This window comes from Pavona decussata, unplaced genomic scaffold (assembly GCF_977016875.1).
Source record: "Pavona decussata unplaced genomic scaffold, jaPavDecu1.1 SCAFFOLD_19, whole genome shotgun sequence".
Classification (NCBI taxonomy): domain Eukaryota; kingdom Metazoa; phylum Cnidaria; class Anthozoa; order Scleractinia; family Agariciidae; genus Pavona; species Pavona decussata.
In genome coordinates this window covers 1,885,802-1,950,000 of record NW_028145442.1, presented here as the reverse complement: position 1 = coordinate 1,950,000, position 64,199 = coordinate 1,885,802, and the positions used below count along the sequence as shown (strand labels likewise).

General features: G+C 39.1%; 6 protein-coding genes and 1 pseudogene across 6 annotated transcripts; all 7 read right to left on the bottom strand.

Annotated features, from left to right (window-relative positions):
• Positions 1 to 3,660: 3,660 nt before the first annotated feature.
• LOC146487004 (histamine H2 receptor-like) lies at positions 3,661 to 5,981 on the bottom strand. The gene has a single exon (XM_085090071.1). The coding sequence runs from the start codon at positions 5,164 to 5,166 to the stop codon at positions 4,039 to 4,041; it is 1,128 nt and encodes a 375-aa protein (XP_084946197.1). The 5' UTR covers positions 5,167 to 5,981; the 3' UTR covers positions 3,661 to 4,038.
• A 3,908-nt stretch (positions 5,982 to 9,889) lies between these two features.
• LOC146487003 (uncharacterized) lies at positions 9,890 to 17,921 on the bottom strand. The gene is made up of 4 exons (XM_085089504.1): positions 17,897 to 17,921; positions 16,336 to 16,812; positions 10,801 to 10,902; positions 9,890 to 10,038 (listed from the first exon to the last, which is right to left on the bottom strand). Exons 1-4 carry the CDS (start codon positions 17,919 to 17,921, stop codon positions 9,890 to 9,892), a joined length of 753 nt encoding a protein of 250 aa, XP_084945630.1.
• A 427-nt stretch (positions 17,922 to 18,348) lies between these two features.
• LOC146487002 (histamine H2 receptor-like) lies at positions 18,349 to 20,730 on the bottom strand. The gene has a single exon (XM_085090064.1). It carries the CDS (start codon positions 20,728 to 20,730, stop codon positions 19,600 to 19,602), a length of 1,131 nt encoding a protein of 376 aa, XP_084946190.1. The 3' UTR covers positions 18,349 to 19,599.
• Positions 20,731 to 28,404: 7,674 nt separating this feature from the next.
• Positions 28,405 to 30,013, bottom strand: LOC146487001 (histamine H2 receptor-like). Its single transcript, XM_085090052.1, has one exon. It carries the CDS (start codon positions 29,583 to 29,585, stop codon positions 28,461 to 28,463), a length of 1,125 nt encoding a protein of 374 aa, XP_084946178.1. The 5' UTR covers positions 29,586 to 30,013; the 3' UTR covers positions 28,405 to 28,460.
• Positions 30,014 to 30,143: 130 nt separating this feature from the next.
• On the bottom strand, positions 30,144 to 32,969 carry LOC146487000 (D(1A) dopamine receptor-like; annotated as a pseudogene).
• A 9,163-nt stretch (positions 32,970 to 42,132) lies between these two features.
• LOC146486999 (histamine H2 receptor-like) lies at positions 42,133 to 43,793 on the bottom strand. Its single transcript, XM_085090041.1, has one exon. It carries the CDS (start codon positions 43,692 to 43,694, stop codon positions 42,561 to 42,563), a length of 1,134 nt encoding a protein of 377 aa, XP_084946167.1. The 5' UTR covers positions 43,695 to 43,793; the 3' UTR covers positions 42,133 to 42,560.
• A 13,147-nt stretch (positions 43,794 to 56,940) lies between these two features.
• LOC146486998 (uncharacterized) lies at positions 56,941 to 63,533 on the bottom strand. Its single transcript, XM_085089490.1, has one exon. It carries the CDS (start codon positions 63,514 to 63,516, stop codon positions 56,941 to 56,943), a length of 6,576 nt encoding a protein of 2,191 aa, XP_084945616.1. The 5' UTR covers positions 63,517 to 63,533.
• Between the last annotated feature and the right edge of the window lie 666 nt (positions 63,534 to 64,199).

The window sequence follows — 64,199 nt, the reverse complement described above, 5'->3', positions numbered from 1 at the left end:
AATCTGACGTCTGAGTGGATTCTAACGTCTGTCCAGTAAAAATAGTTCTGAATGATTCAAGTGTTTAAATATCAATGTTCACGTAATATCACGGTTCTCGAGGAAAGCTGGTATTTTAAGACTCCCGAAAAACACCACTTTAAACGTCAATGTTGACTCTGCCATTTGCTATATAACAATTATTCCATGAGACCGCGTTGGATCGAATGGAATAATTGTTTTAGTATATTCTCAAATCGGGTTTTTGCCATCAATTTTTATTTCAACAATTTTACAAAGCGGTCAAAAGAGCATACAACTTCCGGTCACATGCGCGCGGTGATCACCTGATTATTACATCACTGGATGAGCTGAATGAAATTTGACAGCTACGCAAACGACAAACTGTGGTCAACTGTTAACGAAAATCAACCTTGAAATATTCAACCATTCAAATGCAAGGAAAAAAGACGGCTTCGGAAGCTTTCAAGTGGTTAAATAGTGTTCAAAGTTCAGGAAGATTTTCCTGATTCTCCGCCTCTGTAATAGTTGTGAACTTGGACATTGCAGTTGAAGAAAACCTGCCGGAAAGCTTCTTCGCTCGCTTTGCCGAACCTCGGTATTTACGAACTGATTTTGGACTAAGACTGTCCCTTGACTTTGAGGTTGCCGTTCTTGCTGGCCATGGCATTCGTTTTCTTTCGCAGCTGCAGAGATACCAGTGCATGGGGAAGCTTCAGAGGCTCCGGCTGAGACAAACTCACTGAGAACGTGTGACATCTTCTTCTGCTGTTCTATGGATGGGCGATCATTGTACGATTCGACCGCCTGGTCTGATCTGTGTCCCGTAACATATTTTAAACATAACACATTTTACCCGTTTTTCTGAGATCCTTTACAAAGGCATCCAAAATTTTATTGGCTTCGGTAAACACAGCGTTGGAGATGATAGAAAAAGGCTTGTTGTTTGGTGGCGAGCGAAGAAAGCGATCTATGGCGGCTCGAATGGACTTCATGGATGTGTTTTTGTAATACATGCCATCTTTCTTCCTTGCGGAGGTGTAGAAACATTTAAGGCATTCATTTAGCTCCTCTTTGGACATGCCTTCAATTCGTTTCGAAAATTTTGTGGCAACGGGTCTTTACAGCCATCCTGTAAATAACAAGGTGAGAATTTTTGTCGTTGTTACGCAGTTATAAAATTATCAAAATATCGACAGTGAACGTATTAAACAATTGTTGCTAGTTTTTGAGTAAAACTCCCAGATACGTACCATTAAATATGTTCATGCCGAACTTTGTGGCTTCTTCGTTTTTCCCAGAACAGCATTGTCTAGTATCTCTTGAAGTTTAGTAGGAGACAGCTCTTGAAACGTGCCAGTATCGGTCACTATGGAGAGCTAAAGTTAAAAACTTCATGCGGAAAATTTTTAAACTTGGCGCACTATTTTCCCGGTAAAACTCCGACTAACGGCTCATAGTCGGAGTTTTTGAGCCAATTAGAGAGCTAGAAATGCAATAGTCGGAGCGGAGAATATACTAAATACCAATATTCAACCTCGCAACGAATCAGATATCTTCAGAAAGCTCGACAATTAAGTAAACTTGAATGCCGACGTCTATTAATGGGGAGGCGGCTTGGCCTAGTGGTTACTGGTCGCCGGACTCGTAATCCGGAGGCTCCCGGTTCAAGTCCCGCTCTGACTACTTGGATTTGTTTAACGGTAGCCCCGTTTTGAAATCCAACGCCACGCTTTGTAAATAGCCAACTGGGTTGCCTCCCACCAGTTTAATTGGGATTTTTAACATTTGTTATGTTCAGTTTGTATATTTATTTCAGTGATTTATAATGTCCCCAATTAGCGTTACAGTGCTATAAATACTTCTACACTTAAATAAAATTATCTATTTTTACTTATCTATGGTGTAGCCCATACGCACTACCCCTCCCTAGTGATATTTAACCATTAATTAATCACGAAAGCTGTGGTGATGTATTCGAGTCGAGTTCTGATTGGTTTCCTGCGCTGTTTACGTCAGTTGTGATTTGCCAGATTAATTACTTTGATTTTGGTTTTACGACAACCTGCTCTTAAAAGGGCATTGCGAATTTGCTGCATTTGGGTCAAAAAACTGTTCAAATATTTGACAAAGAACCTGTTTGTTTTCACCTGAAATTACTGTTATAACAGAAATAAGAAGGTTTTTCTCCTTGAAGAACAAACTATAATCAGTTTTTAGCGACTTCTCTAAAATGCACAGGAAAAATTTGAAAAAGTTGGCCAATTTTTCAAGTTACAATCCAAATCCATCCACTCGGCCATCTACACCCAAACCAAATGGTAGTTTCTGTGCACTAGCAGGGATATTGTAAACAAAACTCAACCATTTTTTTAACGACTGATGACATTGAAACAAATACGTTTTTTGGCTATTTATAGTGACACTAAAAATAGGTGACACCGACAGCCCCTTTAAGTTGAATGAAGTATACACTATTTCCTCTTACCAGTGATTGGTGGAAAAATGAGTGAGTTACTTGCTGCAATGACGTCAAACAGCTGGAGTGAGTTTATCCGGAAATCAATAGAACTCAATATCACACCAGGTACTTAAAGAATTATTGCTGTCTTACCTTCAAATTGAAGTAACCACTTAAAGACTACTTTCAGTTTTAAAAAACAATTTCTTAAAAGGCTAAACTAGTGAGAAACACTGAACGAACTTGAATTGTAGACTTTTATAATCCTACTAAAGCGTTTCTCTAGACTTTCGCTAACTTTATCAGGGAGTTGCTCTACAAGTGATAGCTACGTGCTTGTATATATACACAGAACGTAAACCATACAACAAGTTTCCGGATTTTCGTACAGGAAACAAGTTACATGTATTAGCAAGGAGTGACTGAAGTGTGTAACACATGCGTGTCATATTTGTAACATTACATAATTATGCGGGACGTATTAATCTTGGGGGTTCACTGATCTAGTACAATGTTTTAACAAGGTACTAGTGAGCAGCACACACCAACGAAATACTCGAGGTATATTATCCGACAGTTTTCGTCTGCTAACTACAAACTTCATCAGGGAGTTAGATACAAGGTTGCACGGGAAACTTGTTTATCGGCATACAGCTGACTTTTTCAATACAAAACACATTTCCGTATACCCTGCTAGCAGAGCGTTTCTTTCTGGCAAGTTTTTTTAGCATGTACGCAGTCGCTCGCGTCTCGGGTACTTCGCGTAGGTTGGCCAGTGTTTAGCGTCCCCGAGGGCGCTAAACAAGCCAATCAAGTCATTAGCAGTGCGACGTCAACTTTCTATGGGTATCGATTCTGGCCAATGTTTACTGTATTTAACGTATAACAATAACTGAGGTTATACCCACCATCAGGCAAAAATTACTGTACAAGAAAAACGTTTTTTCTTTTAGTAAGGCTGAAGCCTGCTTAGCGTTTCTTGAGCAATACATTCACAACTAAGCTTTTTGAGGAGGCGCTGCAAACCATATCAGAAAATTTTTTAGCCAAAAAATTAAAAAAAGAAAACATACTGTCATTAAAAGGTACTACCCCAATTTCTGCTTCGGAGATCTAAAACCATTTTTGAACACACACAAAAAAGTAATCGACAGCTCAAAAGATCGCACATTGAGCGGATAATCGATAGTTCAAAAGATTGCAAATTGAGCGGATTAGAACTTGATAGTAGCTTCTAAGGTTAAGGGTTTATTATCAAACGCCCAGTCAAACGTTAGCATGAAGGATGGGTAGTTCCAAGCACGATTAATGGTCTAATCCAACTCAGTAGAATAAGAATCAAATGAAATGGTAGCAATAATCAAGGAAAATGTTTTCTATAAGAACTTTTCGTGCAGCCCACCTCATTTCACAAAATGACGTTCAGCATGCGAAGTCAATTCATTCACGACTCATCCTTACAGCTGTGCTGAGCTAGTGTCTGTTAGGAGAAGTAGAAGAGACAAAAAAATCGTATCTTGGGTGGGCAAATGTCAGCTCTCAATGTTTCTCCATTTCATGTGAGCAGGATGGTCATATTATTTTGAAAGTTCTGGAGCCGGTCTTGTGTGCCGTATCGACTGAAGACGCACCTCTTTACTTTCCATTTCTGGAATCTCAGAGGAAAAGCTTTGTAAAATTGTGGAGCGGTGGCGTATTGTCGATCTCAGACCCGCAGCAGGTTTGAGAGAACGGAACAACTTCAGGTATGTGGCTTTGAAGCTTTTGTTACGGAATGCGAAAAGAAATGGATTGAGCGCCGAGTTAAGGTAACCAAACATCAGGAGTACCGCGTAAACTTTCCACGGGTATGGCTTCCAGTGTTCACCGCCATAGAGATTGGAGACAATGCTAAAACACACGAAGGGCGGCCAAGAGAAGAAAAATGCTGCCAAAAACATGGAAGTTGTCTTAGCCGCTCTTAGGTTCTTTATGTAGACCTTTCTTTCTTCTTTAGAAGGGTGTTGACAGGCATGGGTATTGAGTCTATTTCCGCCTCTATGGTGTGTGCGGGCAATGACAAAGGCCAAGATGAAAAACACACAGGTGAGAAGAAGTAAAGTAATGTTTATAAAACTGGTCGTTACATTATACACCAGGGTAAAGGGAACCATGCAAAAGCCTTGGTATATCGGCTCTAGACCTCTCATCCGCCAACCCATGATGGGAAGAAGACCCCATATGATGCTGTAGATCCAGATAATGCTGATGACAATCAAAGCCCTTTTTTGCGTCATGAATTCTTTACCGCGAAATCGTCTCAGAGGATCTTTGAGGTTCTTGTATCGATCCACACTGATGGCCAAAATGGTCAAAAAGTCGGTGGGCACAGTGATGAAGTAGGCGGTGATATATGTTATGCACATTATCGGTCCATGTTTCCAAACGCCTTGAAGAAAAAGAAACTCTATCTTGAACGGCATCGCTAAAGTTGCTGTGAGAAGATCCGAGATAGCCAGGGATAACAGGAAGAGGTTTGTTGGATTGCTCCGAAGCTTTCTGTTTGCCAGTATAGCAAAACAGACCAAGACGTTTCCAACGGCTGCCACTACTGCAATTAAGATGTAACAAGCGGCAATGATGTACTTGAATAGTGGTTCGAAGAGGGTAAATCCTTGGCTTGATCGACGGAGAACGGTTGCGTTGAAGTCGGATGAGTTGTTCATGTTGGCACCATGAAAACTTACGACAGATCTTTCTTGATTTCTCCAGACTGTTCTATCGGTTCTTATTCACTGCTTTTTCTTGCGTTTGAACTAAACGATATGCTGAGCAGCGCCCCACTTCACAATTTTGAAGGCAAAACGGAAAAAGCAACTTAAACAGACTAGGAAGCTTCTTATATGCTGATACTGATAGCTTGTTATTAGTTGCCATAGCTATTGTGTGCTCTTCTTATATTACTGTTTTGTATTCAAATTTAAATTATAACTATTCTAGACTTCCCTCATGTAGCGTAGAATTAGCGTTTTGCTCTCCTCTTTTTCTTTTCATGTGAGCATTTGTGCTTCAGCTTTCTTGCTGACCTGTATTTCTATTTAACACCGATGTCAGCTGGCTGCCTGGCTCCGCTAGCCTCTATGGTTATTCCAGGCAGCCAGTACTCTAATTATAACTTATAATATTTTCTTTGTTGTCAATTTTATTTTTGAGCAAGAGTGAGTACAAATAAAGATTGATTGACTGATTTCAGTGTGTTCTGCATGATTGACAATCATGGCTAAATCGATACCGGACCGAAAAGATGATCGATACTAGTTCAGCATTCTTTTCAATATGGCTTATTTTAGTCCACGAAAGCTTTCCCAAATCGGTAAAAGAAATCTACTCTGTTGCGTAGTAAAGATAACATTTCTAGCTTGATTTTTTAAGCGAGGTAGGACTTAACTGTGAACATTGTTTATCTGATGGACGAAACAATACTACACATATTGTCGTTCGGTTAATTTTGTACTTCAAGCTTCAGGATCTTAGTATGCCACTATGAATGCAAAGTGTCACGTTCCTGACAAGAACAATGCACTTTAGAAAAACTCAGGGACTATTTGTTCTCTTATGTTTGTAGCTTTGTTTTATTGATTGCATGATTACCGAATATCCGTTTTTTGGCTAGCCGCACAAAGCCTTTTTCATTATTATTTCCTTTACGTCAAAGACATGTATTAAGATCCTTTTTCTGTAAGCACGTTTCTCAGTTGCGAGGAGTTTTCAAACTGTAAGGAGTTCACGGAGCTATTTCTAACGGAGTCTCTAAGAGAACGTGGAGTAACTCTTTCTCAACCCCGGAGTCAAGATCAGACGTAAGTTACGCTTGTAAAATTCCATGTATTCTTTCCTTTCGTTTTTTACGGCGTTGAATTCGTAGTTTTTCCGTTTCTTGAGACTTAGACAATTGTATTCTTTTTAGTTTTCACCGCAAGTGTTGTAAATAGACGGCTCAGCCTGATCCTAATAAGCGCATTAGTCTTGCTGCCCTTGCCGTGTACTTCACTGTGGTTGACCTGGCGAACTCCAGTACACAACACCCCGTGTCTGCGGTACTGGGAACGCGACACAAAGGCTTTTATGAGAAGTATCAAATGTATATAGATCATGCAGGAATGATATTCACGTGTCTGATTGGCGGGAATTGGTCTTTTGATGTACAGATTGGTTTTCAAGTATAAGTCGAAAGTAATCAATTCTGATTGGTTGGGAAAACTCGCGCCGCCTCCTCAACCAATCTAAGAAGTAATACCAAAACCAATCGTGCCTTGCTGGCACGCGTTTTCGCGCTTGGCGCTGGTTGATGGCCCTGTATTTGCTTCGAGTTCTGCCGGAATGGTTCTCTGTGCTGTTTACGTCTGTTGAGATTTGCGAGATTAATTATTTGGTTTTAGTTTTACGACAATCAGTTGAAAACTACTCTAAGGTCGAGTAGAGTACAAGTATACAGTATTTCCTCTCACCTGTGAGTGATCTCACCTGTGGAGAATTGGCAGATTTAAAGCATTTAAATCTGTTACTACGTTAATTTTTTGCATGTCTGTATTTGTAAGTTCTTGTTAGTTTTCTAAAGTGTTCCTTTATTCGTCTTGTCCCGCCTCGATTAGTTTTGTAACTATTTGCGGGACAAACTATTCATTCTGTTGTTTTTCAAATAAATGTTGTTGTTGTTGTTGTTCCCTGTCAACAGTGAAAAATAAAAGAAATATAGAGTAAAGAAAGAAAGAAAGAAAGAAAGAAAGTAACTAAAAACAACAAAAAGAGAGACAGGAACTCCAGATAGATGTACAAAGGCCTAGTGTTCATGATGGATAAGAGACATCTGTGTCCCTTGTAAAATCAGCATTTCTTATACGAACATAGTGTAAGCGTATATTTGGGATTTCCTCAATATTTTAATGCATCGAACAGTTTTTTAAGCCAAATATATTTTCGCAATGAATATTAATTTTGTATCACAAATAGAAAAGTAAGTAAGAATAATTTAGAATTAAATAGATCTTGTGTACATGATCGTAATACAAGAAACAACCGTAAATTGAACATCCCAGCTTACAAATCTGCTGTTGGCCAGCAATGGTTTCTATATCATACAGTTAGTCGGTGGAACCGTCTTGGAAAATTGCACTGGTCAGACTCTTTCTTTTCCCTGTGTTAACAGCATTCCGCTAGCAAAATTCTCGGGAGATGCAAGAGAAGATTTTGAAGAGTTTTTGAGACAATTGGATCTGGCAAATATCTTTTGAAAACTAACGAATTCGCAAAAGGCTGAAGTACTACCGCTCTTGTTAACTGGTAACGCGAATGTTTGGTTCACGCATCACCACATTAAACAAGCAAAAAATATAATCAACTGTAAGTGGCACTGATAAAATAATTTCATTCGCAGTCGGATATTTGGCTGTCAAGACAACAAGTTCTAAATAAGAAACGGTCTGAAAATGAAAGCGTAGCGCAATTCGCAAAGGAAATACATAGGCTCTGGCTCAGCGCTTAGATGTAACAGACGAGCAAAACATAATTACTTTTTAAACGGCCTTAGACCTGAATTAAGAAACTACGTAATTTGCAACGACCATGAACTTTTCCCGAAGGAGAGACGTAAACCCCAAAGAAAAAGCCCCGAACAGGACGGAGGAAATTTTGAGCGCATTAGCTTAATTAAGATCGACTGTAGAACCGGAAGAAGCTTCGTATTCTGTTTTGCTGTTTGGTTATATTTATACTGATAATCCAATGCAGATTACTGGAAAAACCAACCGCTAGAACGGGAGGAAGTTGCCCAGATAGTCAGGCGTGAAAGTTACAATAATCACCGCAGAGATGGAAATGTAATTTGCTTTCATTGTGCGAAAAACGCCAAGTTTCACTGTTTGTCGAAGGCGCCGATATGACAATGTGAACTGCGGCAATATAATTCCATCCCAAAACACTAGGCGATATCGGGAGACTGAAAATTTGGGTAGTACTCGACCACATGCCTACCCAACTAATGGGCAATATTTAAAGTAAATTCCATATCCTCTGATCGGTACAAAGGAGAGATCGAACTGGTCGATAAAACTTCTCAGTAGAACAAGATTACGGTGCTCATGATTATCCACTAAATGTACCTTTAAACATGCAGAGGCCAGAGCCGGAAAGACAGAAACTGCTGAATCGAATTTGGGCGACTCTATTGTCCAGAACAGTCCAATGGAAAACTCTAGCGAATAACTGACTAAAATTGTATTGAATGTTTGTTCTGTGAGATCACAGAAAAGTTCGAAACACATTAACAATCAAAGACACACAGAGAAACGAAGAGCCTATCATCAGTCGATGGTAGCCAGTAAATTCTCTGGCGGGAAATAGTAGTTTATCGCTATATTTAGCTGCAAATTGGCTCTAACGCAAGGCAGAGCAGGCAGAAATTAATACTGTGAATACCGGTGACAGCATAAATTGTTTCAATGGCTCTAATAATCTCTGTGTTCGTGAAGAAATCGATATTTCCTAGAAACAAATACGTTGCAAACTTTCAAACGTGGGAAATCATAACGATAAAGATATTTTAAATTCGACGAAGAACTCAGCGCTATTATTGAGAATTATGTAAATGTCATATCCAAGAAAAGCGAAATTTGTTCCGCCGCAGAACATTTCTCACGATAAGGACAAACCAGTAAGAACAGAATTGTGAAGTGATCGAAAATTTTAATAAACCAAAGTATACTGTAGTGACTTGCGAAGACAAAGTAGAGCGTAAATTCACAAGATAATGACGTTATCTTCGAAACTAAAGCCATATCGTATTTGAGGGGCCATGTATTTTATGCCCAGGTTTCGGTGAAAACTGAAATTTCTAGAGTCTTGACGACTGGAACAGAAAGATTTACGGAGCATAACGGAGACAAACAGTTTGCACAGATAAGCGACAACTTAAAGTTACAAAAAGTTCATGCAACATTCTCAGTAATGTATATTCCTTTGATTTAGATAAGTGTCTCGATGTTGTTCAAGAAGGTTGGTGTACAAAAACACTATCACTATACTCCACTATACTCGTAAATCGTTGATAAGAATTGGGTGATAATTATAATGTTGTTGTAAATGTTTGTACTCGCCTTAAAAAATTATAAAAATATCTCTTTACTTCTCAATCAGCTCTCGGTTTGTATTATAAGTTGCTCAAATGATTGCAATTCGTTTTGGGGATTTGACTCGCAAATGTGAATAAGCCTTGCGACTACATGCGAGGTATACCCAGACTGAGATGGGGCATCGTATGTTAATAATCCATTATATTCTAATTCGCTCACCCGCTCAACCGAATATAAAACATTTATCATGTAATAAGCAACCACTTATGGGGTGTGTCAACACGAGCCGTGTACGAGGCGAACTAAAAGAACGGGAAATAAATTAAATACCCAATGACAAAGAAACTGACAATAAAGCAAGAATATTATCCTTTATGCAGCCATCCTTAGCTTTATCTGACTTCCAACGACCGTGTCTCTTAAACAAACGATCAGAAATCTGGGCATTTGCTGCAGCAGAGACGCCTCCCGCTCTAAGGCTATGAAGACCATAATCTAGTTTGGAAAGGCCAACGGCCTCAAAAGCAGAAAGCACTATCTCGCGCGCCCTGGAATACGACAACGGAGCAGAGCCGCGAAAACTGTAAGATCCATAACTGCTGCGAAAAGTAAGAGGACGGAAAATATAATCTTCACTGTCTTCTGAAAATAAAGCTACTGCAAAATAACGAAGAGTTAACGTTACAGGACAAGTAAGCTTAAGAGTTTTAGCAATGACCACCCAAGCCCCATCTCTATAAATGTCCGTCTTGCTACGTTGAACAAAAATTCTCATGAAGGAATCTTCAAATAGAAAATCACACCTGCGCAATTGAATTTACTCGTTAAAGCGGAAAAACCCCGCGTAACCCAAAACACACAAAATGAGCAAACGTAAATCAGACAAACTAGCGGAAGCAGAGCCATAATGTGCAACCAAGCGCTGAATAACCTCAGGCGTTACTGGTTCTTTCTTTTTGACTGGAACACTGAGAAGCCTTTTGGCAGATTCTATTAATTGAGAAACAAAAGGTGAATTACATGGGTCGGGTTGGCCCGCTAAATCATGAAACCACTTAAGCCCGTAGTGAACTTCATCAATAATACTACAAGAAACCGATTCATAAATCAGACTAAGAAAAAACAAAGAAACATAAATACTAGAAGCGGGAAAAATTTTAATCTCTTTGAACTGAGAAGCCTACTTCCTCCATGAATTGAAACCTCTTTCATATTTCTTGGCGGTGTTAGCACTTTTGCTCTTTAGCAGCACTTCAGAGAGATCCTGACTTAATGTCTTAAGGCGACTGTCTTCCACATGTTGAAAACTAGGCTGCAAAGCCCCTATGACAAAATCTGTGAGAACAACGATAACATTGCAAAAATAAATATCATGAAAAAAAAAAAATATATATATATATATATATATAACTTGCAATATAAAAGTTCTGTACAACTCTGCACAACGCCACTCGGCGACAATTGAATCAATGAAGTAGAAACAAGCCACTCGGCAAACTAGTTTCATTCGAAACACAGTCATGAAACAAGCTAACAAAAACACTCTGAGCTCCTAAGGATAGTCGTTGACCAGTGAGAACAAAAACACTGCAATCAGAAGCCACTCGGCATAAAGGCACCATGCCTAAGAATAAGAAACGTAACAGCTAGCGTCAAATCTGACAGCTAGAACTGCACTGTTAAACTTATGAGAGCCAATAAGCGAATCCTTATAACAGCCAAGGGCAAATATCCCCGAGGGATCTGGAAAGTAAATGGACTCAACAACGTATGGTTGATACTGGAGTGGGCTTGCAAATAGAAATGGCCAAAAAGCATTAGACGGCCAGTAAGGGACCACTAAAGTCCCATAGGCGCGGCATGCAAGGAGATGTTGGATAACCCTTGTGATACAATGAACCGGCGGAACGAGCCAATTATTCTCTGTTGTCCACGAAACTGAAAAAGCATCAACAGCCTCTGTGCCCGGTACACGAAACCTAGAATTAAATCTAGGGAGATGGGCATTGGATGCATTAGGAAATCTATCAACAGTATTGGGGCCCCATACTAGATCTAAATGGGCAAAAAACCACTGGGTAGTATACCAATCGTCGAAATCGATAATGTTGCTAATCTCATCAGCACAAACATTACGCTCTCTGGGAACCCATTGAGGGACAAACTGAACATGAAAAATCCGACAGAAATCAAAAATCTCAAGCGCGATAGAATGCAATTCTGCGTTAGGACTCCCTATCTCAACTATACGAACAGCCCCTTGATTGTCAGAGTGCCATTTAACTGACTTGCCCTGAACCGAATCCTTGAACGACATTAAAGCAAAATGTACAGCTTTAAGCTCTCTCCATGTAGAGCTCTTTTTAGCCTCACATGGGCTCCACATACGATGACATACTTCCTCAGTACCAACAAGGAACGCGCCACAGGCTACGTTACTAGCGTCTGAAAAACTAAGCAAAAAATGCGCCTGGTAAGGCACTATAGCTCTAGAATTAAGACTAACAATATTGTTTTTCCAGAAAAATATTTCTGAAAGACAATCGTTATGTTGCCCGACATTGAACCGGGAATCCCATGAAGATCTGGATTCTATAACCTTGTACAAAAAACGGGTCTTAAGACGAGTCAAATTACCCAATACTGGTGACATTGACATAACGTGGCCTACGATCGAGGCACAATCCCGAGCAGTAACATACGGGGCAGATAGAAGGAATTTCTCTATAAGGGCAATGAAATTGGAAATACGCCTGTCGATAATAGAAAACGAACCAGAAAAAAGATTCCAGTTCAAACCCAACCAGACAAGCGACTGCGTAGGCTCCCAAAGTGATTTACTGGAATTCGCAACAAACCCTGCATTACTCAACGATCTTTAGAAGACTTGCAAGCTGCTCTACAAGAGTTTTCGACGAACGAGCTGATTCTTCTTGGCGATTTCAATCTTCCGGAGATTGATTGGTTGAATAACAGAGTTTTGCGGCAATCTGACATTTACACGCTCATGATGGACATTGTCCAAGACAATTTCCTGACACAATTAATAAATGAATCTACCAGAGACTCGAACATCCTAGATTTAGTTCTCACGACTTCGCCCGACCTTATAAACAATTTGTTTGTCGGAGAACCCTTTTCAGATCATAACTCTATCTCTTTCTTATTATCTGGTACACCTTACGTCCAGCGCAAATCACAGAAGCTGTTGTATTGCTATGGTAAAGCCGACTGGGATAACCTAAGATCACTGTTATCCTATATTCCATGGCATTGCGCCTTCTTCGACAGCGATATTAATCACAATTGGGCTTGCTGGAAAGATTTGTTATTTACAGCAGTCGACGAGTGTATTCCCAAACGCAAGAATAGAAGGAAATCCAACGCCCCCTGGATTACCAAGGAACTTATTGTTTTGTGCAAAAAGAAGAAATCATTGTACAAGAGAGCGCGTAGAAGTAACACAGCTACTATTTGGGAAAAATATCGGCAACTCAACAATTCTGTTAAGAGACTTTGCAACACAGCTCGGTGGTCGTATATAAAGAAACTAGCTCTTGATCTGCAGGAAAATGATTACCCGAAACCTTTCTGGAATTTTGTCAAGTCCAAGAGAAGAGGCACTAATAATCTCATCTCTCTGAATGTAGATGGATCTGTTCTGACAGACGACTCCAGTATTGCTCAAAGTATGAACTCATATTTTTCCTCGGTGTTTACCACCGAAGATCATGTAAATTTTCCCATACAGGATTGTACTTTTGACAAGAAGCTTGCGAGAATTGATTGTTCTGTAAATGAGGTTAAACGCCACCTTCTAAAACTCAAGCCCAACAAGTCCCCTGGGCCTGACCATATCGCTCCATGCATTCTATACCTGCCAACTCTCACGCCTTAGGCGTGAGTCTCACGCCTGCGGGTTGAAAACTTCGATCTCACGCCGGCTCACGCTTGCGGGCCAATTTCTCACGCCTGATTGAAAAATGTGAGTTGTTGCCGTCTTGCTTGACACAATTTCCAAAAGTATGTTAACTCAGACCCATGTAAGGAAAGAAAACCAATATAAAATGAATAAAATGTCAGTCCAAAACTTTCCGATTTTAAAACTATAGCGCTGATTTTATCAACTAACGTCGGTCCTTGCGGCTAAGCGTTTTTTCGATAACTTCGCGTTCGGCAGACTTCGGACGTCTTCGGCAGATTTCGGAGGTCTTCAGAAGACTTCGGACTTCTTCGGGAATCTTCGGAAAGGATCGTGTCGTCTTCAAAACTCCCAGCACTCCCACGAAAAAAAATCTCACGCCTATATCTCAGAAAAAGGTGGCAGGTATAGCATTCTGAAATCGTGTGCACTGGAATTAGCACCTTCGTTGACGCATATGATAAACAAATCGTTCTCTGTTGGCCTTCTACCTGATGAATGGAAACATGCAGATATCACACCTCTACATAAGAAAGGTTCTAAATCTTCGAGGGAAAACTACCGTCCAATTTCCCCTACTTCAATTGCTTGTAAGATCGGTGAAAAAATTGTTTTTGATAGGATGATTAAGTTTTGGCGCGAAATTGACCTTATCAACAACAACCAATTCGGTTTTTTAAGGGGAAGATCCACTGCAACTCAATTATTATCAACTTTTAATGATTGGGCGAAATCTCGACATTTATCCACTCCTACCGATGTCATCTTTCTTGATCTTGCCAAAGCTTTTGACAGCGTTCCTCATGAGCGGTTGCTTTTAAAATTGAAAAGTAACGGCATTGACGGTTCTCTACTCAACTGGCTCAGACATTTTTTGGTGGGGCGCAAACAACGTGTAGTCGTTAGGGGATTTTGTTCTGACTGGTCGTGTGTTACCTCCGGAACTCCACAGGGGACCATCCTTGGGCCTTTATTGTTCCTCCTATATATCAATGACATAACTGAATGCATATCATCTACCGTTAAACTTTATGCAGACGACACGAAGATCTACAGAGAGATAATTGATCCAATTATTGACTGTCAGATTCTTCAGGATGATCTCAACAACCTTAGCGAGTGGGCTCGCAAATGGCAGCTTCGTTTTAACGCGGATAAATGCGAATCTATGCGAATTACGCATTCCCGAGATAGGTCAGAAACCAATTATTTCTTAGAAAAGCCCCTGAAAGACGTACATAATTTTAAAGATCTCGGTGTTACAATAACTAAAGATCTCTCATGGGGTAATCATATTGGTATTACTGTGAACAAAGCGAACAAAGTCTTAGGTTCCATTAAACGCTCGGTAGGCACCGCCGATACTAATGTCTTCTCTATGTTGTACAAATCTCTTGTTCGGCCAATACTGGAATACGCGGTACCTGTCTGGTGTCCTTACCTTGTTAAGGACATCCATGCCCTCGAGAATGTACAGCGAAGAGCATCAAGACTTGCTTTAAACCAACGCAAAGGACAAATGTCCTATGAAGACGATGCAAATTACTAAAATGGCCTACTCTTTCCGACCGTAGAACTTATTTATCTTTAATTGAATGTTATAAGATAGTTTTTGGATTTTATCATTTAAAATTTGAAGACTTTTTTGATTTCGCCACAACTCGGTCTACAAGGGCAAATCATCAATACAAGCTCTATGTCAAACCAGCACGACTCAACTGTTATAAACACTCTTTTTTCGTTAGAACTGTAAAACTATGGAATGAACTACCTGGTGATATAGTGGAAGCTGATAGCTTTCAGCATTTTAAATCTAAGCTCAAAATGTATTTAAATATTTGACTCTAAAGATCTCGATTTATGTATACTTATTTTTGTTTTTCTTTTATTTGAGGGAGTTTTCGCATAGGGCTAACCTCCAAACTTCCTTTTCTAGAAGTACTTTTCTTCTTAGTTTTATTCGTATATATAGTCTGCTTCTGGAATAAATAAAGTATGTATGTATGTATGTCTGAACAAAAAACGAGTGCTCTTTAGTAATTTGCATAGATTCACCCTTACCACACCCGTCATCGAGAAACACAAGTATCTTAATGCCACTAAGCCTCCAAAACTTAACAAGCGGCCTGAGGCATTTGGTAAAAATGTACGGGGCCGAACTAAGCCCAAAAGGTAGAACTGTAAAACAAAAATGTTTGACAGTACCAGAAAAAACCCAGGAAAATCCTAAAAATGTCTGATGATCTGGGAAAATATCAAAATGGTGATAGCCAGACTTAAGATCAAAACTGAAAAGGAAATCACCCTTGTTGACATATGATAACAAGACCCTCCAATCTTCGCACTTGAACTTTTGCCTCCAAATAGACTGGTTGACATGTCTCAAATCAAGAATAAGCCTTTTCTTGCCTGACGATTGGATTGACACAAAGAGCGGGTTAACAACATGTGGGACAAAAGGCACCTCAACAACCGAGTGATTACCAACTAATTCAGATATAGCCGACTCGACAAAAGACGCATAATCCGAAGCTGACTTATTGTTATTCAAAAACGCCCTGCAAGGGGTACTAATAAAAGGGATGCGATAACCGAACTTAATAGTATCAGTAACAAAGTAATTAGCGCCAATGGTATACCAATAATCAAGCTTAGCCTTAAGTCTGCCCTTGAATACAGGCAATACAGAATTCTGTTCGTATTCAAATAGATTGCGATCGTAATCGAAATCGACTAATGAACTAGAATCAATCTCTCTTAAAAATTCTAAATTGGAAAGATCCATTATAACAAGATATATGAATACTTAACTTAAACGCCAAGTTCTTGGGAAAACTTTCATTTACCTCCAGCGTTTGAGGAGAAACCAGAATTCGTCTGGCTGGAACTTGAAGATCTTGGTTGAGAGTTACCACGGCACTCGGACCTCCAATGACCTTGCTGACCGCAGGCGAAACAAATATCACCAGGCTTTGCTTTGCTAACAGACGTATAAGCACGAGAAGTGGAAGCAAAATTGAAAAGACGCTGGCCAGCAAATGAAGTGGTGGTGGCAGAAGGTTGGCTTTGCTTGACTGCGGACTTCCCTTTCTGCTGTTGACGATCTTTACGTTTGCGAAGGGCTCTCTGCTCTGCACGCCGAATACGCTTCTCGTCCTCCGATCCACTAGCCAATTCGTCAGATAGATACTCGTTAACCAAATCCCAACCAGCGGCGGATTTATCTGCCAATCTGATAAGCTTGTTGCGTTTCTTGATGTCAGAATCCAATTCTTCTTGGCAACTGCGAACGACTTCAAGTTTCCTTGTAGCATTGTGGTTAACTGCCAACAAGTTATCACTTAATGTAAATAAAACACATTTAATGATATTCAAAACTAGGAAAAAGAGGCTAAATTATAATGCACATGTAATTTTAAATGAAAACCCCATTGAAAAAGTCAAGTATACTAAATTCTTGGGAATAATCATTGATGAAGAACTCTCGTGGAAATATCATATTAATCATATTGCAACGAAAGTCTCAAAAATGGTCGGCATAACGGCAAAAGTAAGACATTATTTATCCCTCAAATTACTGTTAACACTTTATAACACCATGATTTATCCATATTTAATATATTGCAATGTTATTTGGGCAAATACCTATTCTACCAGGCTAAACTCTATTTTCATGTTACAGAAGAAAATTGTTAGAATTATCACTTTCTCAAATTATACAGAAGAAAGGCCTGAACTATCTTGAACTCTGAATCTTATCCAACATTTGTAATCTTTTAAGTTACATAATTATTACTTTCTTAAATAGTTCTCATACGCATTTTGATAATCTGATATCATCAATTCTGATAGTTGCCGGGAGTCGACTCTTCTGAAAGGGGGATAATATGTAAGTGTATATTTTGGTTTTGTTTGGGATTTCCTCATTTTAATTATTTTTGATGCAGGGAAAATATTTTTTTCACAGTAACACAGTATTAATTTGTATGCACCTAGGCAACACGCTGAACAAACTATCTTAACGAACAATTTTATTTATTATGGTAAAATCAAATAAATATCAGGGCTTCAAAACGATTGCTGGAATTGGTCGTCCCACGGAGCAAACAATAAAATGCTCTAGATCTCTGGAACTACACTGTTTAGAATCTGACGTCTGACGTTGTGATTTACCAGATTAATTACTTTGAATTTGGTTTTACGACAATCTGCTCTTAAACGAGCACTGTTACGGCGATTTTGCTGCATTTGGGTCAAAAAACTGTTCAAATATTTGACAGACAACCTGTTTGTTTTAACCTGAAATTACTGTTATAACAGAAAAAATAAGGTTTTTCTCCTTGAAGAACAAACTATAATCAGATTTTAGCGACTTTTTTTAAAAAGTTGGCCAATTTTTCAAGTTACAATCCAAATCCATCTGCTCGGCCATCTGCAGACAAACATAGTAAATAGTAGTTTCTGTGCACTAGCAGGGTTATTGTAAACAAAACTCAACCATTATTTTAATGACTGATACCATTGAAACAAATACGTTTTTTGGCTATTTATAGTGACACTAGAAATAGGTGACACTGCCCCTTTAAGTTGAATGAAGTATACAGTATTTTCTGTTACCAGTGATTGGCGGAAAAATGAGAGAGTTACTTGCTGCAATGACGTCAAACAGCTGGAGTGAGTTTATCCGGAAATCAATCGAACTCAATATCATACCGGGTACTTTAAGAATTATTGTTGTCGTTCCTTCAAATTGAAGTAGCAACTTCAAAGAGCACTTTCGGTTTAAAAAAAAAATTCTTAAAAGGCTAAACTAGTGTGCAACACTGAACGAACTTGAATTGTAGAACTTTTATTATCCTACTGAAGCGTTTCGTTAGACTTTCGCTAACTTCATCAGGGAGTTGCTTTACAATTGATAGTTACATGCTTGTATATATACACAGAACGTGAACCATGCAACAAGTTTCCAGATTTTCGCACAGGAAACAAGTTACATGTTTTAGCAAGGAGTAACTGAGGCGTGTAGCACATGCGTGACATATTTGTAACATTACATAATTATGCGGAACGTAGTAATTTTGGGGGTTCATTAATCTAGTATAATTTTTTAAAAAGGCACTAGTGAGCAGCACACAGCAACGAAATACTCAAGGTTTATTCTCCGACAGGTTTTGTCTGCTAACTACAAACTTCATCAGGGAGTTTGATACAAGATTGCATGGGAAACTTGTTTATCGGCACACTACTGACTTTTACAATAAAAATCACATTTCCGTATACCCTGCAAGCAGAGCGTTTCTTTCTAGTAAATGTTTAGCATGTACGCAGGCGTTCACGTCTCTGGTATTTCGCGTAGGTTGGCCGGTGTTTAGCGTCCCCGAGGGCGCTAAACAAGCTAATCAAGCCATTAGCAGTGCGACGTAAACTTTCCACGGATATGGATTCTGGCCAATGTTTACTGAATCAGTCCCTAAGTAATCTACTGAGGTTATAGCCACCATCAGGGTAAAAATTCCTGTACAAGAAAAACGTTGTTTTAGTAACGCAAAGCCTGCTTAACCTTTCTTGAGCAATACATTAACAACTATGCTTTTTGAGGACGTGCTGCAAACCATATCATAAAAATATTTAGCCAAAAACTTAAAAAAAAAGGAAAACATACTATCATCAAAAGGTACTCCCCTAATTTCTCCTTCGGAGATCCAAAACCATTTTTGAACACACACAAAAAAGGTATCGATAGTTCAAAAGATTGCACATTGGGCGGAATAGAACTTGATAGTAACTTCTAACGCCTGGTCAAACTTCAGGCTGATGGATGGGTAGTTCCAAGCACGATTAATGGTCTAACCCAACTCAGTAGAATAAGAATCAAATGAAATGGTAGCAATAATCAATGCAAATGTTCCCTATAAGAACTTTTTGTGCAGCCCACCTCATTTCACAAAATGACGTTCAGCATGCGAAGTCAATTCATTCACGACTCATTCTTACAGCTGTGCTGAGCTAGTGTCTGTTAGGAGAAGTAGAAGAGACAAAAAAATCGTATCTTGGGTGGGCAAATGTCAGCTCTCAATGTTTCTTCGTTTCATGTGAGCAGGTTGGTCATATTATTTTGAAAGTTCTGGAGCCGGTCTTGTGTGCCGTATCGACTGAAGACGCACCTCTTTACTTTCCATTTCCGGAATCTCAGAGGTAAGCCTTGCTGAAATTGTGGAGCGGTGGCGTATTGTTGATCTAGGATCCGCAGCAGGTTTGAGAGAACGGAACAACTTCAGGTATGTGGCTTTGAAGCTTTTGTTACGGAATGCGAAAAGAAATGGATTGAGCGCCGAGTTAAGGTAACCAAGCATCAGGAGTACCACGTAAACTTTCCTGTGGTATGGCTTCCAGAGTTTAGTGCCATAAAGATCGGAGGCAATGCTAAAACAAACGTAAGGCGGCCAACAGAAGAAAAATGCTGCCAAAAACATGGAAGTTGTCTTAGCCGCTCTTAGGTTCTTTATGTAGACCTTCCTTTCGTCTTTGGAAGGGTGTTGACAGGCATGAGTACTGAGTCTGTTTCCGCCTCTATGGTGTGTGCAGGCAATGACGAAGACCAAAATGAAAAACATACAGGTAAGAAGAAGAGGCACGGTAAAGTTTATAAAACTGGTCATTATATTATACACCAGGGTAAAGGGAACCATGCAAAAGCCTTGGTATATCGGCTCTAGACCTTTTATCCGCCAACCCATGATGGGAAGAAGAGCCCATATGATGCTGTAGATCCAGATAATGCTTATGGCAATTAAAGCCCTTTTTTGCGTCATGAATACTTTACCGCGAAATCGTCTCAGAGGATCTTTGATGTTCTTGTATCGATCCACACTGATGGCCAAAAGGGTAAAAATGGAGGTGGGCACAATGGTGAGGTAGGCGGTGATAAATGTTACGCACATCATCTTTCCATGTTTCCGAAAGCCTTGAAGAAAAAGATACTCTATGTCGAACGGCATTACTAAAGTTGCTGTGAGAAGATCCGAGATAGCCAGGGATAACAGGAAGAGGTTTGTTGGATTGCTCCGAAGCTTTCTGTTTGCCAGTATAGCGTAACATACCAAGAAGTTTCCAACGGCTGCCACCACTGCAATTAAGATGTAACAAGTGGCAGTGAGGTACTGGAATGTGGGTTCGAAGAGGGTAAATCCTTGGCTTGATCGACGGAGAACGGTTGCGTTAAAGTGGGATGAGTTGTTCATGTTGGCACCCTGAAGACTCAGTTACGACAGATTTTTCTTGATTTCTCCAGACTGTTTTACCGGTTCTTCTTCACTCCTTTCTCTAGCGTTTGAGCTAAACGATATGTTGAGCAGTACCCCACTTCACAATTTTGAATGCAACTTACACCAATTAGGAAGCTTCTTATATGCTGATAATGATAGCTTGGTATTAGTTGCCATAGCTATTGTGTGATCTTCTCATATTACTGTTTTGTATTCAAGTCTAAATTAAACTATTCCAGACTTCCCTCATAGCGTAGAATTAGCGTTTTGCTCTCCTCTTTTTCTTTTCATGTGAGCATTTGTGCTTCTGTCAGCTTTCTTGCTGACCTGTATTTTATTTCTATTTGATACTGATGTCAACTGGCTGCCTGGCTCCGCTAGCCTCTATGGTTATTCCAGGCAGCCGGTACTATAATTGTTACTTTTAAAATTTTTTTTTTGTATTTTATTTTTGAGCAAGAGTGAGTACAAATATAGATTGATTGACTGATTTTAGTGTGTTCTGCATGATTGACAAAGAAGGCTAAATCGATACCGGACCGAAGTATTCTTTTCAATATGGCTTATTTTAGTCCACGAAAGCTTTCCCAAATTGTTAAAAGAAATTTTATTTTGCTGCTTAGTAAAGATAACACTTCTGGCTTGATTTTTAAGCGATGTAGGACTTAACTGTGAACATTGTTTATCTGATGGACAATTGATGGACGAAACAATACTACACATATTGTCGTTCGGTTAATTTTGTACTTTAAGCTTCAGGTTCTTAGTATACCACTATGATTGCAAAGGCTTTTTTTTATGAGAAGTATCAAATGTATATAGATCATGCAGCAATGATATTCACGTGTCTGATTGTCGGGAATTGGTCTTTTGATGTACAGATTGGTTTTCAATTGTAAGTCGAAAGTAATCATTTCGTGTACTCACGCCACTTCCTCAACCAATTATAAGAAGGAATACGAAAACCAATCGTGCCTTGCTGGCACGCGTTTTCGCGCTCGGCGGTGGTTGATGTATTTGCTTCGAGTTTTGCGGGACTGGTTCTCTGTGCTGGTTACCTCTGTTGAGATTTGCGAGATTAATTATTTGGTTTTTGTTTTCAACAATCAGTTGAAAACTACGCTAAAGTCGAGTAGAGTAAACGTATACAGTATTTCCTCTTACCTGTGATTGGTGGAGAATTGGATTACTTGCTGGAATGAGGTCAAACAGCTGGAGGTCATCCGGGAAATGAATAGAACTCAATATCATACTTCAAGTATTATTGCCGTATTACCTTCAAATTAAAGTAGACACTTCAAGGAGTACTTATGATGTTTCAGTCTGTTTTCTATTTTATTGGGTAGACCTAAAAAAGCATTTACTTTTATAACTAAATTATATCAATCGTTTCCTCAGTAAACAAGACCCGTGACGCACAGAAATTGTGAACATATCGTTTCCTCGAGCATGCACGTGCACATACAAGAAAGCATGAAACATAGTAACAGTGAAAAATAAAAGAAATATAGAGTAAAGAAAGAACGAAAGAAAGAAAGTAAGCAAGCAAGCAAGCAAGCAAGTAAGTAAGTAAGCAAGCAGGCAAGCAAGCAAGCAAGCAAGCAAGCAAGCAAGCAAGTAAGTAAGTAGGTAGGTAGGTAGGTAGGTAGGTAGGTAGGTAGGTAGGTAGGTAGGTAGGTAGGTAAGTAAGTAAGTAAGTAAGTAAGTAAGTAAGTAAGAACGACAAAAGAAAGAAAGGAACTTCAAATAGATGTACACAGGCATAGAGTAAGCGTATATTGGGATTTCCTCATTTATTTATTTTTGGTGTAGGGAACAAAGTTACAATATTATAATATTAATTTTGTATCACAAATAGAAAAGTACGTAAGAATAAGTAAAAATTAAATAGATCTTGTGTACATGATCGTAATACAAGAAACAACCATAAATTGAACATCCCAGCTTACACAAATCTGCTGTTGGCCAGAAATCGTTTCTATGTCGTGCAGTTACTCTGTGGAACGCTTGGAAAATTGCATCAGACTCTTTCTTTTCCCTGTGTTAACAGCATTCCGCTACGAAAATTCTCAGGAGATACAAGTGAAGACATTGGAGAGCTTTTGAGACAGTTGGATCAGGCAGATATCTCTTGCAAACTAACAAATTCGCAAAAAGCTGAAGTACTACCGCCTTGTTAACTGGGAACGCGAATGTTTTGTTCTCCTCATCACCACATTAAACAAACAAAACATATAATCAACTGTACGTGGCGCTGATAAAATATTTTCATTCGCAGTCGGATATTTGGCTGTCAAGACAACAAGTTCTAAATAAGAACTGAAACAATCTGAAAATGAAAGCGTAGCGCAATTCGCAAAGGAAATAAGTAGGCTCTGTCAGCGCTTAGATGTGACAGGCGAGCAAAACATAATTACTTTTTAAACGGCCTTAGACCTGAATTAAAAAACTACGTAATTTGCAACGACCATGAACTTTTCCCGAAGGAGAGACGTAAACCCCAAAGAAAAAGCCCTGAACAAGACGGAGGATATTTTGAGCGCATTAGCTTAATTAAGATCGACTGAAGAACCAAAAGAAGCTTCGTATTTTGTTTTGCTGTTTGGTTATATTTATACTGATAATCCAATGCAGATTACTGGAAAAACCAACCGCTAGAACGGAAGGAAGTTGCCCAGATAGTCAGGCGTAAACTTGAGAAGCAAAGTTACAATAATCACCGCAGAGATGGAAATGTAATTTGCTTTCATTGTGGGAAAAACGCCAAGTTTCACTGTTTGTCGAAGGCGCCGATATGACAATGTGAACTGCGACAATACCACTAAATGTACCTTTAAACATGCAGAGTTCAGAGCCGGAAAGACAGAAACTGCTGAATCGAATTTGGGCGAGTCTGTTGTCCTGAACAGACCAATGGAAAACTCTAGCGGATAACTGACTAAAATTGTATTGAAATGTTTGTTTTGTGAGATCACAGAAAAGTTCGAAACACATTAACAATCAAAGACACACAGAGAAACGAAGAGCCTATCATCAGTCGATGGTAGCCAGTAAATTCTCTGGCGGGAAATAGTAGTTTATCGCTACATTTAGCTGCAAATTGGCTCAAACGCAAGGCAGAGCAGGCAGAAATTAACACTGTGAATACCGGTGACAACATAAATTGTTTGAATGGCTCTAATAATCCCTGTGTTCGTGAAGAAATCGATATTTCCTAGAAACAAATACGTTGCAAACTTTCAAACGTGGGAAATCATAACGATAAAGATATTTTAAAATTCGACAAAGAACTGGAAGCGCCAAGAAGCGCCGTTATTGAGAATAATGTAAATGTCATACCTAAGAAAAGCGAAATTTGTTCCGCCGCAGAACATTTCTCACGATATGGACAAACCAGTAAGGACAGAATTGTGAAGGCCGCTAGTGATCGAAAAAATTAATAAACTAAAGCATACTGTAGTGACGTGCGAAGACAAAGTAGAACGCAAATTCACAAGATAATGACGTTACCTTCGAAACTAAAGCCATATCGTATTTGAGGGGCCATGTATTTTATGCTACCAGGTTTCGGTGAAAACTGAAATTTCTAGAGTCTTGACGACTGGAACAGAAAGATTAACGGAGCATAACGGAGACAAACAGTTTGCACAGATAAGCGAAAACTTAAAGTTACAGAAAGTTCATGCAACATTCTAAGTAATGTACATTCCTTTGATATAGACAAGTATCTCGATGCTGTTCAAGAAGGTTGGTGTACAAAAACACTATCACTATACTCCACTCGTAAATCGTTGATAAGAATTGGTAAGGTTGATAATTATAATGTTGTTGTAAATGTTTGTACTTGCCTTAAAAAATTATAAAAAAATCTCTTTACTTCTCAATCAGCTCTCGGTTTGTATTATAAGTTGTTCAAATGATTTCAATTCGTTTTGGGGATTTGACTCGCAAATGCGAATAAGCCTTGCGACTACATGCGAGATATACCCAGACTGAAATGGGGCATGGTATGTTAATAATCCATTATCATTTGATTCTTTCATCATAATTTCCTTTATATACTGGCTGGGCTTCCTTAAATCTTGACCTGATTTCACTTCACTTCAAGACTCAATATCAAGAGAAGCATTTCTCTTTAACTAGGGTACACTCTATGCAGTTGTTACCAACAACAGCAAGATCATTACACTATCGTCGCAGTGAATAAAGACAGCACATCAAAGAGCCCTATAAGTATTGGCGTATCAGCCGGAGCTGACCAGACTAGCAGTATTCAATTGCTACCAAAAAAGACAGATTGATCCCGATTGAATTAACTGTAGTTGATAACACAGAAACATTAACTACGAGAGCGGGAGCCTGAGACATGGGTAAAATGTATAACATGTACTCTAAAAAAGATAATGCGTACGGGAATCGACCCGATAACAACCCAATCTGCACTTCGATCAGTGAAGTGCTGTGATCAGCGGTTACAGCGGTTGTGTAATTTTTAATAGATTGTTAACGTAATTTTACTCATTTTAGCTTTATTACTCAGGGCTCCCATTGATAGTAGATCTGTTGTATGGTTTTCAGTTCAGTTTATCATCTACATTCACTAAATCCTCGTCACGATAACAAGAACTCTCTAGGCCTGAACTATCTTGAACTCTGAATCTTATTCAGTTAAGACGAAACATTTGTAATCTTTAAGTTAAATAATTATTACTTTCTTAAATAGTTGTCATACGCATTTTGATAATCTGATATCATCAATTCTGATAGTTGCCGGGAGTCGACTCCTCTGAAAGGGGGAATAATATGTAAGCGTATATTTTGGTTTTGTTTGGGATTTCCTCATTTTAATTATTTTTTGATGCAGGGAAAATATTTTTTTTCACAGTAATTCAGTATTCATTTGTATGCATCTAGGCAACACGCTGAACAAACTATCTTAACGAACAATTTCATTTAATATGGTAAAATCAAATGAATACCAGGGCTTCAAAACGATTGCTGCGATTGGTCGTCGCACTGAGCAAACCTAATAAAATGCTCTAGATCTCAGGAACTATACTGTGTGGAATCTGACGCCTGAGTGGATTGTAACGCCTGTCCAGTAACAATAGTTCTGAATGTTTCAAGTGTTTAAATATCAATGTTCACGTAATATAGTTCTCGAGGAAAGCTGGTATTTTAAGACTCCTGAAAAACACCACTTAAAACGTCAATGTTAAATCTGCCATTTGCTATATACCAATATTCAACCTCGAAACGAATCATATATTACCAGAAAGCATGACAATTAAGTAAACTTGAATGCCGACGTTTATTAATAGGGAGGCGGCTTGGCCTAGTGGTTACTGGGCGCCGGACTCGTAATCCGGAAGCTGCCGGTTCAAGTCCCGCTCTGACTACTTGGATTTGTTGAACGGTAGTCCCGTTTTGAAATCCAAGGCCACGCTTTGTAAATAGTTAACTGGGTTGCCTCCCACCAGTTGGGATTTTTAAGATATCTTATGCTCAGTTTGTATGTTTATTTCACTGATTTATAGTGTCCCCAATAAGCACTACAGAGCTCGATACTTCGACACTTTAATAAAATTATCTATTTTTGTTTATCTATGTGTAGCTCATATGCACTACCCCTCCCTACTGATATTTTTAAACCACTAATTAATCACGAAAGCTGCGGTGATGTATTCGAGTCGAGTTCTGATTGGTTTCCTGCGCTGTTTACGTCAGTTGTGATTTGCCAGATTAATTACTTTGATTTTGGTTTTACGACAATCTGCTCTTAAACGAGCACTGTTACGGCGATTTTGCTGCATTTGGGTCAAAAAACTGTTCAAATATTTGACAGAGAACCTGTTTGTTTTAACCTGAAATTACTCTTAGAACAGAAAAAATAAGGTTTTTCTCCTTGAAGAAAAACTATAACCAGTTTTTAGCGACTTTTCTAAACTGCACAGGAAAAATTTGAAAACGTTGGCCAATTTTTCAAGTTACAATCCAAATCCATCCACTCGGCCATCTGCAGCCAAACATAATAAATAATAGTTTCTGTGCACTTGCAGGGTTATTGTAAACAAAACTCAACCATTATTTTAACGACTGATGCCATTGAAACAGATAAGTTTTTCGGCTATTTATAGTGACACTAAAAATAGGTGACACTGTCCCTTTAAGTTGAATGAAGTACAGGTGTACAGTATTTCCTCTTACCAGTGATTGGTGGAAAAGTGAGTGACTTGCTGCAATGACGTCAAACAGCTGAGTGAGTTTATCCAGAAATCAATATAACTCAATATCATACCGAGTACTTTAAGAATTATTGTTGTCTTACCTTCAAATTGAAGCAACCACTTAAAGAGTACTTTCAGTTTTAAAAAACAATTCCTTAATATGATATATTACTGAGCAACAATGAACGAACTTGAATTGTAGAACTTTTATTATCCTACTGAAGCGTTTCGTTAGACTTTCGCTAATTTCATCAGGGAGTTGCTTTACAATTGATAGTTACATGATTGTATATATACACAGAACGTGAACCATGCAACAAGTTTCCAGATTTTCGCACAGGAAACAAGTTACATGTTTTAGCAAGGAGTGGCATGCGTGACATATTTGTAACATTACATAATTATGCGGGACGTACTAATTTTGGGGGTTCATTAATCTAGTATAATTTTTTAACAAGGTACTAGTGAGCAGCACACAGCAACGAAATACTCAAGGTGTATTATCCGACAGGTTTCGTCTGCTAACTACAAACTTCATCAGGGAGTTTGATTCAAGATTGCATGGAACTCTATCGGCACACTACTGACTTTTACAATAAAAATTACATTTCCGTATACCCTGCAAGCAGAGCGTTTCTTTCTGGCAAATGCCGGTTTAGCATGTACGCAGTCGTTCGCGTCTCTGGTATTTCGTGTAGGTTGGCCAGTGTTTAGCGTCCCCGAGGGCGCTAAACAAGCTAATCAAGCCATTAGCAGTGCGACGTAAACTTTCTATGGGTATGGATTCTGGCCAGTGATTACTGTATTTAACATAAAACAATCAGACCCTTTGTAATCACTGAAGTTATAGCCACCATTAGGGTAAAAATTACTGTACAAGAAAAAGGTGTTTTTTTAGTAAGGCAAAACCTGCTTTGCCTTTCTTGAGCAATACATTTAGAACTAAGCTTTTTAAGGAGGCGCTGCAAACCATATCATGAAAAGTTTTAGCAAAAAAATTAAAAAAAAGAAAACATACTATCATTAAAACGTACTATCCTAATTTATCCTTCGGAGATATAAAACCATTTTTGAACACACACACAAAAAGTAATCGATAGTTTCAATTGCAAAAGATTGAACATCGAGCGGAATAGAACTTGAAAGTAGCTTCTAAGGTTAAGAGTTTATTGACAAACGCCTGGTCAAACGTTGGCCTAATGGATGGGTAGTTCCAAGCAAGATAAATGGTCTAATACAACTCAGTAGAATAAGAATCAAATGAATGGTAACAATAATCAATGAAAATGTTTTGTATAAGAACTTTTCGTGCAGCCCACCTCATTTCACAAAATGACGTTCAGCATGCGAAGTCAATTCATTCACGACTCATCCATACAGCTGTGATGAGCTAGTGTCTGTTAGGAGAAGTAGAAGAGTGGGCAAATGTCAGCTCTTAATGTTTCTCCGTTTCATGTGAGCAGGATGGTCATATTATTTTTAAAGTTGTGGAGCCAGTCTTGTGTGCCGTATCGACTGAAGACGCACCTCTTTACTTTCCATTTCCGGAATCACAGAGGAAAAGCTTTGTGAAATTGTGGAGCGGTGGCGTATTGTTGATCTCGGATCCGCAGCAGGTTTGAGAGAACGGAACAACTTCAGGTACGTGGCTTTGAAGCTTTTGTTACGGAATGCGAAAAGAAATGGATTGAGCGCCGAGTTAAGGTAACCAAGCATCAGGAGTGCCGCGTAAACTTTCCACGGGTATGGCCTCCAGTGTTCTTCGCCATAGAATTTGGAGACAATGCTGAAACACATGTAAGGCGGCCAACAGAAGAAAAATCCTGCCAAAAACATGGAAATTGTCTTAGCCGCTCTTAGGTTCTTCATGTAGACCTTTCTTTCGTCTTTGGAAGGGTGTTGACAGGCATGAGTACTTAGTCTGTTTCCGCCTCTATGGTGTGTGCACGCAATGACGAAGACCAAAATGAAAAACACACAGGTAAGAAGAAGAGGCACAGTAAAGTTTATAAAACTGGTCATTATATTATACACCAGGGTAAAGGGAACCATGCAAAAGCCTTGGTATATCGGCTCTAGACCTTTTATCCGCCAACCCATGAAAGGAAGAAGACACCATATGATGCTGTAGATCCAGATAATGCTGATGACAATCAAAGCCCTTTTTTTCGTCATGAATTTTTTCCCGCGAAATCGTCTCAGAGGATCTTTGAGATTTATGAAGTGATCCACACTGATAACCAAAAGGGTAAAAATGGAAGTGGGCACAGTGATGAGGTAGGCGGTGATATAAGTTATGCACATTATCTTTCCATGTTTCCAAAAGCCTTGAAGAAAAAGAAACTCTATGTCGAACGGCATTCCTAAGGTTGCTGTGAGAAGATCCGAGATAGCCAGGGATAACAAGAAGAGGTTTGTTGGATTGCTCCGAAGCTTTCTGTTTGCCAGTATAGCGTAACATACCAAGAAGTTTCCAACGGCTGCCACTACTGCAATTAAGATGTAACAAGTGGCAATGATGTACTGGAATGTGGGTTCGAAGAGGGTAAATCCTTGGCTTGATCGACGGAGAACGGTTGCGTTAAAGTCGGATGAGTTGTTCATGTTGGGACCATGAAAACTTACGACAGATCTTTCTTGATTTCTCCAGACTGTTCTATCGGTTCTTCTTCGCTGCTTTTTCTTGCGTTTGAACTTAAAGATATGCTGAGCAGCGCCCCACTTCACAATTTTGAAGGCAAAACGGAAAAAGCAACTTAAACAGACTAGGAAGCTTCTTATATGCTGATACTGATAGCTTGTTATTAGTTGCCATAGCTATTGTGTGCTCTTCTTGTATTACTGTTTTGTATTCATATTTAAATTTAACTATTCTAGACTTCCCTCATGTAGCGTAGAATTAGCGTTTTGCTCTCCTCTTTTTCTTTTCATGTGAGCATTTGTGCTTCAGCTTTCTTGCTGACCTGTATTTCTATTTAATACCGATGTCAGCTGGCTTCCTGGCTCCGCTAGCCTCTATGGTTATTCCAGGCAGCCAGTATATCAATTATTACTTTTAATATTTTCTTTGTTGTTAATTTTATTTTTGAGCAAGAGTGAGTACAAATAAAGATTGATTGACTGATTTCAGTGTGTTCTGCATGATTGACAAACATGGCTAAATCGATACCGGACCGAAAAGATGATCAGTACTAGCTCAGCATTCTTTTCAAAATGGCTTATTTTAGTCCACGAAAGCTTTCCCAAATCGGTAAAAGAAATCTCTTTTGTTGCGTAGTAAAGATAACATTTCTGGCTTGATTTGTTAAGCGAGGTAGGACTTAACTGTGAACATTGTTTATCTGATGGACGAAACAATACTACACATATTGTCGTTCGGTTAATTTTGTACTTCAAGCTTCAGGATCTTAGTATGCCACTATGATTGCAAAGGCTTTTATGAGAAGTATCAAATGTATATAGATCATGCAGCAATGATATTCATGTGTCTGATTGGCGGGAATTGGTCTTTTGATGTACAGATTGGTTTTCAATTATAAGTCGAAAGTAATCAATTCTGATTGGTTGGGAAAACTCGCGCCGCCTCCTCAACCAATTTAAGAAGTAAAACCAAACTTAATCGTGCCTTGCTGGCACGCGTTTTCGCGCTCGGCGCTGGTTGATGGCCCTGTATTTGCTTCGAGTTTCTGCCGGAATTGCTCTCTGTGCTGTTTACGTCGGTTGAGATTTGCGAGATTAATTATTTGGTTTTAGTTTTACGACAATCAGTTGAAAACTACTCTAAGGTCGAGTAGAGTACAAGTATACAGTATTTCCTCTCACCTGTGGAGAATAGGCAGATTTAAAGCATTTAAATCTGTTACTACGTTAATTTTTTGCATGTCTGCTGTTATAAGTTCTTGTTAGTTTCTAAAGTGTTCCTTTATTCGTCTTGTCCCGCCTCGGTTAGTTTTGTAACTATTTGTGGGACATACTATTCATTCTGTTGTTTTTCAAATAAATGCTGCCACAAACATTGAAGTTGTCTTAAGCGATTTTAGGTGTCTTTTGAAGAACTTTGTTGCGTCTTTTGAAGGATGCCTTGGAGGTTCCTCTGTGTTGAACCCAGGGACACTTCTGTGGTGCTTCCGTGCAATGAGGTACATCCTGATGTGAAACACACAAGTGATTACCATAAGCACAAGAATAAATACAATGTACATAGAGCGGTATAGTTTGGTTGCGGGAAATGTGCAAAAGCCTTGGTGCATGGGCTCTAGATCTTTTACCCGCCAGCCCATGACGACCGGAAGAAGAGCCCACATGACACTGCAGATCCAGATTATGCTGATGACAATCAAAGCTCTTTTTTTTTTGTGTCATGGATTCTTTGTCGCGAAATCGTCTGAAAGGATCTTTGAGGTTCTTGTATCGATCCACGCTGATGACCAAAAGGGTTAAAATCGGGTTTGGCCCACTATTAAGGTAAAATGTCATGAATGTTACGCACATTATCTTGCCATGTCTCCAAGCGCCTTGAAGGAAAACAAACTCTATGTCGAAAGGCATTGCAAATGATACTGTGAGAAGATCCGTAACAGCTAGGGATAGCGGAAAGAGGTTTGTTGGATAGCTCCGAAGATGTCTGTTTGCCAGTATAGCAAAACAGACCAAGACGTTTTCAACGGCTGCCACCACTGCAATTAAGATGAAACATGTGGCGATGGTGTACTTGAATGTTGGATCGAAGAGGGAAACTGGTTCTTCATTTATGTAATTGGTTGAGTTGTTCATGTTGGCACCTTGAAAACTTACGACAGCTCTTGACTGTTCTATCGGTCCTTCTTCACTGCTTTCTCTTACGCTTGAGCTAAATGATTGCCGAGCAGCATCTAACTCTGTCAAAAGTTGAAGGCGAAACGGAAAAAGTAACAATTTACATGTTGATATTTCAGTTTATTGTTCAACACATTGTAGCACTACCTAAATATGATCATGGTACTACACTGAATATTGGTCATCCGTAGTCAACAGATATCCTGCGTTATTATTCAACGCATTGAAACTCTGCCTAAATGTGGTCATGGTGCACTCAATATTCGTCGTCCGTAGTCAACAGATATCCTACAATGTACGTAATTTCGTGTGTCGGGAAGAAAATGGACAAATAAAGGTCATCTCCAGCTTTTCTGCAATAAAACTATAATTTGTAATTAACGTGTTGAATAACAAAACAATATCCTGCTCTATCTTGTGGAATATCCCCTGATTTTAGCCAACTCGGCCTACGGCCTCGTCGGCTAAGTATCCGACGTTATTCCCCGCGATTTCACAGGATAATTGTTAACTATGCGTAATTTCGTGTGTTGGGGGCTAAATAGCAGAATAAAGATCGCCTCCAGCTTTCTGAAATAAAACTGGGCTTTGTTATAAATGTGTTGAATAATAAAACAATTATCCTGCTCAGTCTTGCTTATCAGGTGATATTCCGCCCGATATCGCAGGATAATTGTTAAGTGTCCTGCATGAATGTTGACTGATGACCTTAATCGATATCGGACCCAAAAGGCCATCGATACTAGCCAAGAATCAGTTCTTTTTAATATGGTAATTTTAGTCCACAAAACCTCTAAGGCTTCTCAGTGAGCTGTCTTCCCAAGTAAAGATAAGATTACTGACTTGATATGTAAACGATGTGTTACTAAACTGTGAACATATTTTTATCTCATTGATGAATTGTCGTTCGGTTATTTTTGCACCTCAAGCTTCACTGAGTTCATAGTGTACCACTTTAAAGGTCTATTTTGAGAAGCATCAAATATACGTAGGTCATGCAGCAATTGTATTAACGTATATTTGTCTTTTGATATACAGATTAGTTTTCAATTGTTTGTCGAAAGTAATTGCGTGTGCTTTGGCTTTCCAACTCGAGTGGCTTTATCAGATTTCGTTTTGGGATTGGTTAGGAAAAGTCACGCGACTTCCTCAACCAATTCTGCTAAGAAGCAAAACACAAAGTCAATCGTGCTTTGCTCGCACGGGTTTTCTCGCTCGGCGCGGGTTGATGTATACGAGTCGAGTTCTGATTGATTTCCTGCGCTGTTTACGTCAGTTGTGATTTGCCAGATTAATTACTTTGATTTTGATTTTACGACAACCTGCTCTTAAAAGGGCATTGCGATTTTGCTGCATTTGGTTCAAAACTACTCGAATATTTGATAAAGAACCTGTTTTTTTTTTAACTTAAAATTACTCTTACAAGGTTTAATCTCCGACCAGTTTCGTCTGATAACTACAGACTTCATCAGGAGTTTGATACAACATTGCATCGGAAACGTGTTTATCAGCAAACTACTGACTTTTACAATAAAAATCACATTCCCGTTTACCCTGGTAGCAGAGCGTTTCTTTCTGGCAAGTTTTTTTTTGGCATATAAGCAGTCGTTCGCGTCTCTGGTACTTCGCATTGGTTGGCCAGTGTTTAGCGTCCCCGGCCCGAGGGCGCTAAACAAGCTAATCAAGCCATTAGCAGTGCGACGTTAACTTTCCTCGGGTATGGATTCTGGTCAATGTTTACTGTATTTTACGTATAAAACAATCAGCGTTATGTTGTTCCTTTATACTTGAAGTTTCTGTACCGATAACCTTACGTGTAACTTGTCTGAACAATTTGTAAAAATACTTTAAGCTGACATTATCGTACATTTGTAACAACAATATATCATAATCTTCTTTATTAGTTATTGTAACTTATTCCCTTAGTTCTTTTTATTTAAATCTTTTAATTTGTTGGTTCCTCGACTGTTATTAATTTCTAGACATCATTATGCAATATGGAGACCAACTAGAAAATCGAATGGTTAACTTGGCCTCCATCCTCAATCTACCTTAAAATTTTCAAAGCAAACTAAACATATTTAACCATATAAGAATGTATTTAAAACACTCAAATTAATCTTGAGGAAAATAAAAGTTGTTGTTGTTGTTATCAGACCCTTAGTAATCACTGAGGTTATAGCCACCATCAGGGTAAAAATTACTTGACAAGAAAAGCGTTTTTTTTTTTTTAGCAAGGCAAAGACTGCTTAGCCTTTCTTGAGGAATACATTCAAAAGCAAACTTTTTTGAGGAGGCGCTACAAGCCATATCATTCAGCCAAAAAATTAAAAAAGGAAAACATGCTATCATTAAAAGGTGATTACCCCAATTTCTGCTTCGGAGATCCAAAACCATTTTTGAACACACACCAAAAAGTAATAAATCGCTCAAAAGATTGCACATTGAGCGGAATAGAACTTGAAAGTAGCTTCTAAGCTTAAGGGTTTATTGTCAAACGCCTGGTCAAACGTTGGCCTGATAAATGGGTAGTTCCAAGCAAGATAAATGGTCTAATACAACTCAGTAGAATAAGAATCAAACGAATGGTAACAATAATCAATGAAAATGTTTTCTACAAGAACTTTTCGTGCAGCCCACCTCATTTCACAAAATGACGTTTAGCATGCGAAGTCAATTCATTCACGACTCATCCTTACAGCTGTGATGAGCTAGTGTCTGTTAGGAGAAGTAGAAGAGGAAAAAAATCGTATCTTGGGTGGGTAAATGTCAGCTCTTAATGTTTCTCCGTTTCATGTGAGCAGGATGGTCATATTATTTTGGAAGTTCTGGAGCCGGTCTTGTGTGCCGTATCGACTGAAGACGCACCTCTTTACTTTCCATTTCCGGAATTTCAGAGGTAAGCCTTGGTGAAATTGTGGAGCGGTGGCGTATTGTTGATCTCGGATCCGTAGCAGGTTTGAGAGAACGGAACAACTTCAGGTACGTGGCTTTGAAGCTTTTGTTACGGAATGCAAAAAGAAATGGATTGAGCGCCGAGTTAAGGTAACCAAACATCAGGAGTACCGCGTCAACTTTCCACGGATATGGCCTCCAGTGTTCAGCGCCATAGAGATTGGAGGCAATGTTAAAACACACGCAAGGCGGCCAAGAGAAGAAAAATGCTGTCAAAAACATGGAAGTTGTCTTAGCCGCTCTTAGGTTTTTTATGTAGACCTTTCTTTCTTCTTTGGAAGGGTGTTGACAGGCATGAGTACTGAGTCTGTTTCCGCCTCTATGGTGTGTGCGGGCAATGACAAAGGCTAAGATGAAAAACACACAGGTGAGAAGAAATAAAGTAATGTTTATAAAATTGGTCGTTAAAGTATACATCAGGGTAAAGGGAATCATGCAAACGCCTTGGTATATCGGCTCTACACCTTTTATCCGCCAACCCATGAAAGGAAGAAGAGACCATATGATGCTGGAGATCCAGATAATGCTGATGACAATCAAAGCCCTTTTTTGCGTCATGAATTCTTTACCGCGAAATCGTCTCAGAGGATCTTTGAGGTTCTTGTATCGATCCACACTGATGACCAAAATGGTCAAAAAGTCGGTGCGTGTCATACTGAGGAGGACGGTGATATTTGTTACGCACATTATCTTTCCATGTTTCCAAAAGCCTTGAAGGAAAAAAAACTCTATGTTGAACGGCATTCCCAAAGTTGCTGTGAGAAGATCCGAGATAGCCAGGGACAACAGGAAGAGGTTTGTTGGATTGCTCCGAAGCTTTCTGTTTGCCAGTATAGCGTAACATACCAAGAAGTTTCCAACGGCTGCCACTACTGCAATTAAGATGTAACAAGCGGCAATGATGTACTTGAATGGTGGTTCGAAGGGGGTAAATCCTTGGCTTGATCGATGGAGAACGGTTGCGTTAAAGTCGGATGAGTTGTTCATGTTGGGACCATGAAAACTTACGACAGATCTCTCTTGATTTCTCCAGACTGTTCTGTCGGTTCTTCTTCGCTGCTTTTTCTTGCGTTTGAACTAAACGATATGCTGGGCAGCGCCCCACTTCACAATTTTGAAGGCCAAACGGAAAAAGCAACTTAAACAGACTAGGAAGCTTCTGATATGCTGATACTGATAGCTTGTTATTAGTTGCCATAGCTATTGTGTGCTCTTCTTATATTACCGTTTTGTATTCAAATTTAAATTATAACTATTCTAGACTTCCCTCATGTAGCGTAGAATTAGCGTTTTGCTCTCCTCTTTTTCTTTTCATGTGAGCATTTGTGCTTCAGCTTTCTTGCTGACCTGTATTTCTATTTAATACCGATGTCAGCTGGCTACCTGGCTCCGCTAGCCTCTATGCTTATTCCAGGCAGCCAGTACTCTAATTATAACTTATAATATTTTCTTTGTTGTCAATTTTATTTTTGAGCAAGAGTGAGTACAAATAAAGATTGATTGACTGATTTCAGTGTGTTCTGCATGATTGACAATCATGGCTAAATCGATACCGGACCGAAAAGATGATCGATACTAGTTCAGCACATTATCTTGTTATGTCTCCAAGCGCCTTGAAGGAAAAGAAACTCTATGTCGAAAGGCATTGCCAATGATACTGTGAGAAGATCCGTAACAGCTAGGGATAGCAGGAAGAGGTTTGTTGGATAGCTCCGAAGATGTCTGTTTGCCAGTATAGCAAAACAGACCAAGAAGTTTCCAACGGCTGCCACCAATGCAATTAAGATGAAACAAGTGGCGATGGTGTACTTGAATGTTGGATCGAAGAGGGAAAGTGGTTCTTCATTTATGTGATTGGTTGAGTTGTTCATTTTGGCACCCTGACTTACGACAAATCTTGACTGTTCTATCGGTCCTTCTTCACTGCTTTCTCTTACGTTTGAGCTAAATGATTGCCGAGCAGCATCTAACTCTGTCAAAAGTTGAAGGCGAAACGGAAAAAGTAACAGTTTACATGTTGATATTTCAGTTTATTATTCAACACATTGTAGCACTACCCAAATATGGTCATGGTACTACACTGAATATTGGTCATCCGTAGTCAACAGATATCCTGCGTTATTATTTAACCCATTGAAACTCTGTCTAAATACGGTCATGGTGCACTCAATATTTCGTCGTCCGTAGTCAACAGATATCCTACGATGTACGTATAATTTCGTGTGTCGGGAAGAAAATGGACAAATAAAGATCATCTCCAGCTTTTCTGCAATAAAACTATAATTTGTAATTAATGTGTTGAATAACACAACTATATTCTGCTCTGTCTTGTGGAATATCCCCTGATTTTAGCCAACCTCGTCGGCTAAGTATCGGACGTTATTCCCCGCGATTTCACAGGATAATTGTTAACTATGCGTAATTTCGTGTGTTGGGGGCTAAATAGCAGAATAAAGACCGCCTCCAGCTTTCTGAAATAAAACTGGGCTTTGTTATAAATGTGTTGAATTATAAAAGAAGTATCCTGCTCAGTCTTGCTTATCAGGCGATATTCCGCCCGATATCGCAGGATAATTGTTAAGTGTCCTGCATGAATGTTAACTGATGACCTTAATCGATATCGGACCCAAAAGGCCATCGATACTAGCCAAGAATTCTTTTCAATATGGTAATTTTAGTCCACAAAACCTCTAAGGCTTCTTGAGCTGTCTTCCCGAATAAAGATAAGATTACTGACTTGATATGTAAACGATGTGTTACGAAACTGTGAACATTTTTTTATCTCAAGGATGAATTGTCGTTCGGTTATTTTTGCACCTCAAGCTTTACTGAGTTCATAGTGTACCACTTTAAAGGTCTATTTTGAGAAGCATCAAACGTACGTAGGTCATGCAGCAATTGTATTAACGTGTATTTGGCGGAAATATTAATTTGTCTTTTGATATACAGATTAGTTTTCAATTGTTTGTCGAAAGTAATGTGTTGCGTGTGCTTTGGCTTTCACCACGCGAGTGGCTTTATTAGATTTCGTTTTGGGATTGGTTAGGAAAAGTCACGCGACTTTCTCAACCAATTCTGCTAAGAAGCAAAACACAACATCAATCGTGCTTTGCTCGCACGGGTTTTCTCGCTCGGCGCGGGTTGATGTATTCGAGTCGAGTTCTGATTGGTTTCCTGCGCTGTTTACGTCAATTGTGATTTGCAGATTTATTTCTTTGATTTAGGTTTTACGACAATCTGCACTTAAAGGGGCATTGTTAAGGCAATTTTGCTGCATTTGGTTCAAAACTACTCGAATATTTGATAAAGATCCTGTTTTTTTAACTTAAAATTACTCTCACAACACCGGGAAGAAAAAAAAAAGTTTTTCTCCTTGAAGAACAAACTATAATCAGATTTTAGCGACTTTTCTAAAATGCACAGGAAGAATTTGAAAAAGTTGGTCAATTTTTCAAGTTACAATCCAAATCCATCCACTCGGCCATCCGCAGACAAACATAATAAACAGTAGTTTCTGTGCACTAGCAGGGATATTGTAAACAAAACTCAACCATTATTTTAACGACTGATGCCATTGAAACAGATACGTTTTTTTGGCTATTTATAGTGACACTAAAAATAGGTGACACAGCCCCTTTAAGTTGAATGAAGTATACAGTATTTTCTGTTACCAGTGATTGGTGGAAAAATGAATGAGTTACTTTCTGCAATGACGTCAAACAGCTGGAGTGAGTTTATCCGGAAATCAATAGAACTCAATATCACACCAGGTACTTTAAGAATTATTGCTGTCTTACCTTCAAATTGAAGCAACCACTTAAAGACTACTTTCAGTTTTAAAAAACAATTTCTTAAAAGGCTAAACTAGTGAGTAACACTGACAGAACTTGAATTGTAGACTTTTATAATCCTACTAAAGCGTTTCGTTAGACTTTCGCTAACTTTATTAGGGAGTTGCTCTACAAGTGATAGTTACATGCTTGTATATATACACAGAACGTGAACCATACAACAAGTTTCCGGATTTTCGTACAGGAAACAAGTTACATGTATTAGCAAGGAGTGACTGAAGTGTGTAGCACATGCGTGTCATATTTGTAACATTACATATGCGGGACGTATTAATTTTGGGGGTTTACTGATCTAGTACAATGTTTTAACAAGGTACTAGTGAGCAGCACACACCAACGAAATACTCAAGGTATATTATCCGACAGTTTTCGTCTGCTAACTACAAACTTCATCAGGGAGTTTGATACAAGGTTGCATGGGAAACTTGTTTATCGGCAAACTACTGACTTTTACAATAAAATCGCATTCCCGTATCGTCTGAAAGGATCTTTGAGGTTCTTGTATCGATCCACGCTGATGACCGAAAGAGTTAAAATCGGCTTTGGCCCACTATTGAGGTAAAATGTCATGAATGTTACGCACATTATCTTGCCATGTCTCCAAGCGCCTTGAAGGAAAAGAAAACTCTATGTCGAAAGGCATTGCAAATGATACTGTGAGAAGATCCGTAACAGCTAAGGATAGCAGGAAGAGGTTTGTTGGATAGCTCCGAAGATGTCTGTTTGCCAGTATAGCAAAACAGACCAAGACGTTTTCAACGGCTGCCACCACTGCAATTAAGATGAAACATGTGGCGATGGTGTACTTGAATGTTGGATCGAAGAGGGAAACTGGTTCTTCATTTATGTAATTGGTTGAGTTGTTCATGTTGGCACCCTGAAAACTTACGACAGCTCTTGACTGTTCTATCGGTCCTTCTTCACTGCTTTCTCTTACGCTTGAGCTGAATGATTGCCGAGCAGCATCTAACTCTGTCAAAAGTTGAAGGCGAAACGGAAAAAGTAACAGTTTACATGTTGATATTTCAGTTTATTATTCAACACATTGTAGCACTACCTAAATATGGTCATGGTACTACACTGAATATTGGTCATCCGTACGTTACGCTAAGTATCCGACGTTATTCCCCGCGATTTCACAGGATAATTGTTAACTATGCGTAATTTCGTGTGTTGGGGGCTAAATAGCAGAATAAAGATCGCCTCCAGCTTTCTGAAATAAAACTGGGCTTTGTTATAAATGTGTTGAATTATAAAAGAAGTATCCTGCTCAGTCTTGCTTATCAGGCGATATCTTGATTCCGCCCGATATCGCAGGATAATTGTTAAGTGTCCTGCATGAATGTTAACTGATGACCTTAATCGATATCGGACCCAAAAGGCCATCGATACTAGCCAAGAATTCTTTTCAATATGGTAATTTTAGTCCACAAAACCTCTAAGGCTTCTTGAGCTGTCTTCCCGAATAAAGATAAGATTACTGACTTGATATTTAAACGATGTGTTACGAAACTGTGAACATTTTTTTATCTCAAGGATGAATTGTCGTTCGGTTATTTTTGCACCTCAAGCTTCACTGAGTTCAAAGTGTACCACTTTAAAGGTCTATTTTGAGAAGCATCAAATGTACGTAGGTCATGCAGCAATTGTATTAACGTGTATTTGGCGGAAATATTAATTTGTCTTTTGATATACAGATTAGTTTTCAATTGTTTGTCGAAAGTAATGTGTTGCGTGTGCTTTGGCATTCACAACGCGAGTGGCTTTATCAGATTTCGTTTTGGGATTGGTTAGGAAAAGTCACGCGACTTTCTCAACCAATTCTGCTAAGAAGCAAAACACAAAATCAATCGTGCTTTGCTCGCACGGGTTTTCTCGCTCGGCGCGGGTTGATGTATTCGAGTCGAGTTCTGATTGGTTTCCTGCGCTGTTTACGTCAATTGTGATTTGCCAGATTTATTTCTTTGATTTAGGTTTTACGACAATCTGCTCTTAAAAGGGCATTGCGATTTTGCTGCATTTGGTTCAAAACTACTCGAATATTTGATAAAGAACCTGTTTGTTTTCACCTGAAATTACTGTTATAACAGAAATACGTAATAAGGTTTTTCTCGTTGAAGAACAAACTATAATCAGATTTTAGTGACTTTTCTAAAATGCACAGGACGAATTTGAAAAAGTTGGCCATTTTTTGAAATTACAATCCAAATCCATCCGCTCGGCCATCCGCAGCCAAACATAATAAATAGTAGTTTCTGTGCACTAGCAGGGTTATTGTAAACAAAACTCAACCATTATTTTAACGACTGATGCCATAGAAACAGATACCGGCGTTTGTCGGCTTTTCATAGTGACACTAGAAAAAGGTGACACTGCCCCTTTAAGTTCAATGAAGTACAAGTACACAGTATTTCCTCTCACCAGTGATTGGTGGAAAATTGAGTTACTTGCTGCAATAACGTCGAAATGCCGGAGTGAGTTTCTCCGGAAATCAATATAACTCAATATCATACCAGATACTTTAAGAATTATTGTTGTCTTACCTTCAAATTGAAGTAATCACTTCAAAGAGTACTTACAGTTTTAAAGAACAATTTCTAAAAAGGCTAAACTAGTGTGCAACACTGAACGAACTTGAATTGTAGAACCTTTATTATCCTACTGACGCGTTTCGTTAGACTTTCGCTAACTTCATCAGGGAGTTGCTTTACAATTGATAGTTACATGCTTGTATATATACATAGAACGTGAACCATACAACAAGTTTCCGGATTTTCGTACAGGAAACAAGAAACATGTTTTAGCAAAGAGTGACTGAGGCGTGTAGCACATGCGTGTCATATTTGGAACATTACATAATTATGCGGGACGTATTAGTTTTGGAGGTTCATTAATCTAGTACAATCTTTTAACAAGGTACTAGTGAGTAGCACACAGCCACGAAATACTCAAGGTTTATTCTCCGACAGGTTTCATCTGCTAACTACAAACTTCATCAGGGAGTTTGATACAAGATTGCATGGGAAACTTGTTTATCGGCATACTACCGACTTTTACAATAAAAATCACATTTCCGTATACCTTGCTAGCAGAGCGTTTCTTTCTGGCAAGTTTTTTTTAGCATGTACGCAGTCGTTCGCGTCTCTGGTACTTCGCATTGGTTGGCCAGTGTTTAGCGTCCCCGAGGGCTCTAAACAAGCCAATCAAGCCATTAGCAGTGCGACGTAAACTTTCTATGGGTATGGATTCTGGCCAGTGATTACTGTATTTAACATATAACAATCAGACCCTTTGCAATCACTGAAGTTATAGCCACCATCAGGGTAAAAATTACTGTACAAGAAAAAGGTTTTTTTTTAGTGAGGCAAAACCTGCTTTGCCTTTCTTGAGCAATACATTTAGAACTAAGCTTTTTGAGAAGGCGCTGCAAACCATGTCATGAAAAGTTTTATCAAAAAAATTAAAAAAAAAAAAAAAGAAAACATACTATCATGAAAAGGTACTATCCTAATTTATCCTTCGGAGATCTAAAACCATTTTTGAACACACACACAAAGAGTAATCGATAGTTTCAAAAAAAAGCACATCGAGCGGAATAGAACTTGAAAGTAGCTTCTAAGGTTGAGGGTTTATTGTCAAACGCCTGGTCAAACGTTGGCCTGATGGATGGGTAGTTCCAAGCACAATTAATGGTCTCATCCAACTCAGTAGAATAAGAATCAAATGAAATGGTAGCAATAATCAATGAAAATGTTTTCTATAAGAACTTTTCGTGCAGCCCACCTCACTTCTCAAAATGACGTTTAGCATGCGAAGTCAATTCATTCACGACTCATCCTTACAGCTGTGATGAGCTAGTGTCTGTTAGGAGAAGTAGAAGAGAAAAAAAAATCGTATCTTGGGTGGGCAAATTTCAGCTCTCAATGTTTCTCCGTTTCATGTGAGCAGGATGGTCATGTTATTTTGGAAGTTCTGGAGCCGGTCTTGTGTGCCGTATCGACAGAAGACGCACCTCTTTACTTTCCATTTCCGGAATCTCAGAGGTAAGCCTTCGTGAAATTATGGAGCGGTGGCGTATTGTTGATCTTATATCCGCAGCAGGTTTGAGAGAACGGAACAACTTCACGTATGTGGCTTTGAAGCTTTTGTTACGGAATGCGAAAAGAAATGGATTGAGCGCCGAGTTAAGGTAACCAAACATCAGGAATACCACGTAAACGTTCCACGGGTATGGCCTCCAGTGTTCACCGCCATAGAGATTGGAGACAATGCTAAAACACACGTAGGGCGGCCAAGAGAAGAAAAATGCTGCCAAAAACATGGAAGTTGTCTTAGCCGCTCTTAGGTTCTTTATGTAGACCTTTCTTTCTTCTTTAGAAGGGTGTTGACAGGCATGAGTATTGAGTCTATTTCCGTCTCTATGGTGTGTGCGGGCAATGACAAAGGCCAAGATGAAAAACACACAGGTGAGAAGAAGTAAAGTAATGTTTATAAAACTGGTCGTTACATTATACACCAGGGTAAAGGGAACCATGCAAAAGCCTTGGTATATCGGCTCTAGACCTTTCATCCGCCAACCCATGATGGGAAGAAGACCCCATATGATGCTGTAGATCCAGATAATGCTGATGACAATCAAAGCCCTTTTTTGCGTCATGAATTCTTTACCGCGAAATCGTCTCAGAGGATCTTTGAGGTTCTTGTATCGATCCACACTGATGGCCAAAATGGTCAAAAAGTCGGTGGGCACAATGATGAGGTAGGCGGTGATATATGTTATGCACATTATCTTTCCATGTTTCCAAAAGCCTTGAAGAAAAAGAAACTCTATCTCGAACGGCATCGCTAAAGTTGCTGTGAGAAGATCCGAGATAGCCAGGGATAACAGGAAGAGGTTTGTTGGATTGCTCCGAAGCTTTCTGTTTGCCAGTATAGCAAAACAGACCAAGAAGTTTCCAACGGCTGTCACTACTGCAATTAAGATGAAAAAAGCGGCGATGGTATACTTGAATGTGGGATCGAAGAGGGTAAATCCTTGGCTTGATGTCCTTGATTGATGGTTTGTTGTGTTGTGATACGATGAGTTGTTCATTTTGAGACTCAAAACTCTCGGCAGATTTTTTGTGACTGTTTTGCCAGACTGTTCTGACCTTTTAAGATCCGCTTCGTTATCCTCTTCGCTAAAGCTTGATCAAAATGGTCGCTTAAAAGCAACTGTTTCTGCGAAGTCTAATAACTTTGCGCTGCTCGCACGTAAAACAGTGAATGCGCCGTATTTATTTTTACTAAAAAATATCCGCCCTCGTTATTATTTTGATTGACAGCTTTTTGTCACCGTCTGTTACACCTGTTTTGCATATAACAAATTTTCAGGCGCCAAAAAACCTGAAAACAGTTTTTAAGGCGCTCGAAGTGACAGTTATTTGACAAAAGCCAATTTGAAAAAATAAAAATTATATGAAAACGAGTTTTCACCTGCTTAATTAAAACAAATAATCTAACAAAAGAGCAAGGCTGATTTCACGGTCAGGTCAATTCTTGCTACTAATTCTAATAATTCTACTAATTCTACTAATTCTTGCTACTAATTCTTGCTACTAAATTTAGAGGGAAGTGTTTAGGGGTCCTAAAAAACAAAATGAAAGTGCGTAAAAGAAAATTAAAATGATGCTTAAAAAGCAAGCTTTGCTGATACTAAGTAGCTAAACCACGACTGCATTAAGAGTTACTAACTGTATAAGCAAAATTTTATTGAGTAGGAAAATTTGAATTAATGGTTTTAAAACACCTTAGTAGACTCATCCCTTACAAATGATTGAGACGACAAAGACATTAAAAACAACTTCTCCTCTCCCCAACCCCCCCCTTCCAAAAAAAAGAAATTATCTAGAAAATATAATGTGTTATGCCCAATTGTTTTGTTTAAAACACAACCTTTCAACAGAGACTAAGACAGAAATAGTCGTTTCCCCGTCGACATCTTGTGGGCTTAAGGTGTTCATTTGAAATTAAAATCAATTTTCAAGGGAGCCGTTTGCAGCCAGTTGTAAAATTTATGAACTATATATAATTGTTTTTTTTTTTTGAGGCAACGTGGCCGAATGATTGGGGCGCTGGACTTTCACAGAAAATTCGTAAAAATGAAGATTATCATAAGTTATGATCTGATGTCTTTGTTCCCTCAATCTTTATTCATAAGTGGCATAAAACAAAAATACATGTGAATATTGAGAAAGCTCCATGATAAATGACATAAGGCTGACATCAAATAAACACGTACACACAAATATGCACAACAAATACATATGATTTATTTATAAAATTTTTATTTAGTCTGGGACATTATAATTTATAACACAAAGGCTTTAGCTATACTAAGTCTTGAGTAAAAATTACATCAAACGCTTGAACTTCCACTTCTTGTAAAAACTATATACAGAATATATAGGTCAGTTTGATACTTCTTACTGAAAAAGACCTTAAATGAGTAAACAGTAGGTTTTGTGTTATTTCTCCTGCGCTGTTAAATTACTGAAGCTCGAAATTTTTATCGCGTGATAGTTCCCGAATCAACTATTACGCGATCACGGAAATCGATAGCGAATATTCTAATTTCTAAAGTATTAATCTACACGTCGTTCAAAACTTAAACAAGAAGTTCCGCTATTAAAGCCCCTCCTTCATTTCACACCTTTGTGGGCGTGAGATGCAAATTTAGACACCGTTCAGTTGTGGAAAGTTGTTGACTCAAGCGTCCTCTAAAAAATATGCCTCAAAATTTTATAATATCACCACAGCAATGTAAGATATCAAGTTTTTATTTGTTTAACAAGGGTTATTCTGAAAACTAAGTCAATTTTATTGGTAAAAGCCGAAAAAAAACTGACACATAATGTTTGTCAGTTGCCTACGCTCTGGTGGTTGATTGACAAGTGAAGGTGAGAATGACCTGGCCAGGCCCTTTTATACCGGAACTTCCTGTTTAACAACAAGATAGGCTCACGTTTTTATTGAATACTGATATAAATAGGTCACGACACGTGCTACTCACTCTACTCACTATCTTCAACAGAACAGCTTTTGATACGTTTTCGGTAAAGCAAAAACGGGGCGTTTCGAAAAGGCATTAGTGTTGACTGAACCTGCAACAATAGTTTGCTGATGGTGACGAATTAGTCACCGATATTTGTCAGCAACTTCGAATAAAAGAGTACTTCAAATTAATTAGAAGAGCTGATTTTTCATGAAAGACAAAATGAATATTGGGTCAAAATATTTGTTCAGATTAACTAAATTTGACTGAAAAAGGTAAATATTCATTACGCTATGGCCTTCCTCAAACTCTGATTGATCGTCTACAAGCTGTCCAAAACTGTGCTGCGCGCCTTGTAACTCGTTCTAGGAAACATAACCACATCACACCTATTCTCAAACAGTTCCATTGGCTTCCCGTATACAGCCGTATCAAATACAAGATACTTCTGTTGACCTTTAAAACCTTACATGGTTTAGCACCTCCCTATATAACAGAAATGCTGCAACACTACAAACCATCAAGAAGTTAAGATCTTCTTCTAAGAAGCTTCTGACAATACCACCAGCTGAGCAAAATTAAAGAAATATGGCTGTAGATCATTCTCATCTGCAGCACCTCAAATCTGGAACTCATTGCCAGATCCCATACGTAATCATTATGACACTTCAAAATTGAAAACTTACATGAAGACTCTCTTGTTCGAAGAATATTTTAATTCAAAGTTCTGTTGGAATGAGGTACATAATGTAAATACTGCGATAAGAACTTTAAATTTTTTAATGTTTTACTTTTAATCTTAATTTTTAGAATAAGAATTCCATATATTTATGTTCTATTATCGATGTAAATTTTTTCCATTACTGATGTAAAAATTTTTCTTTTAGTCTAAAGTATTCAATTGTAAAGCGCCATCAGCCTACGGATAGGGCTCTATAGAAATCCTTAGTATTATAATAATAATAATAATAATAATAATAATAATAATAATAATAATAATAATAATAATAATTATTATTATTATTATTTTATTATTATATATTACTGCCAAGCAACGTTTTATAAACATTAATAAATTATACGAGCAAATGAAACAAAATTTAGTGAAAAGAACGCTAATGGAAAAGAGTAAAGAAAAGCAGATTTTAAAAGCACATTAAAAAGCACATTAAAAAATTAAGCACATTAAAAAACACATTATAAACTAAAAGAAGAAACCAAGAACGCTTAAAGAAAAATGCTTTTATTTTCTAACAAGGAGTGTGCAAATAACATCATAGGTTAAACGGTTCACAGAAAGGAAAAATAAACTTGTACACACAAATACGCACAGCAAATACATATGATTTATTTATAAAATTTTTATTTAGTCCGGGACATTATACTTTACAACACAAAGGCTTTAGCCATACTAAGTCTTGAGTAAAAATTACATCAAAAGCTTGAACTTCTACTTCTTGTGAAAACTATATACAGTATATATAGGTTAGGCCTAGGGCAAACGTCGAATCTTAGTCGAACTTAATTCGTCGAGCCTATTAATTTTGAAATAGGCGCATGAATGGTGCGACGTTTGCCGCAATTAAGTTCGACTCAAATTAATTGGTTCGACTCCAGCATAAGTTCGACTTGCCAAGTCGGATAATGCGACAGTGGTTCGGCGTTACAGCAAACGCCGTTCTAAACACGCGCTGAACTCAATTCATAAATCATGCAAATTACAAAATAATTAATTCAAATGTGATGAACTGCGCAAAAGTCACAAAAATACCGACTCCCCCATCTGCCAAACGCTATTTCCCCCCCTGACGAGCATGCGCTGTACAAAGACAATTTCGCGACCAGAAATGGCGAGCTATCGAAAGTCATTGCTGACATCGCACAGCGTGATGGAAATGTGTTTTTCGTGTTTCTTGAACACTAAATATAAATGATTGAAATGCGAATTGCCTATTTGCAATAAATGCTCAGTGTTTGAGTTTTCTCTTTCTATTTTTCGCAATTAATTGCCAAAGAAAAGCCCGACGAGCACTGTATCTAGGCATTTCGCTAGCAAGTCCTAGCAGTAACTAGCCGCGCATTGAGTGAATAGGGACCTTACGAATGCAAGACGGTGACGCCAACGCAAACGTCATTTGAAAGTATAACTTTATTTCATTTGTGCTACTTCGCGATTATTTTAACTCATTCAACTTGTATACACAAAGGACAAACTACCCAGGAACCAAATTGGTAGGAGTACCGTTCAAGTTAAGGAAGAGAATGAAAAATTCACTCCCGTGGGTTCACGTTCTCCACAAAACCTTAAATTTGGTCATTTCGCGTTGTTGTTTTGCAGAGGACGACAAAGAAATTTAAAACGCACGTGCAGAACGATTGGTTTTGCTCATAAAGCCTTTTGTGTTGTGGCTTTGTCGTCGCCGTCGCCGTGGTGTTTTCGTAAGGTCCCTGGCAAATAGCACGGGCGCATACGTGCTTATTTCCGTGTTTCACAAAGTGCAACTTGTGAATTAGGGTCTACGCTGGTTCGACGTTTGCTACCACACTGGAATTAAGTCGACTCTTTGTCGAACCTATTTTTAATAACTTAGATTCGACGTTTGCCCTAGGCCTTAGTTTGATACTTCTTACTTAAAAAGACCTGAAATGAGTAAACAGTAGGTTCTGTGTTATTTCTCCTGCGCTGATAAATTACTGAAGCTCGAAATTTCTATCGCGTGATAGTTCCCGAATCAACTATTACGCGATCACGGAAATCGATAGCGAATATTCTAATTTCTAAAGTATTAATCTACACGTCGTTCAAAACTTAAACAAGAAGTTCCGCTATTAAAGCCCCTCCTTCATTTCACACCTATGTGGGCGTGAGATGCAAATTAAGACACCGTTCAGTCGTGGAAAGTTGTTGACTCAAGCGTCCTCTAAAAAATATGCCTGAAATTGTGTAATGTCACCACAGCAATATAAGATATCAAGTTCTCATTTGTTTAACAAGGGTTATTCTGAAAACTAAGCCAATTTTATCGGTAAAAGCCGAAAAAAAACTGACACATAATGTTTGTCAGTTGCCTACGCTCTGGCTGATTGACAATTGAAGGTGAGAATGACCTGGCCAGGCCCTTTTATACCGGAACTTCCTGTTTAACAACAAGATAGGCTCACGTTTTTATTGAATAATGATACAAATTGGTCACGATACACCCTACTCACTCTACTCACTATCTTCAACAGAACTGCTTTTGATACGTTTTCGGTAAAGTAAAAACGGGGCGTTTCGAAAAGGCGTTGGTGTTGACTGAGCCTGCAACAATAGTTTGCTGATGGTGACGATTTGGTCACCGATATTCATCAGCAACTTCGAATAAAAGAATGCTTCGAATTAATTAAAAGAGCTGATTTTTCATGAAAAACAAGATGGATATTGGGCCAAAATATTTGTTCAGATTAACTGAACTTGACTGAAAAGGCAAATATTACTGGGGAGCGACGTTTTATAAACGCTAATAAATTATACGGGAAAATGAAACCAAAATAAAGTGAAAAGAACGCTAACGGAAAAGAATAAAGAAAATCACATTTTAAAAGTACGCTATAAAACACATTAAAAAATTAAGCACATTAAAAAGCACATTAAAAAACTGAAAGAAGAAACCACGAACGCTTAAAGAAAAATGCGTTTATTTTCTAACAAGAAGTCTGCAAATAAGATCATAGGTTAAACGGTTCCCCGAAAGGAAAAAATAAACACGTACACACAAATACGCACAACAAATACATATGATTTACTTATAAGATTTTTATTTAGTCCGGGACATTATACTTCATAACACAAAGGCTTTAGCTATACTAAGTCTTGAGTAAAAATTACATCAGAAGCTTGAACTTCCACTTCTTGTAAAAACTGTATACAGTATATATAGGTCAGTTTGATACTTCTTACTTAAAAAGACCTGAAATGAGTAAACAGTAGGTTCTGTGTTATTTCTCCTGCGCTGATAAATTACTGAAGCTCGAAATTTCTATCGCGTGATAGTTCCCGAATCAACTATTACGCGATCACGGAAATCAAAAGCAAATATTCTAATTTCTAAAGTATTAATCTACACGTCGTTCAAAACTTAAACAAGAAGTTCCGCTATTAAAGCCCTTCCTTCATTTCACACGTTTGCGGGCGTGAGATGCAAATTAAGACACCGTTCAGTCGTGGAAAGTTGTTGACTCAAGCGTCCTCTGAAAAATATGCCTCAAAATTTTATAATATCACCACAGCAATGTAAGATATCAAGTTTTTATTTGTTTAACAAGGGTTAATCTGAAAACTAAGCCAATTTTATCGGTAAAAGCCGAAGAAAAAGACACATGTTGTTTGTCAGTTGCCTACGCTCTGGTGGTTGATTGACAACTGAAGATGCAAATGGCCTGGCCAGGCCCCTTTCATACCGGAACGTCCTGTTTAACAACAAGATAGGCTCACGTTTTTATTGAATAATGATACAAATAGGTCACGATACGCCCTACTCACTCTACTCACTATCTGTAACAGAACTGCTTTAGATACGTTTTCGGTAAAGTAAAACTGGGCGTTTCGAAAAGGCATTGGTGTTGACTGAGCCTGCAACAATAGTTTGCTGATGGTGACGATTTGGTCACCGATATTCGTCAGCAACTTCGAATAAAAGAATACTTCGAATTAATTAAAAGAGCTGATTTTTCATGAAAAACAAGATGGATATTGGGCCAAAATATTTGTTCAGATTAACTGAACTTGACTGAAAAAGGCAAATATTACTGGGGAGCGACGTTTTATAAACACTAATAAATTATACGGGAAAATGAAACAAAAGTGAGTGAAAAGAACGCTAATGGAAAAGAATAAAGAAAAGCACATTTTAAAAATACACTATAAAACACATAAAAAAATTAAGCACATTAAAAAGCACATTAAAAAACTGAAAGAAGAAACCACGAACGCTTAAAGAAAAATGCGTTTATTTTCTAACAAGAAGATCATAGGTTTAGCGGTTCCCAGAAAGGAAAAATAAACACGTACACACAAATACGCACAGCAAATACATATGATTTACTTATAAAATTTTTATCTAGTCCGGGACATTAGCCTTTATAACACAAAGGCTTTAGCTATACTAAGTCTTGAGTAAAAATTACATCAAAAGCTTGAACTTCCACTTCTTGTGAAAACTATATACAGTATATATAGGTTAGTTTGATACTTCGTACTTAAAAAGACCTTAAACGAGTAAACAGTAGGTTCTGTGTTATTTCTCCTGCGCTGATAAATTATTGATGCTCGAAATTTCTATCGCGTGATAGTTCCCGAATTAACTATTACGCGATCACGGAAATCAAAAGCGAATAATCTAATTTCTAAAGTATTAATCTACTAGTCGTTCAAAACTTAAACAAGAAGTTCCGCTATTAAAGCCCTTCCTTCATTTCACACCTTTATGGGTGTGAGATGCAAATTAAGACGCCTTTCAGTCGTGAAAAGTTGTTGACTCAAGCGTCCTCTGAAAAATATGCCTCAAAATTTTATAATATCACCACAGCAATATGAGATATCAAGTTCTTATTTGTTTAACAAGGGTTATTCTAAAAAGCAAGCCAATTTTATCGGTAAAAGCCGAAGAAAAAGACACATGTTGTTTGTCAGTTGCCTACGCTCTGGTGGTTGATTGACAACTGAAGGTGAGAATGGCTTGGCCAGGCCCCTTTTATACCAGAACTTCCTGTTTAACAACAAGATAGGCTCAAGTTTTTATTGAATACTGATACAAATTGGTCACGATACGCGCTACTCACTCTACTCACTATCTTCAAAAGTACAGCTTTTGACACGTTTTCGGTAAAGCAAAAACGGGGCGTTTCGAAAAGGCGTTGGTGTTGACTGAGCCTGCAACAATAGTTTGCTGATGGTGACGATTTGGTCACCGATATTCGTCAGCAACTTCGAATAAAAGAATACTTCGAATTAATTAAAAGAGCTAATTTTTCATGAAAAAGAAAATGGATATTGGGTCAAAATATTTGTTCAGATTAACTGAACTTGACTGAAAAAGGCAAATATTGCTGAGGAGCGACGTTTTATAAACAAAATTGAAACAAAAGTAAGTGGAAAGAACGCTAATGGAAAAGAATAAAGAAAAGCACCTTTTAAAAGCAAATTATAAAACACATTAAAAAATTAGCACATTAAAAAACAGAAAGAAGAAACCGCGAATGCTTAAGAAAAATGTTTTTATTTTCTAACAAGAAGTCTACAAATAAGATCATATATAGGTTAAACGGTTCCCAGAAGGCTGTTGGTTCTTATCACTCATGGTTTTTCCCTTTTACCCGACAACACCTTTATATAATATAACACAACATATGACAAGCGTCATACTAAGATCTTACATTGTGGACAGGCGAGTACTGTTTATCTATTCTCCAATGGTTCACACGTTTCAAACAAAAAGATTAAATGTATATCCTGTTGTTGCAGATGATGAAAGTTACTCACAAAGCGCATTACCATTGGCAACACCTTCAATTTGCATAAGGATGTTTGCTCAGTCAGAAATTTTCGAACAACAAACAAATTTATGGCTAAGACCCGAACTCACGATTGGTGGCCTTTTTAAACACTCAGTTGTTATATAGTTGTGATAATCGCTGAAAAAACAATTGTCAACTGATGGTGTCACGCAAAAGCGTCAATTTTCTAACTTAATCCAGATAAAAAACGTGTTCATCGACCTAAAAAATTAATTTCATTTTACCAAGCAGTCTACGATATAAATAGAAGAAAGATCCTCGCAGCTAGTACGCAACTTAAGCAGTTGCGAAAAGAAAGCCTGAAAAAAGAAAAAGAAAACGTTCTTTAAAGGCTTTCTATTCGCAACTGCTTAAGTTGCGTACTAACTGCGAGGATCTTTCTTCTATTTAATCTTTCATCTGCAGTTCAGATTTATGTTTCATGAAACTTTTGATACAAAAGCAAAACACGGGGCGTCTCGAAAACGGATTGATGTGGACAGAGCCTTTAACAATAGCTAGTTGATGGTTTGCGGCAATCCCGTTCCCAGAGCCCACGTGCCTTTTGGTCAGCGCCAAGACACGGAGTTCTGGAATAATCAATTTTCGATGCCAAGATTTTAGGAGTTCCGGTTTCACTGCGCAAACTCAGCCGATGGGTGCCTTGGTTTACAATATGGCGTCCAAAGGAGATAAAGTCGATGTGGATGCGTTCTACAAAGGCATACAACACGCACTCGAAAAGCTAGGAAAGCCGAATTTGGCTTTGAAAGAACAGCAATACGAAATTTTGAAAGCGGTTGTGATGATGAAAAGAGATGTTTTAGCAGTTTTACTAACGGGTTTTGGCAAGTCGCTCATGTACCAAAGTTTGGGTCGATTTGGGTTTCATCTTCGATTTCCTGAGAAGTGACTCCGATTATTATACAAATGCCTACCTTCTTAGATCCATGACCAGAACCAAGGACAACTGCATTGACTTTCTGTACTAGGGACAATTCCCTGTTTCTGTAAGGATCAGTAAAATAATGTTTGAATTTTTTATTCTGTGTTTATATTCTGTCACTCGGAATCTTGCATGAACTAAAATACTGTTTATAGCTATGCCTATTGAGCGATTAGACTTACAGCCCGAATGGGCTACGATTCAATAGCCCATGAGAGTGAAGAGGCCATAATTGTTTTAGTATCAACCAAGCCATGAGCCCTAGTTGGCCAAGTATTTTTTACATTTTATGTAAACAATTATTGAGGGAAGTGAGGTAAGTTGTTTACTTTTTGTCACACGTGGTGCTACTAGGTGGTCTGTCACTAATAGACCTAATGTAGCATAGCCAATCAGAATGCAGGATTAGTAATAGATCACTAGTTTGTTGATATTTAAATTGAATCGAGGATTGTAAATCTGTCACCTTTTTTATTTAAGCTATATTTGCTTTATATTTGTCCTAAGAAAAGAGGCTCGTTGGGAGGATAACTTTCATTGACCATGAAAAATTATATAGCATAAGAACCTCATAAGTAGCATTACTTATTGTGTCATCATCCGTTTTAATACCAATGTATGTGTTGTGGTTTAAATTTTTTTTTTTGGTTTAAATTTTTCAAACCAGTTTAATTTTTATTTTCCTTTATGCAGTATTCATTACCATAATCCGAGACAAGGGAAATAAAAGTCAAACTGGTTTGAAAATCTTTAAACCAAAAAAAAATTTGAACCATAACATATGTGCCAACCACTCTGGGAGTGATTGGATATTGAAACAGTGGCATAAGTCAAATTGTGATTTTGTTTCAAATTGTGATTGAGGCATTAGCATTTTTAACAGCAAGGTTAAACATGAAGTACTGTGGCTTGGGAAAAAATACAGTTGAAATAGCATTTTACAATACCTGAAATGAAACGAAATGACCTTTATTAGGGCTCCAAGAAGGCTTTTCAGTCCTAATTTACACAAATGAATTAGTCATTGTCTACAACAGGAAAATAACCTATCAATCCTAATTTACAAATGTATATTAAATATTATCTACAATAAAAAGGGCGTTCAGTGCTAATTTGCAAATAATAATCATCTTACAATGATACAATTAACTATTTGAAAAATATAATTGGAAAAGATAATCTTTCAATTTCGTCTTAAACCTTGATAGGTTATTACAATCAGTGATAGCAGTCGGCAATGAGTTCCACATAGTTACTGATCGGTACAGAAAAGAAAAACGCCACTCCTCCGTTGCCTACAACTACCTGCACCATACAAACGACTTATTGACAACAACAACGAAACAGACAAACAACAGACATTTTACTAACAATAGACCCACGGACTTTTTGCCTAACAAAAGACGGATCGAAACGCACCAATCACTTTTTACAGTCTTCACAGCCAATAACATCACGGCTTACTGACAAACGACCAATAACATCTGGACTTCGTTGACCAATCATGTTAACAACCAGACACGTATATACCACCTACTGACGTTCCACAATTCACTTGACTCTGAAGATGACTTCCGCTCAGGTTGTCGAAACGTCAGTCAAAGTCACCACAAACAGTCCTTCTCAGGACTACACTCACCCGGATGATCATAATTTACGTACTTATGACAGAAAAGATCGCTGCCCAGCAGAAGATTTGTATCCTGGAATATCTAATTTGTTCTTATTTCTAGTATTTTGATCGTGCACAATAGCCCTAGTGACAAAGTGGGAACAGAGATATTGAGGCGCTAGTCCCTTAACACATTTAAACGTGAGAACGCCAGCAGTATATTTCAGCATACTACTAACAGGAAGCCAATTTAAGAGTTATTGTCTGAGAAAACCAGGCAGGTGGTCAAAGATCGAGGTCGGCCAATTCATTCCATAATAACATCATAGTTAGGTTAGGTGGACTTATGGATAAATATACTAAAGTTTGCTCTTCAAGTGTTTTGGTATAGGAGATATGAGATCCACTCTCCATCACCCCCTAAGGTCCTAGTTTTTCTGGTAAATTTGACCCAAATTTGACGGCCAGCAAAAACTGTACAATTTAGCGAGCGTAGTTCGTGTTTTGTACCTGATATAAATGGACATAGAACTTCTTGTAAAAAGCCAGAGATATGCGAAATAAACACAAGTCACTCTACAACATTTAGTTTTGGAATACCGCTATTTCGTATCTGCAAATGGGCAAGAAATTAGCCATTTTCGACTTCACGCAGAACACACAACTAAAAATTCAGCAAAGATCGGATGCCAAAACCAAACACTCTTAACCTCCTTCTATTAAAATCAGCAATAATCTTTTTGGGCCATTTCAACAGCAAGATGCCACATCACCTCCATTTCTCCTACCACTCGCTGTCATGTAGAGCACGACACGACGCAATCAATGTGCTGTTTAAGCCGCTCCTGGATTTTGCATTGAGTTTGTTTTAAGTTTAAAAGATACAGTTGATCAAATTAGTTCCACAAAAAATTCAAATCCCCTCTCTTGCGAATTTAACGGAAAGGAAATTAAGAAAACACGTAAAATAAACCAAACGACGCCATGTTGAATTTGTTTACTCGGGATAGACTGGGAACTAGTTGATTGGTTGTAAAGGAGCCAGGGGCTAAGTTAAGGCTTTGTTCCACGCTGTTTTTCATAAGTAAGCTTTTTGATTTAAGGAAGGCTGGTTTAGGCTCATGCCGTAAATGGCAAGGAATAACAAATTATTGGGAAATGAAGATACCAACAAGAGTTACAACCATTTTCCTTGCTTAATTTTAAATGGCCTACATGTTGTTTTGCTTGCTGGGCAGGGAAAATCGTTTTGAAATTTAATTTGCATTTTGTGAGCTTTGATTAGGGGAAGTTTCTGGGTCAATCTATTTTGTACCGTCAAAGACGGGATTGCAACGAATCAAATAAGGGCCAAAAACACAAGAGTAATCTGAATTAACAATACCGTAGTCCAATTGGAAGTCTTGTTTGAGATTCACTTGCAGAAACTCTATTTTGTTTCAAAACAAAGGGAAAAAAATACGAAAAAAAATAGCGTCATATTATTTTATATCGTAAGAGACTCTATATGTACGAAAGTATTTTATGACAATTTTGTTCTTAACATATTTACATTTATTACCTGACATATGGTCTTCGCTCCAGTCTTTTGCAACAGTATTTACATTGCAGTCAGAATCGTAATGTACAGCGCAAAATGAGCTGCTCGTTTTCAACTGTTGACAGTGTGTGCGGTCCAACACCATACGCGCCAAATGAGCTTTATATTATTCCTCTAAGATCGTGCAGAAAGGATTTAACAGATTATCTAACTAATCTGGGTGTCTGTAGATGCGAATGTAAACCAGCCGTAAATTTCAACGTTTATTTGGACACGAGGCACCGTGAGACAAACTCGCAATTCCAGTTACACCGATGGGCCTTAATAAAAGTCAACTTAACTGCCGTACAAACCGTGAAAAACTAATAAACCTTAGTGAACTTAGAATTGAGGTAAAAACTCGGTGGCCCTCGTGGTAAACATTAAAGGCCACCTATGCGCATGCCCGAAACTAAATGTCTGCGCAGGGGACCCAGCTGGGAAACGCGAAGCCCAGCAGTAACATGGCTCCCCAAAATGTCCAACATTTTCTACAAAAAGGAACTAATCTTTAGGAAACACAATGTCAATGTTCCATGCTTGGTGAAAACACTTAAAAAGTTTCTTTCACTGTAAAACTCTTTCTTAACAAAGTTCTGGCTCCTCAGGCTCCTCGTCGGGGAATCCCGGTCTCTCACGCTTCTACGAGCAGCACAAGCTTGTTAACAGGTCTTTCCAGTCTGGATCCATTACTTGTCAACACTGTCACCGAAGGTACTTGGTCCTGATCATCAGGGTGAGTTTCCACCACTTTAGCCATGGGCCATCTGTTTCTAAGAGACTGGTTTTCTTTCAACAACACAACATCTCCGACCTGAAAATTTCTTCGTGGCCGAATCCACTTGTTTCTTGCTTGTAACTGCTGCAGATATTCTTTACACCATCTTGACCAGAATTCTTGAGCCATATGCTGTGTACGCCGCCACATCTTTCTGCAGTACAGGTCTTCTCTCTTGAATTCTCCAGGCGGGGGCAGCACAAGTCTTGTCTTTCCTGTAAGCAGCATACTTGGTGATAATGGTAGTGCAGAATGTGGGTCGCTGAGGGTCTCCACTGTCAGAGGTCTGTTGTTGATCGTGTATTCGGCTTCGCAAAGGAAGGTCCTTAACGAGTCTTCGTCCAGCCGACTACCATGTTCTCTGATGAGACCATTCATGACATTTCTGATTGACCTGATTTGTCTTTCCCAGACACCACCAAAATTGCTAGCAGATGCAGGGTTCTTAATCCAGTCGATGCTTTCCTTAAGGAGGTCCGCTTTGATCTCCTGGTCATCCATTTCTTCAATAGCTTTCTTGAGTTCTGCTTCTGCACCAATGAAATTCGTTCCTCTATCGCAGCGGATTTCCCTGACCGATCCCCGTCTACAGATGAAACGTCTGAGTGCATTTATAAACGAATCCGTTTCCAAAGAATCCGCCACCTCTATGTGTACTGCTCTACTTGCTAAGCAAGTAAACAGGGCTCCGTATCTCTTCACGACAGATCTTCCTCGTTGGACGTGCCAAGGGCCAAAGTAGTCGACCCCACAATAAGTAAAGGGTGGCGTTGGCTCTACGCGCGACTTTGGCAAATCTGCCATTTTCTGTTCTCCTTGGCTCCCTCGAAGGTGACGACATGTTACACATTTAGAAATAAACTGCCTGACCATCGCATTTCCGCTAACAATCCAATAGCCACAGGAACGAAGCTCGTTCAGAGTTATCCCTCTTCCGCTATGATGTGTTCTTTCATGAACATGGCTGATAATCAGTGAACTAATGTGGCTTGACTTTGGTAGGATCACAGGGTTCTTTAGAGTGGGGGGCAGATTGGCCTTCCGTATTCTTCCACCAACTCTCATAACACCATCACTGTCTAGAACTGGATCCAACATGCGGAGAGAACTTGTCTTCTTAAACAGGGCTTTCTTTTCTTTGTCTGACTTACGACTTCCATAGACGACTTTCTCTTGAACGTCTTGGAGACTTTTAATTTCTGACGGGTACTCATTTCTTTGTACGTGCTTTATGATCTCCATTTCTGCTTCTTCTAAGTCAGCTACGTTGACTCTTGTAGAATTGACATCCTTACGTCCGGCAGGTCCTTCATCAGATGCCAAACCGCTGGACACTTTTCTCTTGGCTAGGACTCTATCTCTCAGATGTCTCTTGTATTTCAGGCAAAGTGCTACAGCCATCTTTGCTTTAAACCAACTGGAGAATCGTCGAAGTCTCTTGACAATATCACTGCTCTCTTTCACCGTGCTAATGTTAACCTTAACATTTTTGACTTCAGGGGAATCTGGATCCACGTGGTCTTCATACGTTTCTTCCTTCAGCCAGCTCTTTGCAGGTTCTTTCAGGAAGTCAGGACCCGTGATCCATGCCGCCTTCTCAACAAAGTCCTTTGGAGACATACCTCTCGACCCTTCGTCAGCAGTATTCAATGCAGTTTCCACATAGTGCCATTGTGAAGGAGTAGTGTGCTCGTGGATAAGCTGAACTCTGTTAGCTACGTAGGTATGAAAACGACGAGATTCATTACTTATAAAGCCTAAAACGACTTTACTGTCCGTCCAGTAGTAGTCCTTTATGTCCTCATACTCCAATTCATCCTTTAACTTGTCACCAATATTGACAGAAATCGTGGCAGCGCCCAATTCCAATCTCGGGATACTGACTATCTTCTTCGGTGTTACTCGGGCCTTTCCCATAACAAACGACACATGTACTTTCCCTCTCTCGTCTTCAAGTCTCAAATATGAGCACTTTCCGTACCCACACGTCGAAGCATCGGACATACAGTGGAGCTGTGCCAACACAATCTTTCCGTATTCTGCGGGTTTGAAACTTCTTGGCACTTTTAAACTTTCAAGCAAGCAAAGTTCATTCCGCCATTTTTCCCATCTGCTTTTGGTTGCATCGTCAACGGGTTCATCCCAGCTGTTAGACTGACAGATGTCTTGTAATATCTTCTTTCCAACTAGTACTACCGGAGCGATGAAACCTAAGGGGTCGTAGATGGAACTAATCGTTGAAAGGATGCCTCTACGTGTGCAAGGCTTATCCTTAAGTTCAATCCTGAAGTTGAAGGTATCTGATTCGATGCACCAAATGACTCCTAATGCTCTTTCAATGGGCAACTTATCTTGGCCAAGTGAAAGGCTCTTCACATTCTCCGCTCTGTGCTCTTCAGGAATTGAGTTAATGATGCATTCAGTGTTGCCCACAAACTTAGTCAAGTTGAATCCCCCATTCCTGCAAACTGCCTTGACGTCCTTCGCTAGATCAATAGCTTTGTCTTCGGTGCTTGCAGATTTTAGGACATCATCTACATAGAAGTTCCTTCTAAGGGTGTTGGCTACCTCAGTTCCATAGTTGTCTTCGTTGTCGTCTGCTGTACGCTGAAGTGCATAGTTGGCACATGCAGGAGACGATACTGCCCCGAAAAGGTGCACAGTCATACAATACTCTTCGGCTTTCTGCTCCAAGTCTCCATTTGGCCACCACAAAAATCTGAGGAAACTTTGATCTTCCTTTCTAACTCTTACTTGAAAGAACATCTTCTCGATGTCCGCCATAAAGGCATACTTCTCCTGGCGAAATCTGGTTAGGACGCAAAGGAGGTTACTTGTAAGATCCGGTCCCTGAAGAAGCTTGTCATTCAAGGACTGTCCTTCAAATGTGGCCGAACAATCGAACACCACTCGTACTTTCGACTTCTGCGGATGATAGATCCCGTGATGAGGAAGGTACCAGGTTCTTCCAACCTCATCTTTGAACTCGTCATTCACCTTGCGAGCATATCCTTTGAAGATGATATCAGCCATAAAACTGCAGTAATCCGCACAATATCTGTCATCGGCCTTCAGACGCTTTTTTAGGCCAGTCAGACGCTTCTCTGCTTGTGCATAGTTGTTAGGGAGCTGAATGTTCTGATGCTTAAATGGGAGGGGCATCTCATAATGCAGGTCATCGAGATGAACGATGCCGCTCTCCACCGTTTCGCAGAACTTGATGTCTTCACGTGACATTGCTGTCCCCTTTTCTCGTTCAGAGAAGTCCAAGTCAAACATCTGACTAACTGCTTGTGGAGTTATCCGCTCCTTCACCTTTCTCTGTGTGACTAGATATCCCCGAGGGGTAATTATAGTATCTTCAGGGCTGAGATTGATTCGGTTGCATGTAATCTGGCTACTCAGCTGTGGATTACAGAAGGGCCCGTTGACGTACCATCCGAGGAGTGACCGAACTGCGTACGGTTCTGAATCTTTGCCGTAAACGATTTCTCTAGGACGCAGGGCGCTTGGGCAATTCAATCCAATAAGCAAACCCACTTCGATGTCTGCCATGTAGGGGGGTATCTCTGCACTGATTTTCTTCAAATGAGACATCTTGCAGATTACGTCAAGTCGAGGTATTTCATTGCGGTCTGCTGGAATCACATGCCGCGTAAACGTTCTAGGTAGGTCCAAGATCACGTCCTCTTCTTTAATGTTGGCTACCACCAGTCCTTCAATGGCCTTTGTGGTAACACTGCTCGTTCCGTGAATCGTAGTAAGGATAAGGTCAGTGTCATTTCCCTCAATGCCAAGCGCTTTCATTGACTTCTCAGTCACAAATGTCCCACCACTGGCGTTGTCTAGCAGTGCATAGACCTTTATCTTCTTTGCTGGATCACTCTTGTGAAACAAGTGAACTGGTAATATGCCCATGTTGATAGGTACATCTCCAGCTTCCGTGACATTACAGATGGCAGTGCGGTTGCTGCTAACCCGAGGTTTAGCTCCAGGTTGATTATCACTGTCGTTGTTGATCTTCTTCGCCCAATCATAGTCGTGTAGCGATGTGGGGTGTGGCCTTTTGCAAGTCTTACATGTCTGCCGCTCCTTGCAGTTTTTGGCAATGTGCTGATCACTAAAGCAACCAAAGCACAGTTTCTTCTCCACTACAAGCTCCCGTCGCTCAGTTAGAGTTTTCTTTAAAAACTGTTCACAATCATTTAGGTTGTGAGGCCTTTTGCATAAGGAACACGACGTGGACTGCTCCTTTCTACCTTCCTGCTTTAATCCCGTGGCAAGGCTTGTTCCTTTTCCTCTGCTACGTGGCCTTCGTCTGAATTTGACATGAGTGCCTTTGTCTTTCTCATCATGATGAGGTTTGGTAACATTTTCTTCTGAGAATACAGGATCTGTGGCAAGCTCAGCCTGTTTGCGGACAAATTGTGAGAACTCCTCAAAGTCAGCTATCCTTCCTTTTTCAATCTTGGTCTTATTGTTCCTTTCAGTCCATTTGCTTCGTAGATGCCTTGGTAACTTTTCCCAAAGCTGTCGCAGTACATGAGCTGTGTTCAAATCATCCATGTGAGACATGCCTCTCATGGCAGACTTTGCTTGGTCCAGAGCAATAGAGAAATTTTGGAGAGCTGAGCCATCGTTTGCTCTGATTGGTTGCCATGAAGACAGTTTGGTGATGTGGGCATTTGCAATCTTGAATGGATCTCCAAACTGTCTCTTTAGCAGTCCCTTGGCTTCTTTGTAGGATCCTTCCGATTTTCTCTGAAGACAACCATTGATAACTTCTTTAGCTTTACCAGAAGTGTACTGACCCAGAAAATACAGCCTTTCACAGGAGTCTTCAACCTTCGATTCAATCAAAGACTCAAAGGCAGTCATAAATGCGGGAAATTCCATAGCGTCACCGTAAAACATTGGAGGCTCAGTTGATGGAAGAAGGCTCCTTGCTTGCTGGGAAACCATAATTCGAGACAATTCCGTCTGCTTTCTTTGAATGTCTACAATATCTTGAAAGGTATTGTCCTGGACTGTCAAGGGATTAACAGACAAACTTGCTGAACGACTTGGAGGGCTATAAACACGTTGGGGTGTCTGTGGGATCCCCTGTGATTGATCTCTGATAGAATATACAACTGCACGCCCGTCTACGAAATGGGGTTGAGTTGACGAAATATGTGCACTTGTGGGAATTTCACTGGGGTTCACTACACGCCCAGGAGTCACAATGTCTACATGGGTTTCAAAGTCAAAGCCTGAATTTCCTGATCTGCATGCTGTCATTGGGCTTGTGTAAATGGGGCCTGTTTGCTCTGTAGTATATCCACTAAGAGGATTTGCTTTAGTGGGGTACTGGTGCCCTGAGACGTGATTGCCAGAAGAATGTGCTGGAAGAGACTTTGAAGCAGGTTCTAAAATTGGAATGGCGTTCGATGAGGATGAACTAATCATCATTGCTGCCGTTGTCATCGTTACAACCGACCCTGGCGTTGACAGGGAGTTAATGTTTGTATCCTTCGTAACGTTGGCTGGGAGTAGACTGGACACTGGGAATATTGGAAGCTTTTGTGTCTGTAAACATGTAGGTGTGGAAACCCACTCTTCACTGTTCATTTGTTCATAAATCCTTTCTTCTTCCTTTGCCTTAGCTAGACTTTTCCTAAGCTCCAATTGTTCCTCGGCCATTTTCAGTGCCTGTTTTTCCTTCAGAAAAGCTGCCTCAACTTCTAAAGCTGCAACCCTAGTCTTGGCTTTTATCAATTTCGCATTAGATGAAAGTGAAGACAAATTAGAACGTCCAGAGTGATTAGACTTTCTAGAGCGATGAGACTTGTTAGAAGCAGCAGAATTTAATTCAGCAGACTGAAGCTCTTTCGCCTTAGACAAATATTCACAGACAGACTGTTTAAACTTAAACACATCTCCATCATGAACTTCATACCATGAATTAGCACTGGCAATATCTGATTCATTCTCTAACACTTCGAGGAAATTATCCTGAGCAACTTGTAGCTTGACAAGTAAATTGTTTAAACCTTCCGTTTCAGATGACACAAACTCAAAATTGTTAAGATCAACAAGAAGAGGCTTCATTTTGTTTATCTGCCTAGTCACGTGGCGAAGAGCCACAGTTCTACGCTCTTTTAACCTTTGTATCTCGTACTGTTTACCTTTATCCGTTGTAATTTTCTTCCTTGCGCCCGATTCTAACTCCGCGGCACCTTTCTCCGTCGATTTCTCCTCCATATTCAGTGAACCTTGAACCTTAACTGAATCATGAAGCCGTATTTTTGAAGCCGCATCCGTCGGTGGAGTGTTAAGCGGTGAAATGGCGCGAAACGAAGCCGTGTCAATTGAAGGCGAACGCGAACGATAACCTTTGAAAATTCCTTCTTCACCATAAGCCATTGTAGATTCCATGTTTTCGTTTTCCATGCCCGTAATTATCCGTGAAAGTTGCAATAGAAAAACCAAGTAAGCCGTATTTATCCTTGTAAACCACACATCCATCGACAAACCATGCTTGAGGTCGAGTTTTTACTGTAGATGCGAATGTAAACCAGCCGTAAATTTCAACGTTTATTTGGACACGAGGCACCGTGAGACAAACTCGCAATTCCAGTTACACCGATGGGCCTTAATAAAAGTCAACTTAACTGCCGTACAAACCGTGAAAAACTAATAAACCTTAGTGAACTTAAAATTGAGGTAAAAACTCGGTGGCCCTCGTGGTAAACATTAAAGGCCACCTATGCGCATGCCCGAAACTAAATGTCTGCGCAGGGGACCCAGCTGGGAAACGCGAAGCCCAGCAGTAACAGTGTCAGTGGAAGTCGAGGCTTAGGGACACGGATTAACGAGGCTGATAATATTATCAATCGCGCCGGATTGCATTCTCTCTCAGAGGAAGACAGGGAAAGGATTACCGTATGTCCAAAGCAAAGATACGAATTAACAACGGATTACCAGAAGTTAAAATCCAGTTGTTCTCACCCATCTCACAGAGGTGAAGCGAAAAAATTAAAAAATCCTCGTCGGGCAAACAAACAGGTGTCGGAAGAAATATATCAGGAGTTTCAAGTTTCAGTTCCAATAGGATCCGGTAAGTACAATAAGCC

Coding starts and splice junctions, on each gene's coding strand:
- LOC146486998 (XM_085089490.1), bottom strand. CDS start 63,516: ATGGAAAACGAAAACATGGAATCTACAATGGCTTATGGTGAAGAAGGA.
- LOC146487001 (XM_085090052.1), bottom strand. CDS start 29,585: ATGAACAACTCATCCGACTTTAACGCAACCGTTCTCCGTCGATCAAGC.
- LOC146487004 (XM_085090071.1), bottom strand. CDS start 5,166: ATGAACAACTCATCCGACTTCAACGCAACCGTTCTCCGTCGATCAAGC.
- LOC146486999 (XM_085090041.1), bottom strand. CDS start 43,694: ATGAACAACTCATCGTATCACAACACAACAAACCATCAATCAAGGACA.
- LOC146487003 (XM_085089504.1), bottom strand. CDS start 17,921: ATGGCCGAGCAGATGGATTTGGATT. Junction 16,813..17,896: donor CGAGCAGATGGATTTGGATT/GTAACTTGAAAA, acceptor ACTTGTTGGCAG/TTAACCACAATGCTACAAGG. Junction 10,903..16,335: donor TTTCTCCTCAAACGCTGGAG/GTAAATGAAAGT, acceptor TTGTTCTCACAG/ATTTTGTCATAGGGGCTTTG.
- LOC146487002 (XM_085090064.1), bottom strand. CDS start 20,730: ATGAACAACTCATCCCACTTTAACGCAACCGTTCTCCGTCGATCAAGC.